Source organism: Lutjanus erythropterus, chromosome 8 (assembly GCF_056507025.1).
Source record: "Lutjanus erythropterus isolate fLutEry1 chromosome 8, fLutEry1.hap2, whole genome shotgun sequence".
Lineage (NCBI taxonomy): Eukaryota > Metazoa > Chordata > Actinopteri > Lutjaniformes > Lutjanidae > Lutjanus > Lutjanus erythropterus.
Genome location: NC_139324.1, coordinates 21381498 through 21443100, shown reverse-complemented (window position 1 = coordinate 21443100; position 61603 = coordinate 21381498). Strand labels below are relative to the sequence as shown.

Here is a 61603-nt window from a genome sequence, read left to right as displayed (position 1 = left end):
AATAATGGATAAAATGAAACAAAGCTCACAGACATGGGTAAATATATTAAATATTAAAAATTCAGGATTCATACTTCTGTATGCCTTTGCACTGTCAACAAATCCTGGGACATCGTAAGCTTTATAAACAGGGGATTTATTGCACAGACACCTGAGACACTCTTGAGCAACAAAATTCTCCATGTAGCTGAAGAATATAAAATTTGCTTTGACGCTCGTCTGTGTTTCATAATCTGAAAATGTCACTACAAACTAAAATTGGTGTTTTGAAGATAAAGCAGGGCTGATTCATGACTGGACATGTTATGAAACATTACCTGTCATCCAAAACCAGAATAAGTTCTCCAGCTTTGAAGGTCAGCTCATTATCCTCAGCCGCTTCGAAGTCGTACAGTGCACGGACCTTCTGGACCTCCTGCCCCCCACCGCCATTGGTGCAGCTTTGGGAGTCAGAGGTCGCTGTCAGGGGCCGCGTCTCTGCCTGCTGCTTCTGCTCCTGCAAGGACAGCTCGATGGCTGGGAGAGGTGAAAGTTTGGATGGGAAGAAAAGAGAGAAAAGGAGAAGTTGAAAGAAAAAGAGGATGTTTGTTCACACACACAACACATGAGCTTGGCTCTGAGACAGGATTCAAACAGCCCTCAGAAGACTGGTTAAATATATGAAAAAATAATCAATAATGCAGGCAACAAAACACCTTTTGATGCTTGAGAAAATGAAATCCAGTCAATAATAATTTTAACCTGTTCTACTCCTTATAAAAAGGCGCATTTTTTTTTTACCATCCTTTCCCTGAGATACCTCAGATAGAGAGATACATCAATAGATAGATGTAGATGTTGCCACAGATGCTAATCTCAAGGGTACCACCACAAGGATTTATAATATTGACCCTTTTCCAGCTGATGTCATTGAAAAGGGCGCACATTTTGACAACAGAAGTAGTGGTTTCCCCACGTAATCCAGACGAGTCAAGCTGCAAACACCAAATTGAACATTTTACCACCACCACAATCACCAAAATGTCTGTTGTGTACATGATACATCAGAATCGATATTTCGCTGTTCAGAATTCTGACAGGACCATGACTGTTTCAGAGCAATTGGCAGCATTGATGGCTGCAAGTTTTTAAAAGTGTGACTGGACTGAGGACACCTCTTTGCTGCACCCATTGACAAGCTGTTGTGGTGCCCCAGATGCCCGACGCCAAACTGCGCACACTGCTAAATGTTTACAAACTGTAAAAGGGTCATTACTAGCTAATATCAATATTTAGCCTATGGTTAGCCTTAGAACCCTCTGGGAACTGGATCTTGGCACACTTTTCTCTAATGATCTGTGCAGTGCAGTTTTTGAACAAGTACAGCACAGTTTGGCTAACAATATTCAATTCCCTGAGCAAAGTTTGCAGCATAACCATTGACCCACATCCTTTAATTGCTATATTTGGCATAAGACCTGAAGACTGTGACTGGAAATCAAACACGCATAATGTGCGGTGGCCTTCACTACTTTATTGGCCCAACATCTAATAATTTAAAACCAGAAGAGCTCAAAACCTTTATCCCATGTCACATGGATCAGGAATATTATGTTTCATCTTAGGGTTGGAAAAGATAAAAGTAACCTTGAGGGGGAAGGATGAGTTCATGAATCTGGTTGCCATTTCTCTATACTTTTAATAATGAATTAACAAACTGGAATACCTCTTGACTAGACTCTGAACAGCCCACCATGTGTTAATGTATGTATATCTGGTGAACAACACTGAAGCTGTTTATTTGTGCTCAGGGTCCAATAACAACTTTTTTTGCCACTGGCACAGTCAGGCAAGTCTCTGAACAAATGTTATACCAGCCCTGATAAAAATTCCACACATACTATATATTGGCTCTGCTGATGTGTTTTTGGCTGCTACACACAGCAACTGTTGGTGGCATTTCTTATAGCTTTAAAGTGACAGTGTCTGATAATTATCTGACCCTGACTTTGTTGGGTACTTACACCAAACCAAACAGTGCATCTGTACGTACTGAGTCATCAATCTCATATATACACATGAAAAAACACAAGCCTGGACAGACAGACACAGTCAGAGTAGAGCAGACACAGAAATGTCACTCATGAAGCCATACTTGAAAAATTATCCATATGAAACATTTTGTTTTTTTGTTTTGTATTGTTTTGAACTTTTATTTAGCACTAGCTCCATCTGGCAACTGGCTGATAATATCTACTGGCATGAGGTAATGTTTTACTGGCCCTGGGCAATCCTCCTCATTAGACCTTAGCGTTCCTTATTGTTTTAACGGGTTTGTACTTTTGCTGTTTTTTTTCTCACTTTATTCTGTTTGTCTTCTGTGTAGGGTGAGGTGGGAGGAAGTGGCAGGGATTTACAATGGAAAAATACTCATGTGATTTGTGCATTTTTAAACTGGAAATGTAAAGACAATATTGGTACAAACTGATATTAATAAGCATTAAACATACAGTACAATGCATCTGTTATGGAAAATGATGCTTGAAACAACAGATGATGTGCACAAATAATGGAGGTGTGTGTACAGCTAAATGATGGCATCTCACTTTACCTTTGGCCAGGTTGTCATCATCTGATGTTTTGCTCGCAGCAGGTGTGCTGACCTTTGCGGTGGACCCCTGTGGTTAATACAGAAAGATAAGGTCATTGCTGTGTGTGCGTGTGTATACATACTGGAGGGAGTGAGAGTGAAGAACTGAAGGCTTTATGTAAAAAACAAATTTACAGCGACTGTAATGCCACCTGCAGTTCATGTTGGGTATTACATGTTGGTCTGAGATGTGGCTTCTAGCCTTCAGGCAGAAACCCTCCACAATGCTGTCTCATTCTCTCTTGTCTATGCTGACCTCGGGCAGCTCTCTGACATGGCAGTGAGGTCAAAGTGGACAGAACAGGTCAACTGGATGTTGTTTCCAGTGCAACACAACAACTCTTAACACCCGCATATTCAGATGGAGTGAACTAATGCTTAATGCTGGGAGTTGGTGAAACATAAAGTACTAGTACTAGCTAGGCCAACGTCTCTCCTCCATATATGACAGAATGGAAAATCTGACATCCAGAAGCAGATTTACAGGACACAGGATGCAAGCTGTCATTCATAGATCCTCCTAATGTGGTAAAATGACACTGAAATCAATATTAGATCTAGGGCCATCCCTGACCAAGATTTTTCTAAGTCGAATCAGATTTGGCTGTCCAATATGACTATCTGACAATTCATTCATCCATTCATTTTTTTTTCTTACAGTGCTGTATGCCACACTAAATTCCTAAATGAGGCTACATGAGTATGTTTTACAGGATATATACAGGTTTTAATTCCCTTCTTTATGATCTGCGATTTGAAAATATCAATATTTTCACACAGTCAGAGAAATTAAAAGGGTGCATCCCATTATGTTCAGTTATAAAAACCTGCGGAGCGTCTCTCCTGGGGTTATTTGTTTTACCCTGTAACTGTGACGCACACTGACTGACAAAAGAATAAAAACAAATGCTGAACTGGAAGACTGTAGTTGACTACAGGGGCTCAGAATAATTATTTGAATCGTCGACTATGAGGGGGCTAATTAGATCAATTATTCATGGTATCATGGCCAAAAAATAACCACTGAAGCAAAAGAACATTATTCTGGTTAACAGTGTGCATAGGGAATAATTAGACACTGGAAACAACAGAATTAAGTTTGACAAAAACAGTAAAGGTCACAAGTTAAAACAGATTTAAGCAAATCGTTGGAAAATTTCAACAAAGCAGAACTAAAAAGAAATCCTTCTTTCCAACAAGGAATGAACAAATTATCCTACATCCAGGGTATGGAATTTGTAAAAAGTGATGTAAAGAGTGATTTAAGAAAAGTAAATATATCTAAGCAAACATATGGTGGAGAATCTCTGAGAAATTACTTCTTGTCCAATACTGTAGTGTATATATACACATATAAGTGCATACAGAGTTCCCAAATGTTCATCAAGTGTAAATGCCTTAATGGACCAAAGTGTAGGATTTAGACATCTAGTGGTGAAAGGCAGAATCTACAGTGGCTGAAAACTCTTGAAAAACGTGAAATGCCATATCTAAAGGAACTGTTTGGTTAGTCCATCCTGGGCTACAGTAGCGCAACAGTAGTGCAACCATAGTGGTGCAACATGGCAGCGTCAGTAGAAGAGGATCTGCACTCTCTGTAGATAGAAACGGCTCATTCTAAGTTAAGGACACCACAAAGGTTCTTATTTTATAGATGATTATACACTAAAGAAAAGATAATTATGAATATTATATTACATTTCTGCCATATTCTGTCAATAGATCCCCACAAATTGTACAAACTGGACCTTTGAACTCACTGATATTAATTAGTGTGTTAAAGAGCACCAGGAAATACACACACTTTAATAATACACTAGGTGATGAGGAGAGGTGAGGCTACAAGTAACAGGTGTGGGGAAGAAAGTATGAGTCAGGTTGTAAAGTAACTTGCCAATTATTTGTACATATTGCTTTAGTTGGGAAAAAAGTATACACAATAGCATCCTAATACAGTTTGCAAACAGAAAAAAGCACCTGCATGCTGCTTAAAAATTACAATAAGAATGACATGAATGATGGCTAAAGGTAAATACTAGAAAGAATTATTGCCACAGCCTGAGTCACACTACCTGCTGCTGTTTGCTCATCAGCTGACAGAGATTAAATGTCATACCTGCCACCACATGGGCCACCTGCTCTCCATTAAAACAGGTTTCCCAGCCCTTCCCATAACACAACAAGCAGCACGACATCGCAGCCAGTGACAACAAAGTGAGAGCGAGACTGCAACTTAGCTCCAAGAAATTTCAGATCATTCAGTTGTACCAGTATCAGCTGTACAGTCTGTTGTACATTTTTATGAATCTGATCAACATTGTTATGGTGAATTTATGGCAGAGCTGTTATATTGATTTAGCAGGGCTGAAAACTTTATTGCGATAAAATGTTTCATTTCTATCAGTATGGATAATTATTGATCATTTTTAATGACCTATTTTTAATAAAGACCAGGACTTTAACCACTTTATTTTATTTATCATGGCACACAAATAATAAGACTTAATAGACTTTAAACACTGTTTCCATTGCTGTGTCCCATATTGACAGTGCATGTGAACAAAACACCTGTTAAATGATACCACTTGTAGCACGCTCCATTATCAAGGAATATGATAGGCTGTTTATGAGTCAGGGCGTATTGGTTACACGCTTTCATGGCAGTTTGCATTTAACAAATTCAAGTGAACCTACTGAAGATTTTACTGGACAATTTTCTTATTGCTTTTGATAAAGTGTCTATTGCCTATATTATCACTATTGCTTTATTGCCCAGGCCTGCTAAGTCAATACAACTTGTGGTGATGTTTGACTTCCTCATGAATTCCTCTTTCCTCCCTTAAAATACACTTTTGAAAGTGGAGTGACAAACTGACAGCATGCACCATCTACAGACACAAAGCCCTCAACGAACAATATGTAACAAAAACCGTCGGCCACAGGGAGACTATGACCACATACGATGTAGGTCAGCCCCTTTACGACAACAGGGAGCAAAGTCCACCTCAACCTCTGACACATATAAGGTTGTTGCATAACAAATCAAACATACATCAAAGAAAGAACAGAACAGAAACCAGAGGCCAGCTCCATCCACAACTCTCAGAAAAACAGTGCTGATCCTGGGATATAAACACACATATCCACAGAATTATGTTAAATATGTGAAGAGGAAATTCCACTGTAAGCACTTGCCATACAAACGCAGACAGACGAGCTCCACCCGACGTGGCAACACACTGGTCAGCATTGAGACCGTGGCCGTAACAACAGCCTCAGGCTAGACAAAAAGTATCCACACACACTTATTTTGTTATTGTCCTCTACAGGCTCAAACTGTAATTAGGGGAAGAAAACCAACCAAACAAAGAGAACTGCTAACAGATTACATCTGTTGCATGATACTAAAGTCAAAACAATGTCCTACATATGAGACAAAGTGTTTGGATGTAAGAGAATATAACAAAAACTGCTAAATTTGGCTGCTGATGCAAGTTTTTTTTCTCGCCAACAGCCAACCAAATTGTTGTTCCTTTTTGTAAAATAAAAGCTGGCTGGTATCAGTGAAAGTGGCTGACAGAAAATGTTTTATGTCCTGGATTTCTAAAGGTCTTGGATTTCTAAACTGGGCACTTTAAATCTGTGGGGGTCAAACAAGGAACCAGATTTGGAGACAGTTTTGCAAATTTCAGTTGAACTGTAGTGTTAAAGTGTCGTCATGGTAGCATGATTTCTTGGTATTTACCAAGAAATCATGCTAAATTCACATGGATTCAGGTTCTGGTCATACATTTCCAGATATTGTTGCACCAGAATTATTAGCTCTTCATTGCCATGTTCGGCCATGTTTTCTCCTTGTGGGACTGTGAGGGAACTATGTGACTATGTAACATCTGGCTGTAAAGTCGCAAAGGAAAGCAAAAACTTACAATATTTAAACTTTGCGCGGCAATTAGAGCCCCACCAATACTGGATTTATGGGTCTGCGAATATGTCAATATAAGGGAGAAAAAAAAATCTGATATTGATATATCGGCTGATATTGCAAGGATCCCTCGTGTGTGGTTATCAAACACTTGTCAGAAGTGGTTTATCAAACAATCAAGATCTGTGTATATGTATATATTTTACTGTTATTTAACAGTAAACGTTATTGTGCAAAATGACATCAGGGCATTGAAACCATAAACTTAAATGGGTATTTTTATGAACTATAAATATGTATTTTAAAAATGAATAAAATCATATAATATTGTAATATCATTCACCTATATGGTGATCCCAATACAGGTGTTAAAGGCCAATATAGGGCCTGAAAATATAATTGGCATAATTCAATATATCAGTCAGGCTCTAGTGGCAATGACTCCTTCTGTTATCACTGCCAGTATTCTCCACCAGCCTCACCTGATTTTACCGTCCTGATTTCATTCACTAAAGTGATATCCAGTTTGAGATTGTGACTGAAAGAAATATCATTAAAAAAATTATATTTTGAGACATTTGTTACAATGTTAACTTTTAAGTTTTTCATTTTTTAGCATTTATTTTTCTCTGTTAAAGTTACATTAAATGACCGTATGCCAAGACAGGGCAGAAAAATAAATAAATAAAATAAACACATCCACCTGACACCCTGAGAAAAGGTTTAATTTGCACATTCTTAAACTCAGATATTCACATTCTGTATGATGTCAACATACCTGTGAAGATGTGGAGGGGAAGCTGATTCCTTCCTCTTTGAGAGACTTGATTGTGGCAGCGATCAGGCTGAGTTGTGGATCCTTCTGGAACTCTTCTGCCCACTCCGCCATAAGAGTCTTTAGCTTTTCACACACTTTCGGGTGAGCCTACAGATGACAGGCAAACAAACAGCTTATTCTCTGCAGAGTTTTTATGCCAGGAGACTCTAATGGCTTCCTGATACCAGGCCGCTATAAAGACCATTTAAGAAATAGTAAGAACACTGTTATGATCTGTGACATTTCAGTTAAACTTCTCCAGAGGGTGAGGGGGTGCATGTGTGAGAATAACACTGGTCAAGTGTGTACAAGGAGATATACGGTTACAAAAATCGTGAGAAAAACATTTAAAAAGTTTACATACCCTGTTCAGCACACTCCGTACTTCACTGGAAAACTCCCTTGAACAGATTTCCAAGTGGAATATTTTGCCACAGTTTGACACACAAGCACCAAGCAACTGCAAGAGCAGAAATCAAATCGAGATTAAACACATTAAAGTGGTATATGTTGTATTTTTACAAAAAAGGATTTTCAATGAATTTCAACCAAGGGCGTTTTTCTTCTCTATCACTCACCTTACTTTATTATCAAAGGTACATATTAATAGCAGGTGAAGCTGTTGTATGGTTTTGGTGACAACAGGGCTTAAATTATCTGAATCTGAGTGAACACGCAGAGATCTAAATATAGAGCAGACCATGTGACAGTATTTGCTCGTGATGACTCAGACAGAGACAGAGAAACATCTCTCATATTGTTCATCTGAGTTAAATCCTTCCATGCCTTCCAATTTTCCCCTTATGGCTTTAACAGTGCGGCTATGAAATAAGTTCTAACTCAACTGTAGCCACACTGCTTTGGTGAACACTTTTTTAAAATACATTTTTCATGCCCTACCATGACAGATGAGTTTGACCCTCCCCTGAATCTACTGAACTTCAAGGCGAATTCTGTTTGTTTTGGATTTTAAATGGTTTGCTGCAGTCAAATGACAACAAAAACACTATATATTTGTTATATTCATGGTGCTGTAACTGCCTATTAATTATTTCCATTTTGGTATACACTATTTCTAGACAGTATGAACACTAGTGGTGTCGGAATTCATATATTAAATATTAGACTGAAAATTGATTGAAATGAGATTTCAATAAACAAAATCAAAGACAGAATCAGCAATTCTACTGTGACCCAGGAAAAAACTCAAAGAACACTTAAAAGACAACAAGACATAGCTCACCTGCCATTAAATCTTTTAAAAGAAGAATCTGAAAATGTAAACAATGATCTGCTGATCTTTATAAATCAAGACTCAGCAGAGCGACAGGTTTTTTGATTTGTTGATTAATTTGCTTCTAGTTACTTTTAAATGGGTGCCTTTTTGTAAATTTGGACATGTTATTTGCATGTAAAATTTGCAGAAACTTTAGAGCAGATGATAGCCATAATGTAGATATGATGATGTTAATGTCATGTGCAGTAGATTTATAAATGCTATAGTCCATCTGAAATGTGTGTACATTTGGTGGCAGGAAAGCAGCACTGTAACAAACTCACATTGAGGGCTTGCATGGCGACATGAGGCACTTTGTGGTTGACTCTCTTCATAATGGATCTCAAGCTGTCCTTTGGTCTGAAACACAACAGAATAAAATTGATTGCTAGTAAAGTAACAACAAAATAACAAACTCAGTGTTCTTACACTAGAGATTTCCTGCACAGGTCCTGATGATATCAGGGGTGGATTATTTTTCAAATCCAAAGTCTCATACAAATGTACTATACTTAAACAAGAGCTATCAGAACCATAGTGCTGCTTAAACACTAATGAGCTCTTATTATTCAAAGGCATTTTTCCAGCTTACCCATTGGATGTTGTTCCAATCTTATCACAGATGTCCATAATGAGTCCCCAGTCATCTGTTGTGTTGTTTTCATTGGTTACCTTCTCTGGAAATATGTCAGACAGGGATACAGTGATACAGTGCATATGGTCCAGTGAGAAAATATCTTCCCTGGCATCATGGCTGCTTGCCTTCAGACATAATGTATTCGTGGGCAGACATGCCAGTCGCAGTGGGCAAGTGTTATAATAATGAATAGCAAGTGCTGAGCTGCCACATTTCAGAACTGATTACTGCTGTACCAAAGCCTGTCAGCAGAAGTTGAAAAAAATCCTAGAAGAGTCAATAAGCCAACTAAATTTTTACATTTTATTCTACTTTATTGTGTGAACTTGCAGCAAATGGTATGCCAGTCTTAAGCATTTTAACTCTGCTCTCTGTTTAACATTTAGCTAGGTAATATTTTATAGAAGAGTATTAATGGAGGTGGTCTTTCTGTCAGGTGAGGCGACCCTCTGCTGCTTTATTATATGTGAGCAAATGCACATTTCCAGCTCACAGTCAAGTCTGTCATGGCACATCATCCTGACTAAAAAAGCACCCAGAGGGCCAGTTAAGTGTAACAGTGCACTATTGTCTGACAATACTGAGTCAGAGATAGATAAGGGTGGTGGTTATTGAGGAAATTTGCATGGGAATTTACATAACACAACTATCAGAAAAACATATCTAAAAAACAAAAATGACCAAGCTGACACATTCTAATTTAACTGACTCAAAGAAGTGAAGAGTCTTTACAAGAGCTGAAACAATTAGTTAATTAACAAAAGTCTCTATTGGACTAAATTGTAGTTAGGGCAGTAAACTTACAATAATATTCAATTATATTAATTAACATAATAATAAAAATAACATTTCAGGAAATACTGAAAAATGTAAAAATACTTCAATCTCAAGGTGATTTCTTTATATACTGCCTGTTTTGTCTGACAAACAATCAAAACCCTGAAAAATATTTAGAGCTTAAAATTAAAAAGTACTACTGCAGTACTAGTGCCCCGAATTTGTACTTTAGTATAGTACATGAGTAAAACCACTTCTTTTCCATCAATATAATAATCAGTTAACGACCAATAATTACTCTTACATTTTGATATTTCATTCATCATTCAGTGAAAAGCAATAATATATATATATATTTTTTTTTTGTTCCGCTCTCTCATTATGTCATAGTGGAATGGAAATCGAGGGGGATTTTGGACTGTTCACAGGAACTGCGCTGGTCAATTTTCACTATTAACGAGCATTTTATAGACCTGACAGTCAATTAATCGAAGAGAAATCATACCAAATAGAGAGATATAAAACCAGCGTAAATTGCTGCTCTAATCTAGTGGTTACATGTCTCATTTAGAAACAATCGGGCTAAATAAGCGATATAACCTGACCTAGCATCAGGTGATCTTTAACTGACGTTGGCTAACAAATATGAATAAGACTCAAAGTTAACTAGTCACCAAACAGTCGCTTATCCCAGCAAATTAACTGATCGATAAACTCAATGAATGTTGTTGACAACCAGACAGCTACACATTACGAGGGTGTCTGAGACTTGTGGGTGTTGCTGTTACCAAAACTGGCAGTGATGACTAAACTTACAAAGCTACAACGAACTAAAGAACTCGAGCTAAGCTAACGCTAGCTTCAAATGTTGTTGGCCCTATCGTTAGCTAGCTTAGCTGTGACACACTGAAAACACCACAGAAACAACACTTCACTTACCAACATCTTGGTCAAACGGATTTTGAGTAAACAAAGGCATTGTAACGATTTAAAAAGAGCCAGATTATCTAACGAAGGAAAAGTATTGTGTGTTCTCCAGCCGAAACCTAAACAAATATCTCTTCCTTGTCCATTAAACTCGCACCAGTTGCTCTTCCGGAAACTTGGCTGTCTTGAATAATGCCTGAACAGTATTTTACTTGCGGCGGAGTGCAGTGTAACGTATGATACGCATAGCGTGTTTAATGTTTTATTATTATAATAGATAGATGGATAGATGAGGGACAGTTTCCAGCAGCCTTCGCGAATATTCAGGAAGACACACAAGCATCCTGTTAAATCACCTGTAAGTACAAGAAATACAGCACAAAAACAAAATAAAAAACAAAAAATAAATTATATAAAACAGAAGAAAAGACCTAATAAAAGGCAGAGATACAAGTAGTAAAATGACAGTAAAATGGGCAAAAAATGTGCTACTTTTACTAACTGTGTGTGTGATTTAGTCAACCTGACTAAACTGATTTGTACAAAAATCAACAGAGTTTGCATGTCTGATGTGACTGAGGAGGTGTTCCACAGTCTTTGAGAAAAGCAGTTTCCCCACTCGATTATTCTAGGAACAGTTCAAATACTTTCACACAAAGACACGGTGTTCCAGATTTCATACGTTAATTATGACAAAATTACACACAAATCTCTAATAGGATAAAATTATGGGGTGATGACATTTTATGTGCAATAAAAATGAAAAATACAACTCTATTTGGTAGTTTTGAGCAATGAGACTACAAAACTAAACGAAACTTCAGAATCAAATATTTTGCCCTTAAAAAATAGTGTATTAGATGATATTGACTATTACATACTATATAATGATTAATGAAAAATAAGACTAGATTTCCAGCCCACAATAATAGTATAACAACTGTAAAATTGTCAAAATGGTTTGGGAAAGAATACACAAGTGGTTGGTTACAAAGAATGTAATATATTTCATATATATATATATTTCATTATGAAACTGTAAAGTTTGGTGTCCTTTTGCAAAACAAAGAATGTGAATTTTAATAATAATTGTAATAATATTTTAATTACAGGTCATTTTTATTTACATAAATGTACATTTCATTTTATAGCTTTTAAAATGAGTTTAAAAACTTCCCTCAGTCTTAACAAAAACTGAAAAATTGGAGTCCCCTGAGACAATCAGATTTACTTGAATTATATTTTCTTTAAATCCCCTTGGATTTAAATTATTATTATTATTATTATTATTATTATTATTATTATTATTATTATTATTATTTTCCTCTATTTATTTATATTTGGGTTTGATCATGTTCCTGTGTTTTAATCTATGCTGCTTGGATTTATTGTTAAATGTGTTTAAAACAGTACTACCTGTTTATTACTGGAAGATGTTGAATAAAAGTTGGAGAAACGGCTGTGGCATTAAAAACATTAAGATGGCACTTCGGCGCCATCCAGTGGTGAAACACATGCGCTACAGCTCCCGGAAGACAGTAGGTGGCGGTATGACTCTTTTACAATGTTTACTAACTGCATTTAAAAACAAAGAGGAAGAATGTTAGCAAATCTTATCTCGCAGGAGTGAGTTGTCTGCGCAAGAAATCGCTCAATTTATCTTTAGTTAGTTGTTTTTCGATACTACTGATAATATATTTTACGCTGTAGTCACAGAGAGGATCTTAAAAGTTGACATATCTGACCTGCAGCGTTAGAGAAGATGCCAGCAGCAGCAGCAGCAGAGGATTCTCATGGTGGGTTTGAATTAGCATCATGAACTGTTTTCAGTACTTTTCCTAGTAGATTGTAGTTTTATTAGAGAGGCAGATGTGTTGGGCTCTTTACGATAGCACTGTAGCGACACCATTCAAGCTAGATAGTTAACTTGTTAATTTGCTAGTTAGCTTCACACGGTAGCTAGCTGGAGATGTGATGAAGACTCGATCTGAACCAAGTCTTCATCATCCCCCTCCTCAGCCAGTCCAGTCGACTGTTGCCTTAAATATGCATTGTTGTAATTTCAGTAGTTTGATCAGTTCACAATATATCTATAAACTGCCTCCCGCATGTCCAGGGTTAGCAGGATTGCTTTAAAAATGTATCTCCGTATAGTTGCTAACTAATTACCTGTAAAAATGGAGCTCGTAACGTAATCCAAGTACCACAATATTAAAGTAATGTAACTTGATTGTTTCACGGTTCTTTTTTGATGTCACTATAAAACATGGTGAAATTGTTTAGTCTCAAAATGATTAATCAATTCATCCTGTCAAAATCTTGTCACTTGAAAAATAGAAACTTGTGGAGAGCATGGATGTACATCCACATGTTTGGACCTATTTCTTAAGTTTTTCCTGTAATTATCATTTTCATTATCAGTTAATCTGTTGAAACCATTTTCTCCATTAATCAGTTAACCATTTGGACCAAAAATGATCAGAAAATGGATCAGACACCAGAAAATATTCAGATTTAAGAAGCTGAAATCTGAAAAAGTTTTTTTCATTAAGATATGACTCAAAATAATAAATTGATTAGCAAAATACATGAAGATTAATTACATAGTTGAGCAACAACAGATTAAATATTGCAGCTCTAAGTGTTTATATTTGTTATTAGGTCTGTTAGTTTGCCCAGCTGTTCCTTCCTATGTTGTGTGAAATTTATTAATTCATTCATTGATTTAAAGACAAAAATGGCAAAATTTCCATCCAGTGAAGCATTTTTTCACTGGAGGCCATGATAATGAATCCAACTTTGTGTGCACAGTGCATGGTAGTATATTGTTCCTTATTTTAAAATGGAAATGCTACTAATAATCCTTATTTTTACTAAATCTATCTGTAATCTGATTATGTCTTTTTTTTTTTTTATCTGTGACTGTAATGGAATGCAGTTACCCTTTTCTATGCAGATTATGTAATTCTGTTTTGTGCAATCTGTTACTCCCTGAGCCTGTGATTTATACAAGTGGTTTGAGTGGTTTTGGTTTAACTTAATTACAGCCTTGAAATGTGTGCAGTGGGGTAACATTAATAGTTCACTGATAATTGTGTTAACAGAGGCCTTTTAAACTAACTGCTGGGAAAATTGTGAGGAGGTCCATGTGAGAGGTTATTTGATGCCAATATATGCAGAAATGACCAGGCTGTTGGAAATTACAACCTTGAAATGTGTTTAGTTGGTTTATTCAGTCACTGATAATGGTGTTAGGAGATTTGCCAAGGCCCTTTTCACAAACTAAGCAGTGAAAGTCGTGAGAGGATGTCCACTACATGTGAGTGTGAGGGTTTGATGTCACTGTATTCAGAAATGAACAAGCTATTGAAATTACAACTCTGAAATGTGTATAATTAAGGAAATAGGTCATTGATAGCCAGGAGTGTTTTTTTTTTCTTTTACAAACTGAAAATGTTTAAGGCTGTCTATAATGGCAGTGGTTTGACATTTCTGTGTTTGAAAAAGTAGCTGAAAATTTAAATGGGTTGTCTTGCACTTTTACGACGGTAGTGTCTTCTCTCCATTCCTAACCTGAATACGTGCTGTATTTTATTTTATATTTTGTCTGTTTACTGAATAATGCTCTAAGATATGCTCATATTTGCGATGCTTTTATCTTTAAATGAGATCAAGGAGGTGTCATAATTATAGTGAGTCTCGCATGACACCGCCACTAGCGGGCATTTTGAAACCAGTAGCATGTATATAGATCCAGAATGGTTTGGGAAACCCTGTGATAAATAAATCACTTCTCTTCTTTGCTTCAGGTGTGAACAAAGTGGTGGACAGCATCTCAAGGCTTTCTCCGGAGCTGCTGGCTGAAGCAGTGAGTATATTTTACCTCTAGTTGTTAATATCCTCCTAATATCCTCAGACCCAAAACAAAAAAAGGCATATTTAAGTGATATATCATCACACAAGTCACACATCACATTGTTGTTGTTGGCCTGTAGTGTTTAATCACCACAAGCACAAAATAAAAAATCCTGCCTCTTCACACATCGTCTTATAAGATTTACAGCAGCATGAAGTAGCTCTGGAGCAAATCTCTCAGTGGGATTAACAACTTGGTGCTAAATACAATGTAATAGTGTTCATTGTAGGTCTATTTTCAGCCATACTCTGCACAAGTCGAACAGGATGTGGTGTTGTTGCTATAGAGGTTATGCTGTAGTTCTGATAACTAATCTTATAATCTCCGCAGTGTCAGCACATTCTGACTTATCTTCAAGGGCAGACCAGAGGAGTAGATTCAGCTGAAATTTCTCATGTGAGTCAAAGTTTCCTTTAATTATTTTTTAACTTCTAGTAACCCATCTTCTCAAGTTCCTCTTTCATTACTTGTTTTGTTTTTCTTTTCTGCTCAGAGTTTTCAGAGAGCTGGAGTCAGACTGCACCACGAAGCTCTGCAGAACATTATCAGATTTCTCTTGTTAACATTCAGGTATCTTTCCCCATGTGGTTTGTTCAGATTTAATAAATGTCTTCTCGTGCTTCCACTCACCCCACATAAGAACATGCCCTTAGCACAGGCTCCAGTGTCGCGTGTGTTCGAGTTTTCACAGCTTTTATCCAGAGTTATGGATCTGACAGTAGTCTTGATTAAATATTAAGCTTTGTGAGAGTGTACGGTGTGATGCTTTACATTTGTTTCACCAGGTCAGCCGGGAAGAGCAACCTCTCTGGAGATGACCTTGTGTGGAGGCTGGAAGAAGGCAGTAACAACTGGCCCAAAGCTTCCCTTCAAGTGTTGCACAGGTTGTGGAGTGAACATGGTGCATTAGTCCACGCTCAGCAGGAGGTCCAGGCCATGCTCAGCATCAGCCAGGTAATAATGGTGATAATGGCTAATAAATTGTTTGTGCAGGTGTAAGTAAAAATTTACTTAAGGCAACTAGAGTCCTGACCCACTTGACTGACCGGGCAAGTAAGAAAAAATATACACATTAATGTTAAACCCTGCTTAAACAGGTGCAACAAAAACCTCTCCGTTCCTGCTGGCTTAATCTGCCTCTCTGAAACTGTGCCAACTCAACAACAGGGAAATGAAGCCGTTGTATCGCTCCAGACTCCTTTGACACAAACAGTAACTTCATCTCACAGAACACAGGAGTTGTGTTAATGTGTTAAACCTCTGAAGTCACACAATAACACAAAGAGGCTAATCATTTGAGGCAGCGATAGACCAGCGACTCTCATGTTCTGTGAGGTAAAATGAACATTTTTGTCAAAGAAGCTTTGAAAAGAACACAGATGGCCTTCAATTTCCTGTCAGAAAAGGCAGTCTGATGGCAAAGTAAGACTTTGAAAATATTTTAAATATAATGTACACTGATTGGGTACTGATACTGATACTGGTTATTTTTTAGTTGGACCTTTTTTAGGTGCCTAAAATACTTCTGACTCCCTGTCTAAATAGCAAAATCAGCTATTTTTTAACTAGATTTTAATATGTATTTTCTTTCAGATTTTTGCAGATGCTTAATGAAACGCTCAACTTCGATATGTAGGCATTTTCTTTTTTTAAGAATCAGTTTTAAGCCAATTTTTCCAGAGGCGTTAAAGGATTAAAGCAGCCTCACTCATTTTCAAATATTTCCTGATGACCTGAGCACAGAGTTAGTGTATTTTCAAGGCTGATTAGACTTATCAAGTCATGTTGCTGTATGTTTCTAGTTAGTGGACATGCAGTGGAAGCTTGGCATGGCGGTGAGCTCCGACACCTGCCGATCTCTCAACTCCCCATACGTGACTCTGCTGCTGAAGACCCTTGAGCCCTCTGGACAGATCAGTCAGAGGTCTTTCGAGATGACCATTCCACAGTTCCAGGTCTGTATTTGTTGATGTGAATGCAGCATCGGTGTCATTTATTGCTGCTTTGATTCTAAGATTCTTTTCTTTTGTCCTTTTTGCAGAATTTTCACAAGCAGTTCAAGGAGATGGCAGCTGTGATGGAGACTGTATGATAACGGCAAGCACACTGAAGTGTTTGTTGCAATTACACCCCAGTTTACATGTAACCAACAGAAGAACAGCTTTACACAGGTTTCTTTTCTGCTGGCTGTGTAAAGAGTGGAAAATTACTTCAAATGTCAACTGTTGGCTTTGCTTTGCACTTCCATTTTTACACACATTGCCTAAACCCCTAAATGATTTACCTTTAGGACCTTCAGTTGTAGCTGAAAACACTTGTCTTCACTTTGAATATTGTACTTCCTCCTGTTAACTTATCGGGGTATCTTGAATTTATTTTTGTACATGCACTGTGCACTCAGTTGCCAGTTAAGTGGGAACACTGAGCTAAAACAAGTGCAGGCTAATACAGCAGTTCTGCAGTAAATCCTCAAAACTTCAGGAAGGTTATATGATGTGATGTTCACTTTTTGTTGACATAAGTGGGCTGAACAGAACGATAGAAACACCTGACTGTAATTTTGTAACCATCATGAAGGCAGGATTTATCATGTTAGATGGCGTTAATTTTAGCGGCGTGTACCCCGGGGCACAAAAGTAGCACCAATCAAACACTGATAAAATATACAAATGGCTGGTAAAATTTGTCATTTGGCAAGTGGACAAAAAAGTAAAAGTTTGCACTACTGCTAATACTGCAAAACCATGACTAATAATCAATTTTTTCATTTGTTCTGCTCATGTAATGCACAACTCCAGAAGAAAGAAAATGACACAATCAAAAGAAAACACAAAACCATTTGAAAATCTCTCAACCGAAAAGGAGCAGAAAGAAGAAAAATCTTATTTTGCCTACCTAAACAGTAGAAATCAATGGTCTATCCATTATAGTTACTTAACAACTAGTCCTAAGCATACAAAGTAGAACAGTTGATTTGTTTTTTTTATGAACTACTTGCACACAATGCTAAAACAGAAAAAGTATCAACCTGCACACATTGCTTGTACAAAATATTCAAACTGTGCCTCATTTGTCACAAAGTGTCAAACATTGACATTGTTTAGAGATTAATCATAGTTTGCACTAAACTCCTGTTTGCTTCCAGTTTGGTTTTGCACTTCCAGACTGTACAGAATGAACATAGAGTGCCACACTGAACACAGCCAATACTATACAACATCTTGTATACTAAGTAGTTTGATTTAGTGGCTAAATTCATAAATGTCACAGTATTGTTTTCAGTATGAAAAGCCTTTTACAGTTCTCATGTTTTTTGTTTATGTCTAAATTATGAAGACTTACTGTTGCTGTTTGTGTTTTCCTGGTGATGCTTACAAGCCTGCTGCGTGGTTCTGAGGTCATTGCCTTTTTTTTCCACTTTGGTCTGTCCTCACTTGGATGCTGTACAACAGTGATGCAATAAATGAGTATTAAATGTAAACCTTGATTGCAATATTTGATCCCAACAGCTCAGAGCAAGTCAGAGTGAAAGCAGATATACACTAAAGCCAGTGAATCCTGTTAACTGGTGTCACTGTTCACCACTAAACTAGTTTTTATTTGTATAATCCAAAGAAAAATCATTCAGAACTACTTTTGGGTAGTTTTCCAGTCTGATAATGGTTCCCAATGTGAAGTGAGTCCAGAGGGTCTGCAGCCAAATTAGAGATACTTCAGTTATCCAGTGTGTGATTGCATATTTGAACCATAGATTTTTATCAGTTTTCCACTTTCACGGCAATGTACTGTAGACAGTCAGTTCAACAATGTCAGCACTCAGAGAGGAAAAGTACAGCACTTTCTATGACGCTCGTGTCTGCAGTGCATTTTAAACATACTTATGTGTTAAGATCTGCTTATAGCAATGTATAGTTGTAGTTAAAGCTACAACAAGGAGTTTTAACTGGCCTCAATTTAATATTGATGCCTGTGTATGACCAAAATCAACAAAATGTGAAAGTTCCTTCTAGTAGCTTTAAAACCACTCATTAATATTTACAATGCTTTATGACAGTAAAAAGTAATGTTAATTGATCATACGTCTTTTTAGAATGTGTAGCCTGTGTGTGTTTGATTGAAGACAGCCTTTCCTTCGTTCAGTGAAAAACACCAGAGGCAGGGTGAGGATATTTCATTGGGCCATTTCATAATATTTAACGTTTAATAATTATAATGCATTTCGACTATGAGAATTGTAATACACTATGATCCATACAAAAAATATACTACATAATGCATTATGATCATTCTTATAAAGCATTATAAATATTTATTGGTGCTTATAGCTATAATGATACAGTGCTATAAGCAGATTAGAACAAATCATAAATGTGTTTATAATGCATTATAGTGGTGGTTTTCAAGCTGGGGTCTGGGAACAGTGTGTTGTAGGGGGTTCCCAGCAAAAGGAGGAAGAAAATATTTTAAATTTAATCACTTTTTTTGGAAATTGGACGAATGAGAGAAGAAATAAGGTTTGATTGGCTATGAGGCCTTTGTTATCATAAAATATAAAAAAGGTCTAATTTGCATCTATTGTGAAAAATTATTATAGACATGCATATGATTTCATTGAATGTTGGTCTGGAGCCTCGTGTGTGTCTAATTGCCTGCCCTGCAATTGCAATGGTAATGGTAATGGCAGTTATTTAATTTATACGGCACATTTCATTAGACATAAACTGCTTTACATGAGCAACAAAAAAATTATGTATAAACAGAAATATGAGAAAATAGGTAACATTAGCAATATAAATGAATCAAATCACACACATACACACACACAGAATAATATTTAAGTCATGCAAAGGAAAGATACGTGTATGTAACACATAGTCCTCATGAGTATTGTGGATGGTAGATTGGTAGGCTGCAGAGCTCGAGGGGCCACTGCCTCAGTGATGAGGTTATATATGGCACAGCCTCTATTTTTAGGATAGGTGGAGTGCTTGAATCATGGCTAGATGGGAACTCCTCTCAGGCAGAAAGCATATCAGATGTGATTACATCCATCCACCACTATGAATCAGCACAGCCTGCGTGTAAACAGAGAGTTGTGAACTGTCTTACTCTGGTATTTCATATGGTTCATTGTGCTGCCAGCATATTGGCTTGTTTTATGTGGTGAAGGCAGTTGATAGGCAGGATTACTACCAAAAGAGTTACGCGTCCAGAGGACTAGTGCCATGGGGGCTGCCAACACTTTCCACTACCACTGGAGAGGTTTCTCTATGGAAGTCCATTTCTGCCAATAAAAGATAAACCTATCCCTATGGTAAGTCAGAATTATGAGCTAAAAAGGCAAATGAGATAAAAAAAAATTCATTATGAGATAAAAAAAATTAATTATGAGATAAAAAATTAAAATGAGCTAAATCAATATTGTGAGATAAACTCATACTTTTTAATCTCATAATTAGAATTTAATCTCATAATTTCTACTTTTTTCTTCTCTATTATGACTATTTGCCTCAGTTTCAACTTTAGCTCATAATTATGACAGTTTCATGATTTCAACTATTATGTTTACTGTTTAAACTCATAAATTCCACTTTCAATTTGATACTTATGACTGTCTCTTTTATGACTTTATTTCATAATTATGACTTTTTACACTGTACCTTTGACTTTATAATGTTGACTTTTTTTATACCATCATTTTGATGTTTATACATAATTTGACTATTTTTCTCATAGTTTTGACTTTATCTAATAATTATGACTGTTTAATCTCACAAATTATACTTTTTATATCATCATTTTGATTTTATTTCATAATTTTGACTTTTATCCAATAATTATGACTTTTTATATCATATTTTTGTTTTTATTAATAATTATAGCTATTTATCTCATAATTTCGACTCTGTCTAATACTTATGGCTGTTTAATGTTGTAAATTCGACTTGCTATATTATACTATGTCTTAATTTCACAATTTTGACTTTTAATCACAAAATTATGACTTTCTATTTGATTATGACTTTTTTCTCATAATTTCAATTTTCAAACTAAAAATAATCTTGACTTCTTGGCTCATAATTATTGTTTCATGTCCTAATTTCGACTTTTTAATTCATAATTAAGACTTTACCATGGGAATAATTTTTTTTCTTTTACTGGGGGAGATGAGATGGGCTTCCATACTTCCCAAATATTATGCACTGTGTGGAGAAAGGTGGAGCTCCGTCCTGTCACGTTCCTGACGGCGGCTCTGCCCTGCCCACTCCTCCAGCACATGGGATGGTTGGGCGGGTCGTCGAGTCGCACAGCCGCTCCGCCTCCGAGGCGCTGTGGAAGAAAGGATCACAGTGGAGAGACCAAACCAAAAGGCGAGAAACAAGCATTAATGTATGTATCTTATAAGACCGCTGGGGAAGAAACATGCGACCGCGACAGCGAAGCTTAGCGGGATTTTAGGGCTGGGACTGTGTTAATGCGCCGCCCCGGTTTTTTTCTGCCCTCTAGAGCAATGCACGGCGCGTCACAGACATCAGATTTCTCAGGGCGACTTGTGTTTACACAGGAGCCATCCAAAGCCACGTTTTAGCAGGCGAGCCTGGTTGGGACAGTACAGTGCAGGACTGTTCAGCGTCTGACTCACTGCCCATGCAAACAGTGGATCCACAGAGCATGGAAGCAAGCCACAAATACATGACCTTATAAGAGAATTTACTAGAAGTCCTTGAAGGAAGAAAACAGTCCATCCGAGAGTTTTTTTTTTTTGAGGTATTTGGATAACATGGAGTGGTGCAGCTGAACGACAGGGCGAGCACATGTTGTGCACGTAGCTGATCGCTGGGTTGGATAAACTTTAACTATGGATGTGAACATGGAAACTGTTGCAAACTAAGCGCAACTAGCGTTACGCCTGGCCTTGCACGCAGGGAATGGTCCCTCCGCATCATTTTTGACAGAAATCTTTAGTCCCGCGTCGCTGTCAACGAGCTTCGGGCCGAGAAGTGTCCTGAACTGGGTCGTCATGGAGAGTCGGGATGAGAGGGAGAGCAGCCCTGCGAAGTCAGACCGGAGGTTCGCCCTGACTTATGTCGGCTGGTCCTCGCTGGACAAGCGGACCACCCTGCCCATGCTGCCGTGGCTGGTGGCTGAGATCCGCAGGAGGGCCGAGAAAGGCGACTGTGGCCCCGTGGTGCAGCCAAGAGAAGTTCAGCTGGTCCTCAACCCCCCCTTCGTCCGCTGCGTCCCCTCCAGCAGCAACAACTCCTCAGTGTTTATATTCGAGCACAAAGCGCAGCTCATCTCTCGCTTCATCCACAACAGCAATGACCTCACCTACTTTGCCTATCTGCTGCGGGGCCAGCCCGACAACCCCGAGTCCGAGATGTCCTGTCACGTCTTTAAGGCCTCCGACCCCAACCAGGTAGGTAGGCCTGTCCAGGTGTCAAGTGTCAAAGACACCCTTACGCACGACGCCACAGCGATTACACCAGGAACAAGAGAGACGTGCCCAGTAGACTGAGAAAAATCAGGGTAACTTTTAGTTCTGGGGTATTGCTACAGGCACTAGAGCTGCAATGATTTGTCAATTAGTTGTAATAGTTGCAACAGTTGCAGTCCTAATAAACACCAAGGTAGACCTGAAGTTAGTTTTCAGTGGACTTTATGGCTCAAAAGTCCAGTTAAAACAACACCAGCATCTCTGTAATGCGTTTATAATAGTTCAGAGAGATTATATTTAAAAGGCCTGAGGGTCCTTAAAAGAGCGAGACCAATACTGGACCCCAAGGGAGTAAAATAATATCAATATAGATATATCAGCTGATTTATTCTTTGAATTAATTTATTTATTTATATGTATTATGATCAAATATACATAAATTGCTGCCTATAACCCCCCAAAACTATCATAATCTGTAAAACATAGGAAAACATATACCAATATCAATATAAACGTATGTGCTAAGTCAATATTAGGCTAATAATATTGGCCAACTGATACTACTACTACTACTACTAATAATAATAATAATAAGAATGATGATGATTAATAATTGTTTACTTACAGGGATCATTTCTGATTCTTGATTCTGAATATCAGCTGACTAATATATCTGTGTGATTTTAGTCCTTAAAGTCCTTTTCCCAGGCAAAGTTACAGTGAGTAGTGTTAGCCAGTGAAAAAGAAGCAGGAGGAGATCTTTCTTTGGTTAATTTTACTTTTGATGTTATGTTTTGTTTTTATTATTGGTGGGAACACAACTTGTTTTGTCCACAGGGACCTCCAAATCACTAAAATCTAATAATTCCATGTCAAAGCTTTAACTATGAATCCACAATAATGTCAGTACTTACAGTGAGACCCACCAATTTAAAGGTTATGATGGACTGAATCTGGTTATAAGTGTAACCACAAGACAAAGGAACGTTGTCCCACAAAGCCTGAATTGAGACGGAATCTCCTTGAGGTGACAACTATATCATTTAATCACACACGGAGGATTAAAGTCAGTGGTCCAAACATGCTTGCTTTGGTATTAAGTATTTAGGCCACTGGTCGGTCGGTGAGAATGATAAACAGAGCACCCTGACTGGATTTTTGGCAAAGTTAATCCATCTCTGTGCATTTCCTCTTTATCAGATCAGACATCACTATCTCTGGAGCCTGTTGTGTGACAACAACTGAACAGGCACAGTATCGAGTCAGCACATTTACATGCTGATCAGCATGCCACTCTTGAGTAATAAACCGAAATGTGGTGTAAACAGTCCCAAAATCAGGAACGTAGGAGTCAGAGTTTGAAAATGTGCTGTCATGTTTTTCGGTCATACAGTGTCAGGCACGGTGCTCAAGAGCTCACCCTAGTGGCGCTGATGTGTGTCTGACTGTGTGTTTGCTGTTGTGTCACTAAAATTTTGCAATAGTGATTTTTTTTTTAGAAAGTACTTAATAATTTTTTTTTGTGTTTAAACTACAGTCACGTGGTTTGGGGTTGTGCCAACATGACTCTTCATGTGCCGTAAGACGAGCTTAAGTCTCACACTTGTCCAAAAATACTCTTGTTTCCTCAGTGAGCAGGGAAACCCTCACCAACAATGTTCACCAACAGATATCCAGTTGTGCTCATGTTTTTGCATCGTTCTCAAACGTGTCTGCGTTGCATCATGTTTCCTGTGGTATGTGCAGGCTGTTTGTCTGCTGGTGAAAGCTGAGAGCAGAAGAGGCAACAAGTTTGAGGGAGACGCACTTTCGAGGTGTCTGGTCTCTTTACAGGGATCCAGATATTCGCAGCACTCAGAGAGGCATCTTGAACATACCTCATTCAGCGTTATTACGCAACCAGAACTGGTTTGGCAGCCAGCAAGGCAAGCTAGCAACATGTGCAAGGTGGAGCATGTGGAATGCATGGGTTTTTCTACCAGTGCTTTGCTGCCATGTGTAACACCCTGCTGCAACCATTGTTAATCATTGTATGCCAGTTATTTCCTGTTTATAATACAGGCATTCTTATTGTGCGACTGTACCTTTTGTCATTGTCCCAACCAAGTTTGATAAATCTTTGTTTTGTTTGAGAGTGACAGGCATGTTTCTAAAAATCTATTCTCAGCTGCAGACATGATACAGGTACATTGTGCAAAGCCTGGGGAAAGAAGAAAGACCCTTGGCATCTCTCAATAGGATGTGAAAGGTTAAAACGAAATGAAGACGAGCAGAAAAACGTTGTTGGCTCAAACGTAGTTTATTAGATTTTGGATGATGTTTAACATGAAGAAGTGCTAACAAGTCGTGGTCGATACATCAGGGCCTGACCGATGCTGGATTTTGGGCACTAATGTAGCCCAGAAGCAAGTTTCAGTGACCTCATATGACTCAAAAGTCCAGTTTAAACAGTACCAGTATCTCTATGTAATGTGTTTATCATATTCCAAAGAGATTACATTCAAAAGTCCTTAGAATCCTTTATAAAGACAGTCCAATAGGGGATTTTTGGGGCCGATACTGATATTAGGGACTAAAAAATAAAAACAAATAGGATAATGTATATGTGTATACCAGTATAGACTGATATAACTTTGATAGGCCAATGTCGGCTAATAATATTGGTCGACTGATAAACTGTACATGAACCTGGAACGTGTCATTGTGTGTGTTCCTTTTGTTTGAAAGGTTGGGTGCTTAAATCAAGTTTGACCTCCTCGACTTGAAATACGACTTCAGTCCTCATGTATACATTGTTGATCCTCCCTTAATCGGTTATGTACAAAGTGTTCCAGCCTTTAAGGTTATCTCTAGACTCCTGGTTGGCGTATCCATGACAACAGGCTGCATGTATTATTTTGCCGGAATAATATCAAACGCTGAGTTAATCCAACACCGTTATTTAGAGTTTAATTGTAACAGTGTGCTTGGCTCAGAGTCCAGGATACTCATTTACCCTCTCAGTGAGGCACTCATGGCACACTGACTCAACTCAACTCCCTTGTGTTGTTATCTAGCCAGCAGTCTGAGCATGTACAGACCTTGTGTTTTCCACCTCTGCTCTGACTTGGAACTGGACCACAGTGGAAATCTCGCACAAGGTGACCCTCTGCTGTCTTGTTCATCACTGAAATTCACACATGAGCCAAGTCGGGGTAAGAGTGACATACTGTAAAATCAGCGCTACAACCTCAGACGGTCATAACACCAAATTGGGATGAAATTGTCTGTTTACTCCAGGCTATGGACTATCATAAAAAACAAAAACAGACATGATTTTTTTTCCCATTCTCTGTTATTGAGAGGTTTTAACAAGCTTGTTGAGTCACCCCTGTTCCAGCTTTGGTTAGAAAGGGCAGGTGAGGCGGCTACATGATCACCTTTCTTGCAAAATGAGAAGGACCGTAGATTCTTATCTTGTTGTCAGGAGAAATGGTAATCCCCAGGGCTGCAACTTATGAGTCTTTTCATTAGCGATTAATGAGGTGATTATTTTCATAATTAATCAATTAATTAATTAATGCTCATCACAATTTCCCATGACATTTTCAAATTGGTACTTTAGTCCAACCAACAGTTCAAAACCCAAAGACTCTTCATTTACTGTCATAAATGCAACGATTCCTCACATTGAAGAAGCTGGGACCATCAAATGTTTGACATTTTAGCTTGAAAAATGATTGAAATGATTAATAGGTAATCAAAACAGTTGGCAGCTCTGGTAATGGTCTTAATCTGCTAACATCTGTTAACATTGCATTGGGAACAAAAATAAGTTTATAAATCATATATTATTAGATGCAAAAAGAAGTATGTAGAAGCATGTACAGGAAAGAAAAAGCCACTTCATTTCACTGCCGTCCTGACACTTTTCAGTAAAGATAAGAGCTTTTTGCCTCATGTTAAGGTGACATAGGAGCCTTTGTTGTGAGTTGGGACGTGAACTTTGTTGAACGATGGTGCCCAGTTTGTCCTCAGGCAGATGGAAAAGCACTGGGAGGACGTCACAGCTGTAGTGAAGTGCAGCTACAGGCACGTGACAACAGTATGCCTTCAGAACCAATCCTTGAAGAGCTTCAGCCACACAAAGACAGACATGCAACAGTTTTATCCAGCTTTTTTTCCCCCCCAGTTGTCTGTTAGCCTATTTCATGAGGCAGTTTCTGATTTAATTAGTCTTTTTTTGACTTGTTGGAATGAACAGTTGAAATTTGGCATTTAAAGTTCAGCTGTAATTGGATTTTCTTTTCTTTTATTTGTTTTGAGTAACTCTGCAAGACTTTTAACTTTTGACTTAAAAAGTGTGTAATCTTGCATTTATTGTTGGATAATTATCTTCCATATGTTTGTCTTTGTTTCTGTCCTTATTTTGTATTGACACAATGATAACCTGTGTCTGTGTGAAAGAAGTCTAATTAGGCCTAACTGCAGATGATATGGGTGAAAGTGTTGAGTCCTGGTTTAACGCTGCCGATAATGGCAACAGAACAATATGCCCACAACTGTTTGAATAGATATTATTAGCACCTATTGTCGGGAGGTTTTGACATTACATGAACCATGCACTGAGAGCACTCAGGACTCAGAGGGGACAATCCTCATGTTTGTTTTCTCCTAAGCTCTAAAGCTGCTGGTGTTTATGTAGACAGGCTTTGGATCACACCCAGTGTCACTCATATTGTTTGATAAAGCCAGGCAATGATGGGTGAAGGTTAGATGTAAAAACCAGCTTGAAGATCTGTTGGGAATGGGAGGATATGCTTAAAAAGACTGCCAATGGAAAACACACATCTTTCTGCCTGTCTGTGCCTGTCTCCACCCAAGGAATGAACACCTTAACTGCCTCCGTATAGGGCTGAGTACAAATAATTAATCAGATCAAATGCTACAGTGGCATCATCTTACTCATGTATAATCCAGCAGTTTCTATAAATGTTGCGAGGGTGCTGTCATTTTTTTTTTTTCTGTGACAAACACCACACAGTGCAGCTGTGATTCTCAGCCACCAAGGCTTCTGAACTACCTTGACCTAGTAGTGTCAGTGCTGCTTTTAATGCACACCTGCTTTGCTTTTATCTCAAAAGATGTTTTGAAGGTCTTAAAGGATTCCACAAAAGATAAGGCTTAATCAGAGTTCAGCCAAACTAGGTTTAAATGAGAAAAATCCAATTTAAAATTAAGAAATTAAATACTAAGTAAATCCACGTTTAGTGATGTAAACCAAAATTTCATACTGTAATCAAAATGGAGATGCTTAATTACTCAAATTAAAATGAATTTAGAAAAGGCATATATAAATTTGAGTGCTGTCAGTTCTAGTAAGTATAAAAGATGGGGTAAACACAAACCCAGGCCTAGTTAGCCTGCTCATGATGGCTCGGCAGAAAATTTCTCCTCCTTTGAGAAAAACTGGCCGAATTATCAACTGGAGTGAAAGAAAGAGATGTATCATAAAAATCAGTAAGTTTGTCCCTTAACTTTCCGCAAGGAACTTGATTATTTTGCTCAATCCATCTCAAACTTCCCCAAGCGTAAGTTTAAAGTTAATACTGGGTCACATTTTACATTGGAGTTTAAATTTTTGGTGCAGCAGGATTAAACTGAATGTAGGTTTAGACTTAAAATTTAATCCGTTAGAACCAGTAGGATTTGTCAGAGCTGTTTAGCAGCTTCAGAAAATAATTTACACAGATGAGAGTTTTGAAAACATAGCTGAATATGTATGACCCACCCACCCCCACCACCTGCCCTCTTCCTCATCTCAATACAGCCCTCTGTCAGCAGCCACGCACGGCTCAACCCTTGGGAGGGCAGGCACTTTGAAAATGGGACTTTAAAATAGCTCATGCAGCCACTGAAGCAATATGGCAGACAAGCATTTGATCTCTGTGTCTCATATGTAAACCGACTTCCATAAAAAGCAGGGTTAGACGTTGTCAGGATGTTTTATTTTATTCACAATCATTCTTTTCCTGTTTGCCTGCCCTCGGCTTCTGTCCCGGTGTTCTGGTCACACCTCTGAAGAAAGCCTGATGCATTTTGTTACATAACTTCCCCCCCTAGTCTACATAATAATAAATATATTTGCTCAACAGTCCGCATGCGGCTCTTATCAGATACGGCAGCAGATGTGTGCTGTGTTGTGGAGCCACTGTTTGTTTTAGTGCTCATTGTTGTCTTAAACACAGTATTTGGCTGACCTTGGCTCTGGCCCTGGTTGTAGGCGCGCTCGCATTTTAGAGACTGTCAGTTCTGTTGTGTCTGCCAAATTTATTATAATCTCATCTGTAAAAGTGTCTCAAGACTGAGTGATGGAGTGGATTGGCTCCAGATTCACAAGTATTGCCTAATCGTGTGCATCGAAAGACGTACATTTTCTGTCTTGACTTGTTTGGGTTTTTTTCCTGGGGTGAAAGTTGCCAAAACAAATTTCTTGCTTTGATGGTACCAACTGTTCCTGCAGTTGTTGAACGTGGTGTTAGTACCTCATGCAGCGTGGTGCGGAAACAGGCTCTGTTTGTGACCTTCAAGTCTCTGATTTCCTCTGGCCGTCTGTTTTGTCCTCTGTCCTATAGAGCGTGGGCGTTTCCTGGCTCCTCGCCTGTTTCTGTTACCAAACTAGTGTTTGTCTAGCCTTAGTTAGCTCAAATCTTGTTTTGTTTTTTTTCCAGCCTTGAGTCACTTAAAAATGCAATGTGGAGGTGGGTAATATTTTGTTAACTAAAACTGGTTCTTGGATAAACTGTAACTGTCAGCTAAACATTATTTTACTTGTTCTGTGTTGATTTCTGTTCATGCATTGAGTCTACATTTATGTCCAAAACACCTGCGATGATGATGATGATGTTTAAAATGAAGACCCCTGGTACACAATCAAAAACTAATCTCTGTTTACAAAATCAAAGTTTATTAATGTAGTTAGCCTACTCCTCATCTCTGTTCTAATTTCTTCTCCTTTGAGAAAATCCTGATGGCTGAAATTAAAGGAATAATATGGCCAAATAGTAGATTTAAATAATGGACAACTGCACAGTAAGGAAAAAAGAGACTCCCTGGCAGCAACTGGCAGAATATGTGAATGGATCAACTGGAGTGAACGAAAGCAGAGATTCATCATAAAACAACTCAGTTTAGTTGAATCTGTCCCTTAGGTTTTTTTTTCAAAGACCTTGATTATTTCAGTCGATATCAAAAAGGCAGCCATTGAAAGTTAAAACTCTTCAAATGTAAGTTTAAAGTTAATGCTCAGTCAAATTTTAGATTTTTGATGCAACAGAATTTAATCTAATCTAGGTTTATTATAATAACCAAACGTAACATAATTTAAAATTTGATTGGGTTAAAAAAAAAATTAGCCTAATCATTGTTGGTCCTCAGAGTTATTTATTAAACTAATTTATTAAATTAGTTATTTACAGTTATGAGATGAAATTATTAAGGATGAAAATGATATTATCAGTATGCTACTAGGACTGGAAACATTTGAAGTAATAGGGTTATTGCAACTGTTGTTACTGTGTCTGTCTCAGTTGTGTCGAGCAGTTTTTTCTCGTGTTGTTCAGTTCCCTTTCTCTTATGTTATGATTTTCTTTGTTAATGTCTTCCTGTTCATCACATCCTTTCATTCCACTCTCCTTTCTTACAGGTCCCTGAGGTGATCAGTAGCATTCGCCAAGTGTCCAAATCAGCCCTAAAGGAAGACGCCAAGCCCAAACAGGAAGCTGACGAGGCCTTCTACAACTCCCAGAAGTTTGAAGTGTTGTACTGTGGCAAGGTAAACATTACCATAGTCTCCAAAAAGGAATCATTTTCATTTGATAAGGCTTGATTGAATTAATTATTTGAATTAATGCCACTGAATCTGAACAAATACCAGGTGACAGTTCTGCATAAAAAGGCTCCAGCCACCCTCATCGATGACTGCATCGAAAAGTTTCGTCAGCACGAGGTTGAACGCAAGCGCCTGCGGCTGCTCAACGGTCAGCGAGGGTCCACAGAGAGTCCCCCTGTGGAGTTCCTCATAGGGGGAGAAGGAGACCCACTCTCCTCTGCTCTAAATCAGAGTGTAGAAGATTCAAAGGGCCCTGGAGTGGAGGACATGACTGGAGGTGGAGGTGAGTGCCTCATGCTGAACAATGTGTGTGCACACAACTACAGTAACAACAAAAGGTCAAAGCAGGACCTGCAAGAAACTTTTCTTTTCTAGGACCTGTTCCCCTTAGTCACCCTTGCTGTGCCTGTCACGCTTTCCATTCTTGCATATATGGAGTTTTAAAAAAAAGTTGGACGAATATGGTTGATGTAGAGAAAATTTGCTGATTCAACATGGATCCTTTTTACTGTAATTAGTTGCTTCCCTTTTAATTCTTTAGGACCAAATGCACTGAAATAGTCTAATGTGCATGTTTAAAGTACAGTTTTAAATCGCTGACTGCGTTACAAGATTTGTCAAACTTCCTTGATGCTTCTACTCTGATGTTGTTTTGATTTTGGAGCATCAGATGAGGACCAGTGGCAGCTGCAGTACCTGTTTGGAGAGAGCTAAAAGGAAATAAAAAAAGGATGCAAGAAGTAGGTGTGGATGACTGCAGGACCACCTAAAACCTGTTTTTAAAAAAATGTGTGTGGATTTGCACAGAAAGAGATGTAGGGAAAGAAAGACAGAGGGAGAATGAGAATATAAACATGACATAAAAACTTTTTTGATTATGAATCCTGATGTTACTGTACACCTCTGTGGTTTATCAGTGATGAACTACATTGCAGACCGGAGTCCCTGTAAACAATGAGAAAAAGAAAAAATGCTAACATTTATGAAATTTCTGCTGTTGTGCTGCATTTTGAACTGTCCAGACGTTGTCTCACCCTCTTTATCTCCTTGATGCATGTTGTTGTTCAGTTTACTGACTGCTGTTGTGTAAAACATTCTGAAGCTGTTGTAAATTGTTGTTAATAACTAAATTATCCTGTTTGCTTTAATACAAAAAACATGAATATCACCATTTAGACATTATATAGACTGATCTGAAAAAAGGAAGTTTTCTTTTCCCCAGAGGACAATATTTTATTAAAGAAATGCATTACTATCAATAAGAGTGTATCTTTGTGTTTCAGGTAAAGACCTGACCAGCAGCTCCAGTCAGAGCAGCCTGCGAGGAGCATTCCCAGAGTGCATCCTGGAGGATTCTGGGTTTGAGGAGCCTCAGGAGTTTCGCACGCGCTGCAGCAGCCTGGCGGGGAGTCTACAGAGGAAGCCGGGAGAAGGCGTCATCATGGGACCCACGCGCCGCAGACACTCTAGTGCGCCGACTCACGTTCAGCCATCCGATGCAGACAAAAACCGCACCATGCTCTTCCAGGTAGGGGAAATTCATCGAAGAAAAGCGCGTTTGATTTTTCCATGGAAATTAATGATGTGTTGTACTTTTGCTGAGGTTGTGGTTTCAGAATGAGCTTAGCGGCTCAGAGAGGTTCCTTATCTTTGTGTGCAGCTGACTGACGATGCTCTGTCCGCTGGCAGAACACAGCACTGAGGAACTTTATCTTTCCAGCAGTGTCTCTCATTAAAACCTGTGGCTTAGTATGCACTTAGTGCCTGGTCAGGACCAACAGATCTGTTATATTTCAGAATCAGAATCTGCTTTACTGGCCTCAAGATTTCTCTTGTGCACACAAAAAGGTTTCTTTCTCCCAGATTTTGTTCAGAAATGTTTTAAAATCTGTGTTATTAAGCACTTGCCAAGATATTCCATCCACCTGACAGGTGTGGAGTATAGAGTCATGACCCGCCCTACTCTGCCTCTGTTTGACTTACCCTGATAATCTTACTCCAACCCTAACCAATCACGCCTCATGCCTAAACAAACGCAACCAACAATGGCAATCAGTACGAACCAATCAGAGAGCAAAGCAGGGCAGCTCATGACTTTGCCCTCCAGGGGAAAAAAAAAAATTTACAGTATGTAGCTTTATGTGAAAGAGCCATAGTTCACTGCCTAATGAATGTCTTTTTCAGGATCAAACTGCACATCTTTTGAGAGTGGCTGTTAATTCTGACCAGACACATCTGCAATAATCACACTGTTTAATCAGCTTCTCTCTATACCACGTGTGTCAGGTGGATGTGCTCACCAACATGGATTTTAACAAATTTCTGGACAGAATTTGAGAAAAATAAACTATTTGTATGCACAGAAGAAGTCTTAAATCTTAATCTTCAACTCATGAATAATGAGAACGAAAACAAACATATTTATATTTGTATTGAGTATACTTGAAAATGACCAACAGATAAATAAAAGTCTATATACAAGTCAAGTGTTCTCTAAGTAGACAATACAAAGAAATAATATTGAATGAATATACGTACCTGAAGTGATTACGTACAGTATGAATGCATGCATATTATATTTGAATTACAGTAATTTGGAGTGTACCTAAGGGAGTGAATATTATATGTGACTGTGGTACAGATGGAGAGCACACAATATACAGTACACTCCAAAATTGCAGTCGATGTCTGGTTTGTGGGCAGAACTCTAAATATACTCCCTTTGTCAATGAGATGGATGTATGTTTTTTTTTCCACTCACTATCGCCACGTCATAATTTGTCTTTAAGATCTTGATTCACATCGGTCACACCAGAAAACCAAACGCTCCCTTGCCACGTACCGTTTTTCATTGTTTGTCACCCTCTTTTCATTTAGTCCAGCCTCCGATCCTCCTGCAAATCATTTTTATGTGCGCGCGGCTGGCAGCTGTAATGTGCAGACCAGCTCGGCCCCGTGTTACCCCTTCATTTTAAGAGGCTGTAACTCCTGAGTAGAATTTGTGACGGCGGCGCTACTCCTGTGAAAACGTAAGGCCGCTGCTTTGTGAAAAGCATGTGGGCTGCAGAGTGAGCCAGCTGCCATTCCTCACGCACCATGCCCATTTCCTCATGCAGCTAATTTTAAAAACTAGAGCACAACGCTCAATATGATACTGCACGTAGCAGTCAATTATGGGAAAAATCATTGGTGCAAACTTGTTGACCTTGTTTTTGAGAGTGTGTGAGTATGTTGATGTGTGTCATTGAGCGGGTCTCAGAATAGTCACAGCCTTCATCATGAGACACTTGACACCGAGACCTTTTTTTTGCCATGATGAGCTACACACACTGTGAATACATTATTGTTTTGTGTTTTATGTATCTTTGTGTGTTCTTGCATGAATCTGTCTGATCATATTAACATACTTATGTGTTTCACAGGTTGGGCGTTTTGAAGTAAACCTCATAAGTCCAGACAGTAAAACAGTGGTGCTGGAGAAGAACTTCAAAGATATATCATCCTGCTGTCAGGTTGGTTTATTTTTACTTGCTGTATTTACACTAAAAAGCCTCCCGTCTCTTGCCTCTGCAGCAGTCCCAGCCAGAGAATAAGCTCAGACTAATTTTCTGCAAATCTTTTCTTGGCAATCTAATACATTACTGCCTCTTTACAGTACAGCGGGCTTTTTATTTTCAATCCCTAATTTGATGGCAAATGACATCTTTATCAGTGATGTAAGAATATGTTCTTTTTTACTGCTTAATGTCTTTAGATGGACATGCTGAATAAAGATAATGCACTAATGTCTAGTCATTTTCCTAATTGAATGGAAATTGGAAAATGGAGAATGTCGAGAGCTATTATGGTGTCAGTGACATGCTTGGTTCTTAGTTGCCGTTTTATCATTTTTATATAGCTGGACTGAATATAACGATTCAAACATATTGTCTTCCCTTGCTGTGATTTATTCCAGTTTCCTGTTTGTTTTTACTTTGACACAGGGTATCAAGCAGTCTGACCATTTTGGGTTCATCTGTCGGGACCAGTCGGAGTCTGGTCCCAGTCAGTACATGTGCTTCGTTTTCCAGTGTGCCAGTGAATCCCTGGTGAGTCACACAAAATGTGTTAATAAAAATGGCTTCAATTTTTTTGTTACATAACCATCTGACCCCAGTTATTAGAGATGATGGCAATCATTTTGCGTAATTCTTAAAATTGTTTTCATTCATCTTGATAAAAATAGCTGCATAGACTAACAGAAGTGTCATATTTCCGTCATTTCCACATTGTTTTCCACCAGTTGAAGTTTGACCTACGCTATGGTTTAATCGCACCTGAATGGAGAATTAGCGCCACCAACTGTTTATCTTGAAGTGCTTAACTTCCAATATTCACATAATTTTAGTGGATGGAGCATTTTCTTAGTATTTTCTTTTGCTGATTTTCTTTAAATTTGTTTAAAATTTGCACTACAAGGTTGTGGGTGACAAGGATATGGCCTGGTCTGGGCCACTGTGCATTGCTTATTTTTAATGTTGGTTCAATTTTTGTTTACAAAGCCTTAAAAGGCAAACAGAAATCTGTGAAATAGTGGCATATTTACAAGACAATTAATTGTCAACTTAAATTTTATGATCATGACAGCTCTAACTGCAGCTCTTGCTGTCAACCCAATACTTTTATTTCTATTCTCTAGAAGTCTGTGTGTGTTCACGCTTGTCTTGTCCCCATGTTTGACTGTACATGACAGGTGGATGAGGTGATGCTGACCCTGAAGCAGGCCTTCACTACAGCAGCAGCCTTACAGAGCAACAAGACCCTGATCCAGCTGTGTGAGGCCTGCCCCATGCACGACCTGCACAAGCTCTGCGAACGCATCGAAGGTAAGCCACGTCACCTCAGTCACACTCCGGCTCTCCTCTCTGCACTCACTCATGAATATATTGATGCTATGTGCTGATTCTCAGAGTAAAAGAACATCCTTACTTCCTATTCCGTTTCCAGGTCTCTACCCACCCAGAGCTAAGTTAGCCATCCAAAAATATCTCTCCCAGCTGACTGACAATGAGCAGGCTGAGATTTTCGAGCGAGTTCAGGTAAGGTCTGGCTGTGCTTAGAGAAAATCACTTTATTATCTGCAAAATTACTGACACATTAATAGTGTTTTGGTGACTGATTTCTAGCACGGTTGATTATTTGCAAATGATTTATCTGCTTCCCAGCAGTGTTTTGTTCATCTTGGGTTTTAATTGTTTGTGTGTTTATGTCTGCAGAGATTGAAGCCTGGCTCAGACCAGGAGGAGAATGAGCTGGTGATTCTCCATCTGAGACAGCTCTGTGAAACCAAACAAAAGTCCCACCTCCACATTGGAGAGGCCCCTCAGGTAAATTCTTCACCCTGAAGATGATGCAAAAAATCGGCCAAAAGAAATTACTGCATGAATTGCATTCCTGTGTCACAAGAGTGGGGATGAACCTCTCACAGAGTCTGAGTTACAGATTGATTTCTGAGGTTTAGCTTTAGTTTTAATAAGGAACTGAAGGACCAACATATTCACTAAAATCAAAATCAAGTGGTGCAGCGTGAGCCTGTAAAGTTTCCAATGACCTTTAACATTCTTGAAATTTAAGGAAAGTCAATATATACCATAAAGGTTTCTGAAAAGTAATGTATTTTATGCAGAATATCACTAAACTGAATGCCTCTCATCCCTCTGAATCTTTTCATCTACAAAGACTACTTATCTTTTTGGATTTTAGCTAGTTTGAGTCCTTGAATTCCAACAAACAAGTCAAACAAGTCAAACTGTGTTTTTCTATTGTTGATACATTTCTGTGAGTGATTATAAAGGGATAGTTCAGATTATTTGAAGTGGGATGGAATGAGATATTCATCAATTGTCAGTGCGTTATCTACAGTATATGCCAGGCAAATACACCCAGAGGACCAGAAATATGTCTCTACACCTCTTTAAATAAGGTGCACTGACAGTAGGTTGTGGGGGGGGGAATACATGCAGCAAAGGCCTGCATGCTGGAATCAAACCCATGGTCGCTGCAGAGGACTCAGTCTCTGTACACGGGCCTCAAGCTCTTCCAACTGAGCTACCAGAGCACCGCAAAACATATTTTATTGCTTAAAAATAGTAGTTGCTTGTGGTGACTGCTGTTGATGCTAAAAGCTCAGTTTTCCCAGTTCTTTGTTGCTTAAATGTACGTTCATCACTTCCCATCTGGATGTATTATGTTCCTGGAAAAGACCTAATCTGGTTATCAATTGAGTCAGTGTTACATTTCATCAGTTGCCGAGGGGAAAACATAACCTCAAAGTCTGACAGAGAAGTGGATTATTACTTCAGCATGATCCAGCCTGAGGGATTGTATGTTAAATATTATTCAAATGGGAGAACCCCAACAACAGACACTGTATTATTCTTGACTGTGGGCTTTGCACACAGTGAAAGTCTCTGCTGTCACATTTTATTGATTTTTTTTCTCTCATGATTTATTTTTCTTTTGTCCGTTATTATCATCTGACAGAATGCAGCAAACAGCTCATCAGCAGGAGACGGCGCGGCCACCAGCAGTCGCTTCAAACTTGATATCCTCAAGAATAAAGCGCGCACCTCCCTCACCAACTCTCTGGAGAACATCTTTGCAAGGGTGCGTCTGAGCAGAGAGGGTTTTTTTATAGCACATTTTCTTTTCTGCTCCTGCCTTTATCTTTATTTAATTCCCTGCTGTTATTGTATCTACTTTTTCCTTTCTTTGTCTCTTATTTCTCCACCCCAGACAGAGCAAAACCACTGTGCTGTGTACCTTTAAGTGGCTCTCTGCTCACTCTTTGTATCAGTTGCTGTTTCTGTGTCATTGTCATCCAGGGGATTTGGATTGACCCATATCTGCCAGTGAGACAGCAGAATAATTCCTTAGTAGAGTGATCCAGGCAATCTGAGACCTCTGCAGCCATCTGTTATTGTCTCAGAGACTTAGCTGAACAATGACATAGTTATGTTATGTTATCAAGTCAGGAAATATTTGTCCTCCAACTGCATGAGTGGTTGATATGCTTTTAAAAAGGGTTGTATAAACCTTTAGTTGCATATGTTTTTATTCATTTGTTTTCACATTACTTGTTTTATATTATCATCTCTCACCAGGGTGCTAGCCGGATGCGGGGCCGCTTGGGAAGCATGGGAAGCATGAGCAGTTTTGAAAGGGTAAGTGTCCTTGAAGGAGGGAACACGATAATTCCCAGAACTTCACTCAGGGGATTCTGGGAATTCTCACTTTTTAGCCAGTGGCTTTTAAAAGCATGTTGTATTCCAGCTCTGTCCTCAGGAAAGGTCAAGTGTGATACACATGCTTTCACTTTCATCAGTGTTAGCAGTTGGAGGCTTCTCATATGGAGACACGATACTGCAGTCCAACATTCTCACATGAAGCGGCATCGGCCAATAGAGGGAAGAGTACAGCAGGGAGTGTGTTTACAGAGCGATCAGCGAACCGTTTGAGATAGTTGGCTTCGCTGTGTCACTGCTGTGCGGAATGTAGTGTGAGTGTGTGATGTAGTCTGACTCCCCATCAGTCACGATGGAGTTAAAGAATACTCCACTGGTTTAACATTGTCAGACTCACTGTGGAAAGAATGGAAAGAAAAAAGGTCCAAAATCGATGCAGCAGAACCAGCAATATCATCTTATTTAATCCACACGGTTGTTTCCTTGTCAACACCTAGGGCTCACATTACCCACAATGCAATTCAACCTCCAGCAATTCAGTTAGAGATTTGTTTGTGTCATGCTAGTGCTGGCTAATGTAGCCTCAAGCAGAGATGATGAGCAGGCCAAGTGTTTCGATCTAGCAGAGATCCTCGTCAGGCATCGTCCAATGGGGGATGTCGACTTCAGTGGGCGGGACTTTATACCACTGGAAACCAACAGCAACCACTGTCCCCCAAGTCCCTTGTCTGATTTATGCATCCAGCTTGCTTTTTTGATCCAGCACTTGCAAAAGCCTTAGAAGTGCGTCCCCAACATGTATTTATCAGGTTTCACACATATACATATTTAAAATACTTTAAAATAATTCAGGCACAGTCAAAGACAATAAAATGAGTCTTGGTGTTATGACTGCTAATGTGCTTCAAACTCAGCGAGACAAGAATATTTTAAAAAGTAAAGGTCAACTTTATTGTGATCATAAAGTCGTACACAGTGCGATTATACAGTCAAAATCATTCTCTGCAATTAACCCATCCCAGTATCAGGACCAGTGGGCAGCCGCTTTGCAGCCCCCAGGACCATCTCCAGTCCTAAGCCAAAACCTCCTTGCTGTGAGGCGGAAGTGCTAACCACCACACCACTGTGCAGCTCTAGGAGCGTCTCCTCATATATCTGGCATTGCTGAGTCAAATGTTACTGTGCTGAATCAAGTGTTCATGTGCAAGAGCTTTGCATATCTAGGGTTCCCTTCTAGACACGACCAGGTGTTACCAATGATACTAATGGATCTGTTTGATTCAGGTCAAACCGAGTCAGGGTGCCATGGCTGACATGGGCTCATTGGAAAGGCTATGCTACACTAAATGGAACGGGACCTCAGTGTCATTGATAACACCTGTGTTTACCCCGTTTCAGGCCAATATGGCTGCTGTGAAAAAAGGTCTGTTAAACACACAGTAATATGAAATAGACCATAGCTGTCATATGACTTATTTTGCCCTTTGCATCAATCATGTCATGTCAGATTTACTGGAAACATGAATCACCAAGTGAGGGAAATTATTCAAATCAGCTTGAAGTGGAAGTTTCAAGTGATGGGGGATTTTATTAGGCTGTTATATCTCTTACTTTTACCAAAACCACCGATACTGGCTGTTGCAGATTTAAAAATAGTCAAACAGTCAGTCATAGTTACCCAGAAAACTTGACTTATTTTTTTATGTTTCCTTGCATTTGAAAAATAATTTGTGGACTGTGATCTTGATAAAATTGCTTTCAGCAACTCAAATATTTCCCCAAGAGAAGAGGAAAAATATGAAAACATTGGTGAAACCCAGAAATCAGTGGATACTAAGAAGAAAGAAAACAAATTGTGGATACGAACAAAAATAATAGAGAATTTGTGCCTATGTTGCTTCCTGCATGAGACTCTCTTACTTAAATGTTTATTCTGTGTGTGCAAGGAGAATCTTACATCTTCACTTTCAAGGCTCAGACCTATGCCCCTCTTTGTTACATGTGTGACAGTCAGAAGAATGCTTTTTCCCAGTGATTAAGCAAATAAGTAGACATCTGGGGATTGTGTCAGGATACAGAAGCAGGAAATTCAAGTCAGGATGTCCAGTCGTGCCTCTGCTGAGCCATGCCTGTCCCGGCTTCCTCTTCGCGGCTCTGTCATAGGACGCAGCACCGCACGAGCGTGTGATTCACTGAGCCACTTTATCTTATCAGTGTTTCCTAAAATCTGCAAATCACATCTAAGCCATTCAGCTGACAGTGATATCCAGCATGACATTCAGTTCTGCAACAGACAGACAGAGCTTTTGCGATTTGCAATGCGATTATCATAGCAAGGACTTTGAAGATAGTGACAGTTTTTTTCTATGCATATTGAAAGAAGCAGCACAAATAAATCTTAATTTCTTAGAGAGGGAGGTCTCTAAAAGCATGATGGGAGGAGATTAGAGGGTTTTCATGTGGAGTTGAGCCTCTGAGGTCCTTCCCACCAATAGTGTGTGATGCTGTGAGTCACAGGACATTGTCCATTAGAATACAATAGATGGTGGGAGTTGTACCGCCAGGCATGAGACAACGCTGAGTCCAAGAGTGTTGAGTGGAAAGTCGAACCTGGAACGAGTCTTGCTGTGGGGTTACGTGGGCTAGGTGAGTCCAGACGTGTAACTTGAGTAATTGAGCTGGTGTTTTATTTGGTTTTGGATTGTGACCATGGAGTAAAGTTACTGGCTGTGTGTGGTTTGATTTTCAAAGACATGGCAGGATTATTAGCCTTTGAATTTTGCCTGCTTTTACTCAGGTCATAGAGGAAACTTTTTTGGTTCAGGCTTTATGTTTAACTTTATTATTTACCTTTACCATTCTCTCATTGTTTCAGTTTTACATTCACTAAATTTAGTACGCATTTACTATTATCATATTTATTTTATTTTTTTATATATTTATTTTGGAGTAGATATTTATATTGTTTTCTTATTTTGATTTATTATTTGAATATAAAGAAAAGGTAAAATAAGGAATAAAATATACAGCGTATACTGTATTGTTGTTGATGAAAACTAAATAAAAAAGTTGGATGAAACAATTATTGGTTTAACAATAAACATGGGAAAATTCCAGATGATGCACTTTGAAAGACTTGTGGTAAATACTGTCCAGCATCATTTGTTCCAGATATGTGGTGTATAAAAACTAAATGCTGCCCCTTCATACTTAGTTTTGACTTTAGGGACAGAAAGTAGACCTGTCCTAGGCAACCTGAGCCGTCTAGATGGTTCATGACGTAGCAGAAGATCATAAATGTATGTTGGTCCTAAACCATTCTTCTCTATAAAATATCATGTGTATAGATCACTGTAAAGAGTTTTACTGACATCTTTCTTCCCTTCACTTTCTGTTCTCCTCAGCAGGATGAGGAGTCTCCCGGTCACTCCCCTCCAGGTTCCCCTCCTGCTTTCCCCGACGACGACCTTGAAACTGGCGTGCAGTTCCGTCGGCGTGCCCACACCTTCAGCCATCCACCTGTGAAGAAACGCATCTCCTTTGAAGGACAGCCGTCTGTCCAGAACAAACAGGTTCCACTGCGCAGACAACAGTCCGTTACCCAAGAACTACTGCAGAGCAGGTAATGTACACTTGATGTATCAGTAACGCTGCCGTGCTAGTTTGAACCTGTGGGAGAAAGGAATGATTGGTCAGTGAATCTTTTGGTCATTGGATTTTCCTGTCAGAAACTGGTTTTTAAAAACAATGAACAAGTTGTTATTTCATTTGTTAGGGTATTTTTCTTTTTTCATGGTCAAAAAGGGATGAACTGAACTTCTGTTTCACTGCGCTCAGGTGAGTCATTTGTGAAATCCCGGTCAAGCCAGTGACTCAGAAAAAATACCGGGCCTTTTTCATTTCTGTTTTCAAGTTATTTTATTTTCTGTTAAACAAAATAGAAAATGAAAATCAAACAGTCTTTTTTTTTACATTAATCTTTTTAAAAATGACCGAAATACCCCTTGTATATTCCAATTTTAATAGTGCTGGTGCACTTTTTTTCAGTTCCGATCCCATTCAGATTTCTGAATTTGGATATCTGCTGATATCAATACTATACAGACACCAGCACTCTTAGTAGTACTAGTAGTACTAAGATTAAATGGGGCTGAAACTGATGTTCATTATGGAAAGGTTGTGTAGTTTGTTTAATGTGACTTGTGTAACGTCATCCTTCAACCATTGTGGAGTGCTGTAGGACTGTGGCTTGAGATATTCACATGTGCAAGTTTAATAGTATTTTATGTTCCAAAATGCAAATGTTATTATTCAGATCATGGTGGTTTATATTTGTAATTGACATTTTTGTTCTGGTTTCTTGTTACACCATGAGTGAGGTGTCTTGTACATTTTCATCACTCTAGATGTATCTTAATGCAATAATCTGGATCGTATTTCCCTTGAATTACATACGAGTGCAGAGTAGAAAGGAGAAGCACCATTCAGTTCTCAATTGGATTGGTCCCAACTCTAAAATGATCAAAAGATACACTGACCCGGATGGATGTGTCTCTGTAGTGATGTTACAGGAGTGGATGTTTGGCACAGAGTGAATTTTACTACCTTTCTTTCTACAGGAGTGAGCCTTCGTGTTTTGTTTGAAGAAATGACTAATGCTAACTTTGCTCAGAAAATCAGAAACATTTGCTTTTCTTTTAATCAGTTTAACACTAACTAAACGTTTTAATTTTCAATTGATTTACACACAATGTAATCTGTTTGCAGCACTTTGATCAGTCCTGAGTCTCCCCACCTCCTGCTCCTCTCTCCTTGAACAATAGAATCACAAGTTTCCTGTCACTGTTTCGCTCATGAGTTCCTCTGTGTTTTTCTGTGCTCTGACCAGAAGCTCTTTCTTTTGTGTTATGTGTTTGTTTTTGTTTTTTGTTTTTTATTTATGGGCATTTCATGTTTGGCTGGCCCAGTCCCGTGGCTGTCTCGAGAACGCGCAGCGTTTCGGAGAGCGAGTCCTCCTTCAGCCTCCCCTCCTCCTTCTCCGCCCCCACTTTCCTGAAAAGCATTTACCAGGGCTCACTGGGCTCCCTGAGCTCCCTGGCAGACAGTGGGACCCTCAAGAGGTGAGAGGGGGTGCTCGGACAAACACCCCCCCAAACCTGAACTGTTTCTCTGCTGGGATGGCAGTAGCCGCGTATGTGTTGGCTGTCGAAACCTTTTAACACCCAGCTTTTTTGTCCCTGTACTTCCTGTCTGTCCAACTTTTTACTGGTAAAAATACTTTCCAGCTGTGCCTTTTTTTTCCCCATCGTCTCTGCAGCTGGAACCGCCCTCTTCCTGTTTCGCTCAGAAGTAGAAGGGGATGCTGATACACCCCTCTCTTGTTGTATTTGCATGTGAACTTGAAGTTATTTTGCATGACAAAACAATATTTAGCCTGCATTTACAGCTTTTATTACCTGCACTTCACACTTGTGCCATCACCTTTCCTGACAAGTGCTGCTCATGATGCCTCATCAGCATCATGCTGACATTTCACTGACGTCTTTATTTTGAAAGGTCACTGTTGATGTTCTGCTGCACTAATCAATCAGCTAATATAGTATGTTCAAGAAAAGAAGGCATACCGCCGTGTGCCTGCTGAGAGTCTCTAGATCCTCTCTGGCAGCGCCGCCCTGACAGGGTCTACTTGGTGTCTGGGTGGCAGAAAGTAAAGGTTAACATTTACATTATGAATGAGATTCAGTGGAGCAGACCATTGTAAAATGGCATTTCCACAGGAAGTTCTTCTTCTCTGACAGCAGTCTAGTCTTCTGAACACTTGCAACAAAAGGAGAAAGAAATGCCGTATCGGTACAGGTTGACCTTGATGATGACTGAGACCTGAAGCCTTGACCTGCCGAGTGTTAAAAGGTCTGGTGTGTGAGAGTTACAGGGATTTATTGGCAGAATATGGCAGAAATGGAATATGATATTCATAAGGATGTTTTCGTTAGAATCGTGTTTTCCTTACCGTAGGTCAGGGGTTCCAGAACTTTTTCAGATTGACACCAAAAAGAGAAACCAAATGTTAAAAATACATCATGAATTGCAGTGCTGATAAAAGCTCACCAAAACGTTGAATTTAAAATGTATATGAAATGTGTTTATTTCATTATAAATGTACATGACAGCAAATTTTCTGTGTGATATTAAGTTTCTCACCACCTCATAATGAACTTGCCCTGTCCAGTGAAATGCTACAGGGCTTTTCATATGAAACAGACAGGGAGCATTGAGTTTGTATTGACACTACCAGGCTGCAGTCACACTTTAGACTAAAATATTGTCGTGACAGCCCACTTTTCCCCATCATGCCTGGGCTGAGTAGTCTGTTAAGTTTGCTTTTTGTAACTGTTCTGTGGTTTGTTTGAAAGCTCACCACTAAATGCTCTTAAATCCTGGTCACACTGGACCTTCGAATCTGAATATGCCGTCATGTTCAAAGCCAAACTTTATCTCCTTATCTGCTCTGTGAGGCAACTAACCAGTGTTAGTGCAGACTTTTCTGTGACTGTCTTTGTGACTTAATCAATCAGTCAGTCAGTTGATCAATCAGGCTCTGTTTACATAGACAAAGCAAAGACTTTGTAATGATAAAGACTAAAATACGAACAGCACTCATTAACAACGGGAAACACTATTATTGACAGGAAAACATAATAAGAAGTAATATGTCAAGTGAAGAATTTTAATCAGTTAAAGAGGCTGTGTTAAATGTGCAGATCAGCTGTCTGAGGGAGTAAAAACATGGTCTCTGTGACATTTGTCTCAATAAAGGTCACATCCTGTTTTTCACTGTCCACATGATCAGACGGGAGCTGGTGTGCTGACCAAGCTTATTGACTACTACAGCTATCAAGTGATCCTCAATGAGTGAGGATCACTTGTTTCTTTTACGGAGGAAAAATACAATTTCAACTATAAAGGATTCATCAAGTCATTTATGAAATCTCTTCTGTGCTTGAGATTTCATTTTCACATTCAACGGCTTTTGAGTTTGGTGTGTGTGTGTTCCTTAGTATAGTATATTAGTGTATTCCTTATTCTTCAGGCTGGGTGTCGCTTAAAAAAATTCAGACACCAGTGCCAATACCAGTACCCTTAAAGTGATAATAACACCAATGACATGCTCCATATAAAACCTTTTTTCCTGTTATTCAATACCCATCGTGTGAATAGAAGCATTCCTGAAATAATCCTTTCATATGCTTTGCATTTATTATTATCAGATGCCACATACATATAGTCTAGCCATCAGAAATGTTCCAGTATCATTTTTTCCTTCCTGATACAGATTCTGATACCTGAGCTTTGCATATCGGCTCATATTGGGAACTGATACCTGTGTTAAAAAAAGATGTCTGTGTGTGTGTAAAATTATTTTTTAACAGCTGTATACTGCATTGTTATATGCCCGTCAGGTTAATGATATTTTATAGGCCGAACAACCAATCAATTAATCAAAAAAAAAAAAAAAAAATCAACAGATTAATAGATTGAGAAAACAACACCATCAAATCATATTATTCTCTGATTCTGATGCTATTTTACTAATCGTGTTGCATGACAGAGTTGGTAATTGCATGGTGGATTATTATTTGTGTTAAAAAAAAAGAGAGAAAAACAAACTGGAGACACATTTAACCTCTATTTCAACCACCTTTTTTGTATAAACTGTGTTCATATGTTAACACATCTACCAGATTCATCTCATAGACCATTATTGTCTTTCCACATATGACCCAAGTATTTTATTTTGGTGGTTTTGGTCGGGACCGTTTTAGGGCTTTGTTCGGCACCTGCCCAATTCTGAGTTGTTGGCAGGTGTGAATTTCAAGGTCTGGGTACTATGACTTGATGAATGTGAAACATAAGTAGCATGAGGCAGTGAGCATTTTTCAAGTTTTCCTCTCCACTAACAAAAGCAACTTCTTTTCCAGAAAAGGAACACACACGCATGCGCCTCAGCTGTGGCTGTTCATGTAGCTCATGTTTGTTGTCATTTTACAAACTAATTGTGACCTGCAGCACGACATTCTGCTTTATTAACATGGACATTGGGAATTGCAATGTCGGGTACACATCAGTAATGTTTACCTTGACCATTCCTCATCAGCTGAGAGAGTTTGTTGATGAGAAGCTTACGTAAGGTTTCCTGTGTCACTGCTGAGTGGAGACATTAGATGGATGTGTGTGTGTGCCTGCATTTGTAAAAGCTGCTGAAAGTGTGTTGGTGTAAGATGATACCTGACTCATTGATCGGGTGTCTGTTGTGACGCCGCTGTCTTCTCTCGTAGCAATGGCGAGGGCAGGAAGAGGACCCTGTCTGGCTGCAGCAGTGACTCACTGAGTGGGGGTCTCCCTCTGACCCCACGCAGGGTCTCCTGGAGACAGAAAATCTTCCTGAGGGTTGCGTCACCCATGAACAAGCCGCCCATGCAGCACGCAGGTCTGGTAACTCAATCCCTCAAGCAGTTCAGGCAAGGCACAACATGATGCTGAATTATCCACAAGTGAATAGAAAATGAGGCAGGAGGCAGAGGGAACACTGTATTCTTGTGGAAAAATGACTATTTTTAAACTCCTGACTTCCAATTTGCATGCAAAAATGGGAGTAAGTGCTGAAATGAAAGAGTAATTTTCCCCCTTTATCCTTGTCAGATAAACACTGATAAAGTGATCCTCCTACCTGTTCTCATGAGCAGCTTTCTTACCTTTAGCAGAGTCTTTCCTATCTTACTTCATGTGAGCAGAAAAAATGTAGCTACCAGATTGTTAACAGTTGCAGGGCATTAGAGGGGTAGTTCAGATTATTTTGAGTTGTATGCTGTACCTATTGATAGCCAGTGTATTACTTATAGTGGAAGGAGGTCGACATGCTCACAGTTTGGGGAAGCAGCAGGGACACAGGCATAGGAAGCTAAGCAATGACTGTTGTGGACAGAGTCAGCAACAAAAGGTGTTTTTGCCCCTTACAGAAGGTCAACCTAAAAAGAATCAAAAGTGTATGCTATATTTAGAATATTTTCACTGCTTTACCTATCTGTAAGACAGACTTTTCCAACAGGAAACCACTGTTCTGTAAACCAAATATCTCTCTCTCTCTCTCAACAAGACTCGGTTGTCGAAATCAGTAATTTTACCTTGCAGATCACTGGAGTTGCTGGTCTACTGCTGCCTCGATCTTTTAGTTTGTGTGTTATTGTCTGACTGTGATGAACTGTCCTTTTAAAACACAGAAGTCACACAGTAATGTAAAAAAGCAGATTGAGGCAGTAGAAAATCAGCAGCTCCCATGTTCTGTGAGGAAAAATTACTGATTTCGCCTATGGATTTTGGTTGGAGCAATATTTGGCTTATATAATGGTAGTATTGACTGGATGGAGGTAATACACTGAGTATCTCGAAATACCTCGTACAATCACACCTCAAATGATCCAAACTATCACTTTAGCTAGTTGCCAACTTTATCTGCCTGCTGGTCAGTTAGCGTTCCAGTGGGTTTATCAGAGCTCTTTTGCTGGAAAAAGCTGCCTGCCGCAGCTGGCAAAAGGTTTATTTGGAGCAGTGAGACTGAACAAGGCACAAAAAATATGCCATTAAATTACAACAACAAACTAAAAGAGCCTAAAAATGTCTGTAGAATTGTGGAGTTTGCTGATGATTCCCTGTGGATCCAACATGGCAGACAACCTCTTTCATAGTAGACATTACAGCCTGATGGATACAGGATTTTTGGGACCAATGAAGATATTAGGGAGTAAAAAAAATTATATCAATGTATCAGTTGATATTGTAATGAGCCCTCAAGCATATGTCACTAAGCTATGTAAAAAGAGGGGGAGGGGGTTTACAGTTTAACACAGTGCTGAAACAGTAAACCTTCACTGGTATTAATTATAAATAACTAGAAATAGGGTTAATCAAAAACCAATACCAGCATACTGTGTAAAATGCTGGAATTGGTATTGGTGAGTACATGTCTAAGCGCCAGTCCAATACCACATCATTTTTTAACCCTGACACTTATAGATTCCCAGCAGCGTCCCATAAGCCATTTTTTCCCTGATAATAATAATATCGGGCGACCAACATATCTGTCTGGCTCTAGTGGCCATTATATCAAATGTCCAAAAAACTGTGAATTAAAAAAGTTGTCCTGGTGTTTTTGGATGTTGTTTCAGACCACTCTGATGGCAGGGAGCTGTTGCCTCTCTCGCCTCGTGCCTTTGACTCCAGTCTGGATCCCATGGGGCAACTGCTGCCACCGGGGGAGAGGCCTAAGAGGACAGGGGCTGACTACCGGGCCCTCTGGAAGACTGCCATCCACCAACAGATCCTACTGCTGCGCATGGAGAAGGAAAACCAGAGACTGGAGGGTGAGTTGCCATCACTCCCATGCAAATTAAGTATGAAAATCACCCTGAAACCAGCCTTTTCTTTGGTCACATGAATTACAAATATGAAGAACGTGATGTCTGTAGTCTTGCTGCTGCCAGATCATTCAGTATCATTTGATGTTAAGAGTGTTTCTCTGGGGACACTGCTGGTATTTATAATTCATCATGGGGCAGTTCACACTGGGTCTTTTTGTTAAGATTGTTGAGATATTTATTATAGTGGTTATATCCACTCCAGTCTCTTTAGCCCACCTACTGTGAACGTCTCACATTCCTCACTGCACGCTCTAACACTTACAGTGCTTTCACTTCTTTTGGTCTGGGACCACAAATGATGCATTTTTACATTTTAGTTCTACTCCAGTTCCTGTTCACACTGACTTTTACAATCAAACCAAGATGAGCAAATATGATGTAACACAGAGTGTGTGTGATATAACTGATTGGACAGCTTTGGCAGCTGTCCTGCTTCCTGCATCATCAGGACACAAGTTGGGAAATCAAATTCCGGTGACTGGCAGAAGCTTATGAAAGTCAAGTCAGCCGAAGTATAACACAATCATCTCAGGGCACTTCTCATATAAAGCAAGTCTAGACTGTAGTCTTTATAATATTATTTACAAATACCCAATTGTTTCCATTAAGAGCAAGCACTAGGTGATGAGGCAATGAAAAACTTTAACAGGCAGAGACCTTGAGCTGAACCAGACTCTTATAGTGGGAGCCGGTGATGCAGCACTTATTACTTCTGATGTGTATATTTATGCTCTTTTGTGTCACCGAGAAGTAACTGATTATGAGAATCATTAGTATACATAGACTGCACATTGATTGCATGCTATGAATAATGACTAACAAGGAGAGACAGGGCAAGAAAAGTGCCTTGTACATCAGAGATGTAGAGCTTTTTACTTTGGGATCAATGTCGCGCACTTTTTAATCTGACAGCACACACGCAGCAGGATACAAGCACAGCAGTTTTAACAGTTTTTGCCTTGTTAATCAGGGAAAATACCAGGGCTGACGTGCCTGTGTGCTACTATGGTAAAAAATGATTTGCATAAGTATATACTAGGTATGGGCAATACAAAACCTTTTAAATTCTATATGATACTGATAGTTTTTGTATGGGTGTATAAATTTTCAAAACATTGTAGACAAAAAAATTGGAAAATCACATGACATACCGGCAGTTAATATCAAATTTATTCCAAAAGAAACTATGAGTACAAGTAAATAAAATGTTTGTGATAGTAATTGTAAAAAAAAAGGTCAGTTTTAAAGAAATACTTTGATAAAATGATGATAAAATGAATAATCTGCCGTTGTTCAGCCTGTTGCTGCTGTGTGGCACTTTACTGTCACAAATAGAGAATCTCGCTGGTTTTTTATCTACAGGTGAAAAGTAATACCACAACACATTCGTTAACATTTGTTATGTTTCCGCTGTCACAAGTTTGATGCAGAAGTGTGTAACTGTGTGGCTGCACACTCGGTTCTCATGTCTCATAAGTTTCATGTCATGTGACACAGGCCGGCTAAATATATCAGGGCTGCTTATTGGCACGAACATTACACAAAAGTACTGAAAACATTTGGAAGTGATGCAGGCACCCCTGTTTTGTATTTATGTAATAATATTATCACTATTTTTTTTAAAGGAATCGATACCAAATGAGTAGCTTGTGAGGACTGATGTATCCATCCTGCAGAATTAATCCATCCATCTTGCCTCCTGAACAGATTTCACGATCAGCAGTGGATTTATTAGTAGCGTAGACTTGAAAATCACGTCTGCTATCATAAAATCCTGTGGTTAGTTCGGTTCCTTTCACCACTAATTAACCGCACCAGAGTCCGCTTGGAACATCAGCAGCTTTCACACCAGCTCACATCAACCGCACTAACCAGCAAACAGTCCTGAGTTTGTTTTAACTGAACCAGACAGTCTTAAAGTCTTGATGTCTCTAATTGAAGCTTTGTGAGAGCAGACAGGGACAGAGGACTCGGGAGTCACCTACTTACGCCGTCATGTCTGGCTGTTTGTACAGATAAAATGTTGCCATCTTGGATTGAGATTCTGGAGCATGGCTATATTTAGAGCAAAATGTTTGGGTGTTGCATATACACACACATGAAGACATGCAGAAACACAAACAGACACTTAGTAGGTTAAAGTTCATGAGTGGAAAAAAACAGCAGTCATAAAACAAGGCATTTGGAAATATCGCCCTCTAATGGCGTAGTTTATTTAGGCTGCATCCCAAAGCTTCTTTTAGCTCTCCCTCTTTCCCTCTCCTCCCCTCACAAACACGTGTCTCTTAACAGGAAGTTAACAGGCAACAGGAGGATTGGAGTGGAGGAGAGGAAGTAGAGGCCATGTGGGACAGTTAAATAGCTACTTCATTATCAAAAAGGCATCTTTACAGTGAATTGACATGAAGTAAACCCCACCTAATGATAAAGTCAAGGACTGTAATGTGTGTCAGTTGCACAGAACTCTTGCTGTCAGAGTAAAGCAGATTTTTTTGCCTTTGCTATGTGTAGCCTTTCTATTATATTCTACCAACACATCTCTTTCCCTTTGTTTGTTACTATGACACCAATGCTGGTCTGAGGACCTAACTGTGAATAACCGTTTTCAATAGAAGGTAAGAGATATAAAAGGAGCCACTGGGATCAGGGCAGGTAGATGTTTTGCATGATTATGGGTGTTTTATGATTATATTCATTCAGTTCAGCCTCTTTTGTTTGCATGTTCAGGTGCTATCATACTTTTTTGTTTTGTTCTTTTCTCTTTTGACTGTCTCCCCACCTCCACCTCCAACATAATAAGGTTGGATCTGTGGCGTTAATGTGGTTATTGTGGCTTGTGTTTACGTGGTAGTCTTTCCATGGTAACTGGTGACAAAAGGTGTGAGGGACTGTATCCATACTTGCTCTCACCGCTGACATCTTTTATTCTGCTACATTGTTGTTTCACAAAAGCATAAGCAGAAGTGCAGCCCTCCTCTGGTGGCCTTTGGTGTTGATTTCCTGGTGCGACGAGAGAACCTTCACTGACAAAATGATGCTGAATGTGATCTTTCGTCTCTTTTTATCCTGGCGATTGTGTTGCAGCGAGCAGAGATGAGCTGCACATCCGCAAGATGAAGCTGAACTACCAGGAAGTGGGACAGTGCTCCAAAGATGCACAGGCATTATGGGAGAGAAAACTGACAGCCCCGGGCAGAACGACAGTCCCACAAGACAAGGAGGAGTTGTATCGTGCTCTCTGTCAAGGTGAGAGATGTGTGTGTGTAGGTTTGTGTGTGTAAGAGAAGAGTGAGAAAGAGGTTACACATTACACTTGTGTGGTTTTGAATCAACCAAACCAAACCTATACTTCAATATCAGTGTATACCATACTGTGCAATATTTCAATTAGGCGCAACATTATTTCATACCAAACTGTTCAATTTCTAAATTGAACTATAATATAACTATAATCTTAACTCAACTGCTTAGTCAGTTTCTTGTTTATATTGTTCTTATCATCTTTCATCATTTAAGGGAAAAGACCACTTGGCCTTTGGTGTTGAACTGAAGGTTTAAGAATGATTTTGTTTTTCTTATTCAATTATTTTTCTAATTTGTCAATTCAAACTTAAAGTACAAAGACGCTAGAAGTCACTTAGAGTTCAGTCTAAATAATGGCGTCATACTAAATAGTCTGCAATATATTTAGAGTTACTATCTCAAAATAATGACTCAGTATCTCATAATAATGAAACTTTCTTAAAATAATCATGGAATATTCATCAGGAGGGATGTCCCGATTCTCCAAATCCACTATTCAATTTGAGTTTCTATTTTAAGGTCACGATTCAATTTTTTTTTACTGATGATTATGCCATTGTTAGGCTAATGAGTGTGAAATGATTGTTTTTAAGCCCTGACAACTGACATTTATGTTTTCAAATTCTTCTTAAAAAGAAGTCCATATGGTAACAAGTGTGATATAATGGCTGGTAAGCTACTGTGTCCTCTTTGAAGTCTTGTTTTTTTCTTCGGACATGCGCTGGACACCACAAGTAGGTGAGCATCTGTATTCTCATGCTCACTTCCTCGTGCTGCGAGTCTGCATCACAACTGCTCAGTGGTTCCCCAGCTGTTCGCACTGAGCTCAAAATATAAGCCACCACTAGTTATGTGTGCAGCATTTCACCTAATGCCCAATCAGGATCTCAACAAAAGAATCTGGTAGCTAAAAACCATATTGACAAGAAAGACGCAGAGCAGAAAATGGTAAAAATCAGGTGAGGCGGTGTGAGTGGGGCATCAAGGCCACTTGTGGCAGCAGGGCACAGGATCTTTTGAGGGGCATAAGGCAACACTGAGGTGGGATGGTGGCCATGGCTGTCATAAAGTTCTCGCCCTGGTTCTCATTGTTTTATTCTCCAGTGTAAATGTTTCTTGTTTACTTATTTATTATATGTTGCTGTTTATTTAATATGCCATCCTCCTTTTGCAGTTTTAATAATGCAGATTTTCCTGTTATTGGATTAATAAAGGTTTACTTTATCTTGTCTTATCTTACGTAGTCTCAATCTTTGTGCGCAGGTGTTCCGAAGAGCAGGCGCGGGGAGGTCTGGTTGCTCCTTTCCCATCAACACCGGCTGCATCACAGACTGCCCCAGCGTCAGCAAGCCCCGGACACCCCCTACTACGACCTGCTCAAGCAGCTCACTGCACAGCAGCACGCTATTCTGGTGGATCTAGGTGTGCACAAAACTGTGAAAAGAGAAAAGTCATTGAATTAGACTGCATTGTATTTTAAAGCTCTGAAAAATGATTTTGGGAAATGTATGTCAAAGAAAGTTGCTCAACAAGTAGAAGCTATAATTTTTATTGTTAGTTGTCATAGCGGTTTGGTCGTTATTCCTTTTAGTTTTAAGAAATGACAGGCAAAGACAAAATTCTCCCTTTTGTTTATTCTTGTCACAGAAAACTATGAACATTCAGTAAGTGTTCATATGAAAATATTATTTCTGTCTCCCTGCTTAGGCCGGACCTTCCCCACCCACCAGTACTTCTCAGCCCAGCTGGGTGCAGGGCAGCTTTCCCTCTACAACCTCCTTAAAGCCTATTCTCTGCTGGATACAGAGGTACATACCACATCCATGTTTCCTTTACCCACAGTGCATCAGTGATCACCTTTACATGCACAAAAGATTCAGGTTGCGGCCCTTATTCAGAATTATTCCTACTAAGCTGTTCATATGGCTGATGAAAATGAATATGTCATGAAACTGGTGGTATACACTTCATTGTGTGTTCTTTTTTTGTGCCATGCAGGTTGGCTACTGCCAGGGTATCAGCTTCGTGGCTGGAGTGTTGCTGCTGCACATGAGTGAAGAACAGGCCTTTGACATGCTTAAGTTCCTCATGTATGACCTCGGCATCAGGCAGCAGTACAGACCTGACATGGTGTCTCTGCAGGTGAGCACATTAATGGAGTGGATGAATCATTAGAACATTTTATCAGAATATGAAGGCTCTCGATACCGGGTGGTAACATTTTAGCTACATTTAATTCCTGCAAGATGATTTAGGACTCAGCCAGCGTTAGACATGATTACTTGTTGCACCAACATTTACATTTAAAAAGGTCAAATTAGAGCCAAATTATAGCTTTTTTCCAGAGTGTTTAATAAATTGATATTCACTGGTGCATTTGGTACGGTGATAAAATAATCCTCTGTGCGTGACAACTGTCTAGCGGGGTTGTTGTCAAAGTTAGTCTTTCCTAATGTGTGAATTGTATTAACATTACTTCCGTCAGCCATAAAGTGTGTAGATAAATTCAGCTTACATTATAAAAGTTACTAAAAGGTTGTGTGTTACGTCGCTGCCACGGAAAATAAATAAAACTTCCCTGTTCATTTAACTTTACTATGGCATTTTCTTCAAATCTTTAAGTTGGTCCAGAAAAGGCCTGGAATTTCGGTCTTTGGTGTCAATGGACGTCCATAGGGAGAGACCATACATGGACAGCAGTACAATGAAAATACACTGTTTCATAGAGGAGACAAGCAGTTTCCAGTCTGTAGTGTAAACCAGAGAATTGTAGAATGACATCAGTCTTCATGGTCAAAGGAAGTTTATATCACATTGACACTTCTGTCCATGTACATGCATATATCAATATATATGCTCCCCTTCTCATGTTCATCCTGAGAGCTTGTCTCTGCTGCAAATCTACATCACACAACCCACCACTGGTTATGTACGCAACATTTCACTTAGCGTTACCAAATAAAAAGCTAAAGAGAAGACTGGTGTCTAATAACCATACTGACCAGAGAAACACAGAGGACAGAATTAGCTCAGGAAGTACATTTGGGGCATCAAGACATATCATTTTCTGAGGGTCATAAGGCCAAACTGAGGGGACATGGCGGCTATGTCCAGGAATTTCATAGCCAATTTGTGAAAATCAAACTTAGCTATTTAGCAGCTACAAGTAAGGCTAAAACCTAAATAGGCTGAAACTGTAGGTCAGTATATGTATATGTGTGTGTGTGTGTGTGTGTGTGTGTGTGTGTGTGTGTGTGTGTGTGTGAGTGACAACTCAAATGTGAGAATGTTGTCATCTCCTATATTCTACATTAACTGATCTTTGAATATAACAAATATATTCTTTATGCATGCCATTTCTTTCTTACCCCTACCCTAAATAATCTGACCACTGAGACTGAACAGCAACACACAGGCTGCTTCAGGGCCGTCTCATTTCTCTAGATGATTTTCATTGTTGAATATTCTTTCAATTATTTTCTTGATTAATCGATTAATTGTTTGGTCCATAAAATATCAGAAAATGGCAAAAATGTCAATGTTTCCCAGAGCCTAAGGTGATGTCTTCAGATGATTAATCAATTATCAGAATTGTAAATGATTGATTTAATAATCTATTAATGGTTGCAGCTCTGTATTTCTCTCTCTCTCCCTCTCTCTCTAAAAAAAGTTTTTTGTTTTTAGTTTTATTTTTGTTCACAGTAATAAAAGCTCTGTTATCACATAAGGACTATCCATAGTGGCTTTGAAGTTAAGAGTAACACATTTCATAGCCCAGACTTTGAAACAGCATGTGATTTTTACATTCATGTTTTTAGCTGCCATCTGCCTGCTGTTAAGGGCCTTGTGTGGGTTAGTAGTTAACAACAGCAAACAGCAGTCAAGTGTCTCCACCTCTAAATCAAACCACACCTGCATGCCTGTTCTGTTAGCTTTAGTTAAACATCAGCTGACCTCACCGGGGCGAAAAGCATCAGCAGGCGTGGTAATGTTTAATCTACATCAGGTAACCATTTGGCCGAGCAGTGGCCTGTTGTTTCTCTCTACACTGCAGTTCTGTTCTTCTCAGACTGATCCAAAGCTTGCAGAGATAAGAGGAATTTGTGCCGTTTTCTCTGTGCAGGGGTTCAGTGAGAGGAGTTAAAGGTATTACTTGTCTTCTTTGTAACGGTCAGGAAATTGTAAGACTGATAACAGTCTAATTTTAGCTCGAGCTAACTTCTGCTTCTCTTTTCTGTCTGCTGTGCATGTCACTGTGGCACTTGTCAGGATCACTGTAATACGTTGTTAGTACTGCTTATTAAATGCTTTGCCTTGATGCATGTCTCAGCAGGTCTGTAAAAACTAATACTCGCAGGGCTCCGTGTGTGGGTAAAGGTTCATTTGGTGGCTAGTTTTTCTTAGATTACCCTGTGATACTCTATCACCTGTAGATCCAGATATACCAGTTTGTTCCGGCACAGCATGTCTTGACCTGTGTGTGTGTATCATCTGTTTGAATGTGTCTGTTTATGTCCTTTTCATCCTAGATTCAAATGTACCAGCTCTCTAGACTGTTGCACGACTACCACCGCGAGTTGTACAATCATTTCGAGGAACACGAGATCTGCCCGAGCCTCTACGCAGCGCCGTGGTTCCTCACCCTCTTTGCCTCACAGTTCCCCCTCAGTTTTGTGTCCCGCATCTTTGGTATGTTTTTAGAATTAATGTCTGATTGCACACAAATGCTCACCAGCACAATGCTACTTTCAGAAGAGGCTGACATTTAAAAGCCTCATAATAAATACAGCTTAAAGGGAAAGTGTTTAAAGCGTTTTTATTGCTGTGTTTTTGTTTTCCAGATTTTGTATTTGTCGAGGGGACTGGGGTGATCTTTAAAGTGGCCCTCTGTCTGCTGAGCAGCCATGAGGGGGAGATAGTGGAGTGTGACAGCTTTGAGAGCATCGTGGACTATCTGAAAACAACACTGCCCACCCTCACTCACACGCAGATGGAGCAGACCATCGCGAAGGTACAGAATGGGATGTTCAAATGGATCAAATACCCAAATATCCAGATAATGAAGCACAGTAATGCATGTAAACTTAATGCTTGTGCATGAGAGGCCACATAACCCCAGCTTAATTTAGCCGGTAAGCCAAGAGACACATTTTCTTCTTGTGGTTTAGTTGAAGGGATAGTTCAGATTATTTGAAGCAGGGTTGTATGATGTACTTGTTGATAATCAGTGTATTATCTACAGTAGATGGAAGTGGACACATTCCCCTGTTAAGAGAAGCAGAGAGGAATACCAGCATTTGAAGCTCAGCAGTTCACTGCTGTGGATGACGTCACCAACAAATAGTGTTATAGTCATAGAAAAAATGTTTTCACTGCTTTACTTTGCAGTCAGACAGCCTTTTCTGATGGGAAACCACTCTTATATAAGCCAAAAAAATGCTCTCTCCAAATCAACCGAACTCCATAGGCAAAATCAGTCATTTTGTTTGTTCTGTTCTAGGACTTTGGTATTTATAAAATATTAGTTTCGATTCACGAAAGTTAAACAAAATAAGTTAAATTACTGATTTTGCCCATGAAGTTGGTTTGGTTTTTGTTATTTGGCTTATATAACAGCAGTTTCCTTTCAGAAAAGGCTGTCTGATAGCAAAGTAAAATACTGACATTATTCTAACTATAGTGTAGAAAACTGATGTTGTTTTTTTTTAGGTACATCTGCTATAGGCAATCCACATTCAGTAAGTACCTCATGCAGCCCCACTTCAAGAAATCCAAACTATACCTTTAAATGGAATTGACTGGAAAACTGAAAACCTACTTGGTCAGGCAGTTAGCTTAGTTACTTTACATTAGCCTAATTCAGTTAATACTACCACTACCTTTAATGTTTGCCCTCCATCTGTAGGTCAAATACCCACCCCTCTGGCAATGAGTTTTCTGAGATCTGTAAGGCAAAGATGATGCACCTCTAGCTCACTTTTTTAATCTGTGTTTTTTATTAGATAAAAAAAATGGAAAATCCTGAAAATCTGGATAGCTGAGCAGGTCACTCCTTTATATCAGTGGTTCTCAAACTGTCGGGTGTAGAGCCTCTGCACGTTTGTTATGTCGGGTTTGCTGATGCTATCATTTTTTATTTCACTAAAATTCAACATGGATCCTTTTCTATTAGTTGCTTCCCCTATCATTGTTATTGAGTTGTTTGTAGCAGCCGTTAATTTGGTGCTACAGTTAATACACAGACAGTAGTTGTTAATAAGATCAATTCACTGTTCATTTTTGTCTCTTTGTGGGATTTGTTGACAGTGCAAAAATATGAAATATCACCAACTCACTCATAATGCTTTACTCTCTACGTTGCTGGGCCTGTTGGTGTCTGTAATGATACAGATGTACTACAATGACTTGTGTCTCATTGTGTAACCTGTCGTCTGCCAGGTAATGGAGATGGACATCTCCAAGCAGCTGCATGCATACGAGGTGGAGTACCACGTCCTGCAGGATGAGATGTTAGATGCCGGGCCGCTGCCTGATGACTCTGACCGGCTCGACAAACTAGAAAAGACGAATGTGCAATTAAAGAAACAGAATATGGATCTGCTGGAAAAACTTCAGGTAAGGAAAGAGAGGAGTTTGCACTTAGATCTGGACCTGCAACAAGACTGCAGCCCCCAGTTACTACATTTCATCCACAGCATTGACTCTGGGAAACAACAGCAACAAGACAGAAGTGAATGAAACCCTATTTGTTATAACTTAAAAAAGTTAGTGTCAGGGCTGCCTTAAGATTTAATTAAATTGCTACGAAAATCTATTGCTATTAAATACAAGTCTAAGAAGTGAGGGACTGACTTCAATACTAACATTCATTGTGGTTTATTATTTTGAAAACAAACAACTATGACTTATCTTAAAGTGTATATTAACGACCCACATCAAGATTTCACCATATATGTTTTCAAACTGTAAAAACCATACGTATCAGCCAAATTTTAAATCTTAAACAATGCATGCTGGGAAGTGTGCTAATATGCTGTTTAGAAAGTTAATTTAATAAGTTGGTAGAAGTCTATTCATTACATTCATTCAACTCATCATTTCAAGTCAAAGGACTTCAAGTTAGAAGAACTTATGATTCTAAGTCCTGAGAATAAATACTAGAAAGTTAAAGTTAAATCAACTTGAATAAATAAACCTTGTATATTTATCTTAAGTGAATGAAAAAAAGATTAGTTAATTCCACTAAATTCTGGTATGATTTTTTACAGTGATATTACTATTTGTAGTACACAGAGGACTAAAAATAATATTAATTTAAGTTTACTTTGATAAAGGTAACTAGCTAATCTAAATGTTTCATATGTAAACTGGCAACTCAGTCTTTGTGCATCATTTGTATTTACAAAAATCAATATATATTTTTATTTTACTGAACAAAGTATTGCAGAGTTCCAAGTAAATGTAGAAAACAGTAGAAAACAATAGAAAACGGGAAACTCATTTTATATACCTCTTCTCCCAGACTGACATATCGTCCAGTTTGAACCATAAGTGGTAAAATACCAGATCTCAGCTCGGCAACTAAGGATCTTTGCTTTTTAGGTAAATTATATATGCCATAATTGTCAGTACCATATTCATATTTTATCATACTAAATGTAAGTAGTGTATGCAATCATGATTATGTTTCATGACTCCAGACACTCAGCTGTTGAATTAAGCCTAATATTGCTGTTTTACATAACTTTAGGTGAGACCACATACATAAAAAAAGGTCTGTCCGAAGACATTAATTAGCTTCTTTCTCTTGCAAAGTGTGAAAAACAGTAAAATCCACCAAATTCTCTGAACTCTCTTTAACCAAATCACACACATTTTGGCTTATTATTATATGTGATCTCCTTTTCATAACTGTTGTAATAACAAAAGTAATATTTTTCCATTTCTGCTCACTTAGCCACATCTGAAACTGTTCGGAGCCTCGTACTTTGAAAACCCCCAGTTTATCCCATATAAATATCTTTCTTGTCAGCTTGTTTTCTTCGATATCATGACAAATACCAGCCAGTGATTGGTATGTAATTTCTAATGATATTTAATTATTATTAATTATTGAGGGAATTAATGTGTAATTGTGGGAGGTATTGAAGTTATTGGTCAGTTTATGGTTCCTTCTTTTGATGGACCGGTGAACAGCTCTGTCGTATTTAAGAGATCCACAGAAGCTGCCACTTGTAGTGTCTCATACGACCTATAGATGGCACTAAAATACAAGTTAAAAACAGTGAAAATGACAGCAAGACAAAGGGACTGAACACTCTGTGTTCTACAGATACTGCTAACATTTTGTTCATTAGTTTGTGAATCTGTGTAGCAGATTCACCTGATGGTTCTCATATTGATGAGGGTCACAAAGGTATTGATCTGCTCTCATGTCAAATATTAGTGGACTCTAAGACCTATGGTGTTGGATAACTGTGACTGTAATATTTAACAAGTGATTTACACTTGATTTACACACTGATCTCACTTGATTTGTTCTCTGGTCCTGGTACGAAGTCCCACTAGTGCTGAGTTGTAGTTGAGTTGTCAGAATCTGTAGCCTCTGTGCTGTTCGTTTACCCTCCAACCAAATGTGTGCCTTTGCATCGTACCCTGTATTTACTGAGGTGCAATGTCTGTGTCCTTCAGGCTGCGCGGCAGAAGATTCAGACGCTGGAGACGAGCGTAGAGAACTTCCTTTCTCGGGAGAGCAAAATGAAGCACATGATCCGCTCTCTGGAGCAGGAGAGGGCAGCTCACCAGAAGACCATCGAACGCATGCGCTCATGCCTTCCCCCTGACGCCCTGACAGATGTGGAGATGACCCAGATCAAAACAGGACCCAACGGGAAAGCCAAAACTGCAGCCAAGAAGCCCTGATGGCAACCAGGGGGGCTGGCTGCTGTGGGCAAACGCTGAAGTGAACAAATGGAGACTGCTTTAGTGGTGCTGAGACCCACAGCTATTGTTGTACTGCTGCACACGAGTAGCAGTGTTTTCTGAGTGTGTGTTGTCTGGACTTGCAGACTGTATGGGAAATATCTACGTGATATTTGTCAGCATATAATAGAGCGGTGGGAGGATGGTTTCAGTTATATTAGCAAACAGACTGTTCTGTCAGTGCATCAAAGCTGCTGCTCTGTCTCATCTGTTTCACTGCCAGTCTGAAGGTGAGATCAAGATGCACAACATCCTTTCCTACTCAGATCTTTTTGGTAATCACAGGGGAATTTTTTAGATTGACACAAGTCAGAAATGTCTGCAAATCTTTTTTGAGCACTGCCTTGATGTTTTTACTGTAGCACCACAAAAACATTGAACAGAAGGTGCCTGTTGGCAAACAATCCTTTGGACCTCAGGTTCAACATGTAGCCATTACCAGTGTGTGTGATCCTGGAGGTGATACCCCCATTGTTTTGTGTCTGTGATGGAAACTCTGCCTCAGAGTAATCACATTGCTTCATTATTTCCTTTTATTCACTTGAATTTTTTTTTTGTGAATGTAATTTCCCTCCAAAGATCATTGTGATAACATTCTGTTTTTCACAACGCAAACATCTGGGTGCACATCTGCGATGTTAGGCTTTAAATTTCAGCAGACATACTGTAGAGTATCTTGTTGCTCATCTCTCAGCACGGCGTTGCTGCCGTCACGTGAGAGAAATTGCACTTGCTGCTTTTAAGGAGGAAGTGTTTCTTCCAAAGCTCAGGCAGGATGTGAGGTCGTCTGCCTTCACAGTTTCCTGTGTGACTGACCGCGCTGTCGCGTCATTTTAGCACCACATTCAGACACTGAGGCAGAGTTCACTGAAAAACAGGCTAAGGTGGAGGAGCGATCTGAATGTACAGCACATGATTCTGTTCTAAAAGTCTGCAATTTCTGACATGCTTGTTTTTGTCAACCTGAGGTTTGACAAAACTAGCAGCATCCTCCCTTCCTGTAGTTCTTGAAGGAGGGACTACAAGCAGTTAGTGTTCTTTGGCTCATGATTGCAAGGCAGTACATAGAGTGTCAGTCAAAAGTTTGGACACATCTTCTCAGTCAACGTTTTTTCTTTATTTTTATTATTTTCATACATTATAAATGAATACAGGAGACATTAAAAGTATGAAATATGGAACTAAGTGGTCAGCAAAAATGTCAAAACAAGGCAAATTATGTTGTATACTGTAGATTCTTAAAAAGAAAACCGATTCTTGCACATTCTGCGTCTTCTGCACTTGCACTCAAAGACTTAATAATGTTGTTTTAAAGGAGTCTAAGTCTAATATATTTTCAGTAATATCTCATAAAATGACCACAATATGTCATCAGAGATCAAGGAAACATGTTAAGCTGAAATACTCG

The 61603-nt window shown here is 39.1% G+C and overlaps 3 protein-coding genes across 5 annotated transcripts in view; 2 read left to right on the top strand and 1 right to left on the bottom strand.

The window, feature by feature from the left end:
* The window catches only part of stam2 (signal transducing adaptor molecule (SH3 domain and ITAM motif) 2), a 17708-nt gene extending 6528 nt beyond the window's left edge, over positions 1-11180 (bottom strand). The window contains exons 1-7 of the mRNA XM_084724881.1: positions 11001-11180; positions 9240-9324; positions 8932-9007; positions 7736-7831; positions 7333-7479; positions 2591-2657; positions 318-516 (exon numbers count right to left, since the gene is read on the bottom strand). Of these exons, the coding sequence (XP_084581007.1) occupies positions 318-516; positions 2591-2657; positions 7333-7479; positions 7736-7831; positions 8932-9007; positions 9240-9324; positions 11001-11040 (710 nt within the window). The 5' untranslated portion in view covers positions 11041-11180. The remainder of the gene's footprint in view (positions 1-317; positions 517-2590; positions 2658-7332; positions 7480-7735; positions 7832-8931; positions 9008-9239; positions 9325-11000) is intronic.
* Positions 11181-12469: 1289 nt separating this feature from the next.
* On the top strand, positions 12470-17486 carry commd6 (COMM domain containing 6). Its single transcript, XM_084725523.1, has 7 exons — positions 12470-12526; positions 14740-14856; positions 15235-15300; positions 15398-15474; positions 15690-15858; positions 16707-16859; positions 16946-17486. The coding sequence occupies exons 1-7, from the start codon at positions 12470-12472 to the stop codon at positions 16994-16996; spliced, it is 690 nt and encodes a 229-aa protein (XP_084581649.1). The 3' UTR covers positions 16997-17486.
* Positions 17487-21035: 3549 nt separating this feature from the next.
* Positions 21036-61369, top strand: tbc1d4 (TBC1 domain family, member 4). 3 transcript variants are annotated; one of them, XM_084724879.1, is made up of 23 exons: positions 21036-22324; positions 30027-30155; positions 30258-30495; positions 31496-31740; positions 33635-33724; positions 34196-34300; positions 34945-35077; positions 35199-35290; positions 35468-35578; positions 36735-36857; positions 37355-37414; positions 40843-41057; positions 42403-42555; positions 45772-45923; positions 47659-47853; positions 50995-51156; positions 52477-52635; positions 52921-53021; positions 53212-53355; positions 55743-55902; positions 56055-56224; positions 57652-57828; positions 59905-61369. In XM_084724879.1, exons 1-23 carry the CDS (start codon positions 21926-21928, stop codon positions 60133-60135), a joined length of 3744 nt encoding a protein of 1247 aa, XP_084581005.1. In that variant the 5' UTR covers positions 21036-21925; the 3' UTR covers positions 60136-61369. The 3 variants fall into 3 exon arrangements, with proteins under 3 accessions (XP_084581005.1, XP_084581004.1, XP_084581006.1); XM_084724878.1 differs by having other exon boundaries at positions 40840-41057; XM_084724880.1 differs by lacking the exon at positions 42403-42555 and having other exon boundaries at positions 40840-41057.
* Positions 61370-61603: the final 234 nt, after the last annotated feature.

Excerpts from the sequence above, each read along its gene's own strand:
- commd6 (XM_084725523.1), top strand. The coding sequence starts at position 12,470 with ATGGCACTTCGGCGCCATCCAGTGGTGAAACACATGCGCTACAGCTCC. Across the intron at positions 15,475-15,689 it reads TTTCTCTTGTTAACATTCAG|GTCAGCCGGGAAGAGCAACC; the intron begins GTATCTTTCCCC and ends TTGTTTCACCAG. Across the intron at positions 16,860-16,945 it reads TGACCATTCCACAGTTCCAG|AATTTTCACAAGCAGTTCAA; the intron begins GTCTGTATTTGT and ends TCCTTTTTGCAG.
- tbc1d4 (XM_084724878.1), top strand. The coding sequence starts at position 21,926 with ATGGAGAGTCGGGATGAGAGGGAGAGCAGCCCTGCGAAGTCAGACCGG. Across the intron at positions 35,078-35,198 it reads GCTCTGCGAACGCATCGAAG|GTCTCTACCCACCCAGAGCT; the intron begins GTAAGCCACGTC and ends TTCCGTTTCCAG. Across the intron at positions 36,858-37,354 it reads TGGAGAACATCTTTGCAAGG|GGTGCTAGCCGGATGCGGGG; the intron begins GTGCGTCTGAGC and ends ATCTCTCACCAG.